The sequence below is a fragment of the Plectropomus leopardus genome, chromosome 22 (assembly GCF_008729295.1).
Source record: "Plectropomus leopardus isolate mb chromosome 22, YSFRI_Pleo_2.0, whole genome shotgun sequence".
Classification (NCBI taxonomy): Eukaryota; Metazoa; Chordata; class Actinopteri; order Perciformes; family Serranidae; genus Plectropomus; species Plectropomus leopardus.
The window spans coordinates 19218716-19290804 of record NC_056484.1 but is presented as its reverse complement, the minus strand read 5'-3'; the positions used below and the strand labels follow the sequence as shown (position 1 = coordinate 19290804).

The 72089-nt window shown below is 39.3% G+C and overlaps 3 protein-coding genes across 3 annotated transcripts; 1 reads left to right on the top strand and 2 right to left on the bottom strand.

The window, feature by feature from the left end:
• Positions 1-3295: 3295 nt before the first annotated feature.
• Positions 3296-23616, bottom strand: zgc:162331 (uncharacterized protein LOC793007 homolog). Its single transcript, XM_042511222.1, has 5 exons — positions 23097-23616; positions 5765-5956; positions 5523-5676; positions 4275-4460; positions 3296-4179 (listed from the first exon to the last, which is right to left on the bottom strand). The coding sequence occupies exons 1-5, from the start codon at positions 23395-23397 to the stop codon at positions 3843-3845; spliced, it is 1170 nt and encodes a 389-aa protein (XP_042367156.1). The 5' UTR covers positions 23398-23616; the 3' UTR covers positions 3296-3842.
• A 19117-nt stretch (positions 23617-42733) lies between these two features.
• Positions 42734-65292, top strand: slc13a4 (solute carrier family 13 member 4). Its single transcript, XM_042511223.1, has 16 exons — positions 42734-42873; positions 50694-50822; positions 54536-54672; positions 54798-54973; positions 55493-55556; positions 56298-56337; positions 56455-56541; positions 56713-56897; positions 59348-59467; positions 59739-59840; positions 60559-60660; positions 60870-60973; positions 62276-62403; positions 62669-62830; positions 64109-64246; positions 64491-65292. Exons 1-16 carry the CDS (start codon positions 42751-42753, stop codon positions 64626-64628), a joined length of 1935 nt encoding a protein of 644 aa, XP_042367157.1. The 5' UTR covers positions 42734-42750; the 3' UTR covers positions 64629-65292.
• A 2061-nt stretch (positions 65293-67353) lies between these two features.
• On the bottom strand, positions 67354-69757 carry LOC121961474 (cytochrome c oxidase assembly factor 6 homolog). The gene is made up of 3 exons (XM_042511470.1): positions 69335-69757; positions 68389-68544; positions 67354-68151 (listed from the first exon to the last, which is right to left on the bottom strand). The coding sequence occupies exons 2-3, from the start codon at positions 68530-68532 to the stop codon at positions 68053-68055; spliced, it is 243 nt and encodes an 80-aa protein (XP_042367404.1). The 5' UTR covers positions 68533-68544; positions 69335-69757; the 3' UTR covers positions 67354-68052.
• Positions 69758-72089: the final 2332 nt, after the last annotated feature.

Sequence of the window (72089 nt, the reverse complement as noted above, 5' to 3'; positions counted from 1 at the left end):
AAAGACAAAGGTTTAGGTTTAGGTGGGTTTATGTTTTACAAGAGAATGGCATGCTATATGTTAATGTTTTTGGTCTTTCTCAGCTGCGCCAACCCTAACTCTAACTGGGTTGGATAACCCATATCTGAACTTACTTATAAATAAAATACTTCTGAGCAGGTCTGCACATACCTTTGAGGTTGACATTGATTTCCTGTCTTTCAGTAGTAGCCAAAGCAGGGCGATGTTAGCCAACACCCCCATGACCACAGTGACAATATCAGAGACAAACCAGATGTGGATATATCCATCGTTGTGACACTTGTTGAAGATGCCATCAATATAGTTGCGCTCTGGCAAGATCATGTTGCTCAATTTCTCTTTGGGACCGTGTCACACCTAAACAAATTTTACCAGAGAGAATGATTGTTAACATTTGATTTGATTTGATCCTGTGTTACATTAGAGGAGGTACATGACTTATGACATCTGTAACTATATTGAAATATTGATAGGTTTGAGAAGGTAGAAAATTGTACCTCCTTAAAACTTACTGAGACTATTGTTTCGGTCGTGCATTAGGTTTTTGAACACAATGAGAGTATTATTTTTAGAAGTGGCTTTGAGCACATTGAGAGTCACACTGTGGAGCATCCCCGCTGAGTTTTGAGGGTATTTTCAGACTTCTACCAGATGTGTTTTGTTCTTTGCTCTCAGGGCCTCATTTGCACCACAAAGGTGGAATAAGCGCAGTAATTAGAGTAACGAGGTAACTGTTTCTGGAAAGAGAGCTTGCTGTTCAATTCTTTAAATGTCATTTTTCAAAGCTGTGAGCAATACTAATAAAATTCTGCTCAATTTCTTTGTTTACGTTTGGAGGCAGAGGTTGCAGAGGGTGCTATCTCAAAACCTGGAAAAATGCAACAGAAACCGTCGGCATGACGACCACCACAAGTAAGTGATAGAATATGTTTTGTTGTAATTTGGGTTAACTGACTCTCTAAGTTGGTCTTATTTGTATGTGTATACAAAAACATAGTTATATAAATATCAAAGTATTATTTTAGATGCATTTAATGATGTAAATGTATGGTTCTCAAATACGGTTCTTTTCCATGTCAGTATACGTATATAACACTCTCCAAATCACCTCATCATTCGCACAATTTACCCTTTCTCACTTTAATAAACCTTAACTTTATTTGTATTATTAGTGTTTAAATAGCTATAGCTATACAAAAAACTTCTACTTACTTCCTTGTATGTCTTCTTCCTCTTGTCCCCCTCGCAGTTCTTGCTTACTTGCAACTGAAAGCTACCTCATCCTCCTAAACATATGATGCAAAAACACACACACAACTATCCATAGGGCAGACAAAACAAATGAGCAGGTGTTTAGTGTTGATTTTCCACAAATAAATGCAAAGATTTGTCTTTACAGTATGGGTGATTTGCATTGGTGCAGTCTGTTTACTGCCTGATTTTACTGCCAGTTTTCCTTTGCATGCAGACCATGCTCATGGTCCTCTATGTTGGTGGTAGAGGGCAAAAGATCTGGTCCTCCTCCTTGATTTTTTTGTATTTGTTTATTTGACAGGGACAGTGCACAGCTCCTAGCTGCAGCAGAGTTAACTATAAACTCTTTTACATCTGTAGTCCCTATTAACTAATAACTTGATTTTACAGATACCCAGTCAGTGAACTAAAGACAGCATCTTTTGCTGTATAATTCTCTATTTGCTGCTACATCCACTTTCCACCGTACATAGTAGCATTACACATCTTTTATTTAGATTTAAATATGAGCATGGCTGTCATTGAGATCTGTGATCCTCTCTCCTGTCATTCACGTCCAGTGTAAACAGACAAACCACTCAATCTTCCTCATGTGTCAGTGTCGCTCTGCAGGCAAATGAGGTCATCTCCTCATTTTCAGCTGTCACGACACTGTGATGAATTAGGTACGTCTTTTTCGGAACTTCCTGACTGTCCCTCTTTTATCTGTTCCCTTCCTTTCTTCATCTTTTTCCCCTTCTTTCCCTCCTCTGTAAGAATAGCACACACTGATAACATACTTCAACTAAACAAAAGTCTCTTTATTCAGCTTTTATGGCAGTCTTATTATTGTACAACAAATAGTTTACAGTAAAAGAAACAATTAGGGCTGTTCAGGCCAAGCTGTTTCAAACCCCCCTTGAAAAAATGTAAAGTGCAGATTTGTTAGTGTGTCTACTCGAGTCCTTCTATTAAAATAAAGACAAGCCCACAGCTAAAGTGTTAACTGACTAAAGCAACATTAAAGGGCTCTTGGATAAAGTTTAGGACTAAAATGTACATACAGTAGACAGATGGAATAATAAAGGTTAATTAATCATTTAAAAAAACAAAATTAGGAGAATTTTTTTTCTAAAGCTGCACAACTGCAGATAAAGTTTCGAGAATTCAAGTGAATCAGAGTTTATAGGTCGACATGGTCCAGAAGTTTTTCCATCTCGCTGCTAGAACTCACCAGTGCATTTCTGTGCAGTTTGCTGTGCATCAAGGACAAAACAGTCATCTCACAATGTGTCTGACTTCCTTATGTTGACTATAACTCTCACAGACAACCTCACACAAGAGGTTTTCTTGAAAAAGAATGTCAGTTTTTATGTTATTATCGGAACTTATGGCTCAAACCAGCCTTTAATTTATTCAAGTTGTGAGGATTATTTGTGATTAGTATTGGACCTAGCCCAGTTTTCCAGTCATGTATATTCCACATGTTCCTAAATGAATGCCTTTGCAGGAATACTTTACCAGTGAAACTGCCGACCACAAAACAAGCTTTTGTCATAAATAATTTTGACAGAATGAGTTGCGGCATAACAGAGAAAAACATAACAAGATTTTTTTTGCATTTGGTTAACCATTCTGGTGGGAAAAAAGATCAATTTAAAATGATGACTGTATCGTTAAATTCATACAACCAGCACAACACTGGCTGCATTCAATGGCTGTAGCAATAGCGGGTTTTCAATCACATTGTGTTTGCTACCCATTAAGCCCGATCGTCGGTCTGTTTTACCCACCCAGTGTGGAAAAATTCCAGGACATAAACCGGAAAACTTGCATTACCTCACACATTACATTTCAGAAATTCATGTTAAGTCTTTAGCTTTAAAGCAAAAAAGCAAAAAAGCAACAAAAACCCCTATATATACACACACACACACACACATATATATATGTGTATATCCGTGTATCATATATACATATATATATTATATATATATAGTATCTGTTAAGATGAGACTATACGAATTGTAGGAAGGCTGATAGGGATCTTTTTTTGTAACGGCAAAGTTTTAAAAAACTTACTAGCTGAGATTAGAGCTGCCTAAACACTGGCAACCATAGTCCTTTATAATCCTTCTTATCTTTTATAAACATCAAAACACAAAGTAAAACTTCCTGTGTTCCCTTGTCGACCGGCTACTTGAAGCTTTCTTGTAATTTCTGACGGCTAAAAGAGACCAAGACTCCTCTTGCAGAGAGTGCAGCAGCAGCAGCAGCAGCAGTTCAGTAAGAATTAAAGACAAAAAGAAAATCCAGCTTTCACGTCCTGTTTAGTCCAAAATGCAGGGGAAGTTCAACAAGCATGCAGTAACACCGGGAGCTTCTACACTGGCAGCATTTCCACTTTGACACTTTTTCTTCATGTTGTCTGCATTGGAACATTGCATCTGTAGCCTTCTGTGGGAGAAAACAGGGATGAAGAGGAGTAAAAACACTTCATGTGTCTCCAAAACGTGGCTGTGAAGCTGTTCCTCCAATGTATTCAGCAGGGACGGCACAGCGGCCTCCATAAAAAGTGGAAGATGTAGCTACTGCCATGGCCGCTGTGGTGTCGGGTTGGGGTTGGGGTAGATAGGCGCTGGTGTTGGGTGCGGGTAGGCGGGCACAGATGTGTTAGGGTTGGGTGGGTACGTCGGGGTAGGATACTGCGGCATGATGTGAGGCTGACCGTGGGTGCTCGTGTGGGCTGGTGAGGAGGCAGAGGAAGAGGAGGCAGGGAGGTGGAGGTAGAGGGGGGCAGATGGAGCAGAAGGGGCAGAAGGTGCTGTTGGAGTCGGAACCCTCTGCAGGACAACATGTGGGTAAAGCTGAGACTCGGAGCGGTAAAGTCCAGGCAGAGAGGCCTTCAGCAAACTCTCCTGACTCCTTTGTGAGACACAGAAAGAGAGCAAGAAAGTCACATCAGCAAGAAGTTAGAACTTTTAGGATTAGATAGACCGTGATGTGAGTTGCCAGCTTACCTCTGGTAACCCCTGTTCTCATATCCACCGAGCCCTCCAGTCAGGTAGAGGGGGCTGTCAGGAGCCAGGCGGGGGTTCATTCTCTGGGAGAGATGGAAGATTTTGGGAGGAGGAAAAGCTTCCCAATCTCCCTCTTCTCTCTCCAGCCAACACTCGCTGCGACGGGCCGAACGCTTCTCTCTGCGCCTGAGGAAGACAAACCCATCAGGACCCATCAGTTATCGATTTAGCTCTTTATCAGCTCTTTTATGGGGCGTTTCCACCAGTATGTCAGTTCAGTTCAGTTCAGTACACATTTTTATGCATTTCCATGGTAAAAAGTTGTGGATGGTGCCTTTAGTATCTTTGGAACCCTTCCCATTTTTGGTCACCTCTGTGCTTGGCATCTAGCACACTGATCTGGTACAAAAGGGTGGAGCTAGAAACCCTGCAGTCCTTTGATTGGTCAGTAGAGGATTAACACTCTGCTCAGAGCTGAGCGTGGCGGGTTTAGCCATTGTTCACACCGTGACAAGTTTCATACATTAGTAAGCTCTAAGTATAAAATGAAAGGATATTTTGCAGCCATTAGCAGTGTCTGGAGACTGAGAAAAAAACTACTTTAATCAATAAACTTTAATTTACTGTGCAGACAACACACCTTAAATTTCAATATGACAACTTTTTTTAAATGTGTTTTTATTGTCTTTCTTGGATGGCATACACTTTTAGTAATAAATGGATCTTCAAGTGTTTAAAGAGTTTATATTTACTGCGACCGGATTATGTGAACAGCATATTCTAGTCCTCACCAGCGTCATCATTCCTATGCGCTCCAGCCGCTTTAAATCCCTGCTCTTGCCTGACAAGGAATCAGTGTAGAAATCCCCGTCCACATGTAAGAGTACTATCTGTGGTGGAAAGGCTACACAGATCTAGGGTCTAGGTAGCTTTTCATACGTGTTACTTTTGGTTCCAAAGGCACTATACCGAGGCCTTTAATGGAAATGCAGCTTGTAAAACAATCTGGTCATGGTCGTAGTTACTAAACTGCTTCTCCATTCTTACAACTCAAGTTGGTAATTGGACCAGCAACAATGACTGGCACATGTAAGAGGAGGTCTTGGCTTGGATATGTGTTATCCAAATATCCGCTGGAACCGGAACCCCCAAAATTTGGCCATTGCCCTCAGAGGCTAAATCACTGTTGTACCTATAGCCATTGGGTTCAGGGAATATTTTTTACTTTTGGCAACCTTCTTTCCCTACCTGCTCCGCCCATCCTTCTTGGTTCGGTCTCGACTGGATCGTTCCTGCAGGCAGCAGATGAGGAAGGACAGGGACATGGCAAGGATGACAATGCCACTCACCACTGAAGCCAACACAGCCACTCTCAGACCACGGTCCTCGGGTCTGGGGATCGCTGAGGGGGGAGTGAAATTACATTTTAAAAGATTGACTGTCAAGATTGACTGTCAAGTGATCAGTAGTGGCCAGATTAATCTGCTCACCTTCACAGACAGGCAGATAGTTGCTCCACTGCGGTTTGCCATTCCTGACATTGCAGTAGATTTTGTCGCTGCCGACTAGCTGGTATCCCTCTCTGCACCAGAAGGCCAAAACGCTACCGATCGACACACCTGTGCCGCTTTCTACGTAAAAGGAGCCACGGCGTGGTGGCAGGACAGGGATACAGGACATACCTGAAGAGAGAGGGGACAAAACAGAGGGTCACTTCATAGAGCAACAAAACACTTTGTGATTGGGAGTTGATGACTTACATAATGAAGAACGGTGGTTTTGATTTATGAGGGCTCATCTGTGTTCAGAATTTGCTCCTGATACACCTTCATATTTACAGTACAGACATAACAATTATCTTCCAATCACAGAGAATGGGTGTTTGATTGTATTGTAATTACTGCCTCTCTTTGATTCTGACACACTTATGTTTTTTTCAATCCAATGTAGCCATTGGAAAATTTTAGTTTTTTTTTTTACCAGGTTGCTGTTGTGCAGCTGCCTCGATGTTTACCTATTGAAAATAATGCATCAGAAGTATACAGCCCACATGGGGCGCCTGGTGGCTCGGTGTATGGAGCGGGCGCCCCATGTATAGAGGCTGTGTCCTCACCGCAGCAGCCGTGGGTTCAACTCCAGCCTCAGCCCTTTGCTGCATGTCATTCCCTCTCTCTCTCCCCATTTCACACTTGTGCTGTCCTTTCAATTAAAGGCAAAACACCCAAAAAATACATAATTGGTAAAGCTGCAATCACATAACCAATGCAGTGACGGAAGTAGTGTAAAGAGTGAAAGTCCATGGTGGGATGTAGATTGGGGTAGTGGTTGGGTCAAACAAACACAGGACTTTCCTCCATACGACTGATGTTTGTAACCAAGTAAACTGACTTATTTTAAGATGCGTCATCACAATGCCTGTTTTCCCAAACCTAACCTGCACAACTTTACTTTCTTAAACCTAACTTAACTTGTTCAATCCTAACTTACATAAACGTTTGTGCTTAAACCTAACCAGCATAACTTTACCTGCCAAAACATAATCTATGTGACTTTAAGTGTATGTAACATGATGACTATCAATCATGATTTTCTAAACATAACCTAGGTACCTTTACTTTCTTAAACCTTTCCCAACCGACATAACTTTACATCCCATAACCTAACCTACGTAACTTTATGTCAAGCATGTAATGTGATGATGACCAATTATGACTGTTTCCCTAAACCTAACATACGTAACTATACATTAAGTACATAACGTGAGGACCAACCGTTACTGTTTACCTAACCCTAACATACATAACTTAACGTTAAGAATGTAATGTGATGACATATTTTGTGCGGCATTAATAAATAAGACATTATATGTGTTTTTTTATGAGGATACATTGTTTCAACATTGTTTGAGATTCAAACTCTACAAACTCTGTCCCACTACCTTTTTCTAACCTTTTTCATTGTCTCTTTCTGACTCTTTCTACACCTCTATCCCACACCTCCCTGTCTTTGTTTTTCTTTTCTTCTCTCTCTTTTCTCTGCACTCTCTTGTCAAACACAGACGAAGCTCGGTTCAGAGTGTCTGTTATCTTTGCTGGGAGCCTGAGATTAGCACTTCCACCGGATAGACAGACAGAGAGATGGAGAGAGGGAGAGACAGAAAGCACTATTTTTATCTTCCTTATGCTACAATACCTCTGAGGGGTCGTCTCGTGATACAGCAGCTATTGTTAGATTGTGCTGCAGGGATTTTTGAGGTTCTCAGGAAATCTCATGTAAACCCACAGCGTCGCCACTCACACAAAACATCCGGCATTTTTGTGAAAGATCTCACTCATATTGAGAATAAGTATGGTTTAGTTCTGCACAGTTGCACAAAGTGATCGCATGATATCTGCAGTGGGTTGACAGGGTCATTGATTAATGCTGATGACTCAGCAATTACTTGGCCAGCTGCTGAGATTTCTGGCTTTTAAAACCCCCCTGACTCATGCCATGTTTTAGCCAATATATAAGACATTAAATAAAAAAAAAATGGACTTAGAATAAAAGCAGCGGATAGTAGTGGGAACTACATAAACCCAAACTTGCTTAATTACAAGAGTAGATATGTTGTGATTTGGTAAAATGCATCTTCACCTTAATCCTTCATAGACGCAAACATCCACCAAGACAAATTAAACCATTAAGTCACCAGATGTTTCAATATAATGCAGTTGTAAAAATGATGCATTTGAAGATGCATTAATACATATCTTTTTTGACCACTGGGGAGCAGCGTAACAAACTGTAAACAGTAACGGCCAGAGGGGCATGTGATGCTGCAGTTTGCTTTGCTGTGTCAGTATTAGTGTAATCTGTGTGTGTGTGTGTGTGTGTGTGTGTGAGAGAGAGAGAGGGAGGCAGAGAGATGTCATCCCACAATAAGACCCTGTGAACATGCAAGCTGCTCTCTGCTGATTAGGAACGACAGATGGGAGGATTTCTGCAGTGGCAGAGACAGAGAGGGAGAGGATCCTGTGATCCTGTGTGAAGATGACAGCATCCCCTCCCTCTCCCACACACACGCACACACGCACACAGATATACACATCAGGGCACACACAGCGGACACGTGCGTAATGGGTACAGTACAGGGAAACAAGGACAGGCTGACTCTGTTTTTAAAGGGGAAACTAAAAGCCATTTTGTTTCCTCTGAGATATATTTTACTGACGCTATCACTGAGTATATGTGTGTGTGTGTGTGTGTGTGTGTGTGTGTGTGTGTGTATCTAGAATAAAATGTTAGCATTGTGCATTTCTGTGGAACACAGATATGTTGCATTTGTACATTTCATATGTATGGAGTGGTTTAGATTACATGTGAGTTTCTCAGGAGGAGGTAATGGTGGAGGGTTTGACGTGGGTGAGACAGTTTTTTAATGGCAGGTCGGGACCTTTCCAATCATGTTAGTAGCTACAAAAACGTGCATTTTTTTCGTGCAAATTCAGGACATTTCCAGCTGTGTGTGTAGTGACAAAAGCAGGTATTATTTTAATAAGAGTTCATGACATTTCCAGCTGTGTTTGTAGTGTCCAAAGTTTTTGTTTTTTTTAAAGCAAGTTTGAGATGTGTTCAGACATATTTGTAGTGACAAAAAGTAAGTATTTTTGAAGAAGGGTCAGGACATTTCCAGCACTGTTTGTGGCAACCAGACCGGGTATTTTAATCTAAAACATGATGTTTTCCTAACCAAGAAGATATTGTGCCTAGCATGCAGAATTTCAACATATCCACTACATATACAAATGTAAGTGTACAATGCCAAGACAGATACAGTGATCCATTTCTGCATAACATTTTATTAACTTTGTCTCTCAGAGCACAACAATATATATTTCTTTACCTTCGGTAAGTAATGACTTTGACCGACAACTTTCTGATGATATCACTTGTACCTTTGCTCCACCCAGGGATCTCTACTACAGTCAGACTTAAAGCAATGGCAGGGATAAACATGACCCATACAGTGAAAGAGAAGGGTGGACTATAAAAAGTTTGAGTAAGTTTTAAAGAGGATTGGACATTTGATCTACCAGTGCCAAGCTCCTTTTTTGTTTTCACAAATGACAGGATTATATTACTTTTAAACAGCAACAGTTTTGTTGCTGTTTAAAAGTAATATAATCCTGTCATTTGTGTTTGAGAGATTTAAATCTCTTGAGGAAAGAATACTAAGGAGTGAAATTTGCATTTGAAAGACAGCGATATGATATTGTTTAATTAAAATGAGGTGGTTTTAATTATCATTTGAGATTTATCTGGTGAGTTTATCAGACCTCATTTCAGTAGCAGGAGCTGTCTATAATGATCTACTATAAAGACTTCCACATGGCGCAGAACAGCAGAGTTATCTATTTGCAGGGGATGTGGATATTTATAATTAGATGGTACGGTAAATTAACTTTCAATGATGTTTTCATTGCTGCATCACAAGGATTTATAGCATAGCTTCAGATTTCTGATTGGACTTCATATTTAAAGGAGCTGTATGCGACATTCAGAACTGATCAATGGTTCAGAGCCTGAGCCTGCATGGTTTGCATGCGGCCCTCAACATAGGGATGGCTAAGCCAGCGGCTAGCAGCTAACAGTGTGAATGGTGCTTACAATTACAACAGTGACAAAGCTGATGGTGTTAACCTGGGTGGGAATTACACTTTCATGAAGTGAAGTTGTAAACATTGTAATATTGTCATATAAGTTTTTATAGCAAACATGCTCGCTAGCAGTTGTCTATATGAATATCCAGCAGACATGTGGCATTGATTTTGAGTAATTTCTGGACACCGGAAGTTAAACACTTGCTTCCATTTTACCTTTGTTTTGGTATCCACCAATCCCCGATATCACTATCTGGCATTTTAGTTGCTAAATGCACTATGTTTAACACGTAGCCAATACTTTTGTCTGGCTGTTGTTGGTGCTGTGGAAGTAGCGTACTGTGGAATTATTGGAAATCTTCCACTAAAAACAGCTGCGTGCTGAAGCTATAATTTGATGTGATTATTGATTATGATAGCAAACCAAAAGAGGAAACTTGTCTGCTGTAGTACTACAACAATGAACTGAAAATGCAAATACACTAAGCAGAGCTGAGGGGAATTGCATAGTTGGGTGATAATTCTCTCACCATCCATATAAATAGTTTAATATTTATATCACAGTAACAAACTGTTTTTATACCAACATTAGTACATTAGGTAATGTACTGTACATGCACTGTATGTGTTCTGAAAACTTACACCAGGTGCACCTCTTAAGCTTCCTCTCTCACAAACACACACACACACACACACACACACACACATTCATGCCTGCAACAGAAAAAGCCTTTACCTCCATAAAGGCAGATAAAATATTGAACATATTACGTGACAGTGTGTGTTTTAAGATTCTAGCTGAGGTGTTTTTTAGATGGCTGTTGCCACGCCGCAGCAGGAAGCTCTTTGCCATCCCAGCAAACCTCGAGATGCTAAAGTAACGCCCACCTCCCCTGCCAGTCGACACGCTATAGTAAACAGAAAAAAGGAACAATGATGGCACTGTGGGGCGAACAAACAGAACACCCCCAGTGGAGCCCAGCATCAATAACAACTGGAATTAATGCCAAAAAGATTGAAAATGTGTGTTGCTTTTGGTGTTGTTGATTTTTCTTCACTTCTGGTTGGCTGCAAATAAAGTTGTCTGCACATCAGCAAGCATAGAATTCATAAGGTGCATGAAATCTGTGTTGATGTCCAGGTAGTGTGTGCGTCACACAAAGAGCGAGGCTACGTTGGCTCAGTGTGTGTATGTGTGTGTTAACTCTACGCTCTGTTTGCCCTTTTATGTTAGTTTGGTCCCATTCAGAAAGCTCTCTGTCATCGTGGAAACTGCAGGTTGCCAATCAAGGCGTTCAGCTGCCAGCAGGGTGCTAATACACTTCTGGACCCCACAAACCTGGCAACCCAACACCACCATCCAAACATCCACTCTGCTGTATTCATCTCTAAAACCCTCCCTGCTCAGCTCTGTCAGGGAAGCAAACTCGGAATAGTTTGTGATTAAATAAAGATTAGGCTCTCTGCATTAAAGATTCAAATACGCACATACACATTCACATGCTCAGAACGAATGAACGGAAGAAACACACACTCGCTAGATACACCCATGGCGTGCACACACGTATGCAGACATAGATGTTCCGTAGGCATGCGTGCCATGAACCTTTATTTAAAACCTCACCTGCAAACTCATCATCACATCATTGTTGCATCACCCTAATCAAACAATTCCAAAAAGTTAGATGTTGGAAAATATCCCTTTAAATTATGCTCCACTGATTTAAAGCCCACTATAAACTGCCATCAAAGAACTAGAGGTGACGAAGGCCAACTGTTACGTTGCCTCATGTCGTCTGGGTCTTGGCCAAAAAGTTGCATTGTATGCAACGCAAACACTATAGCCAACGGCCAACTAGTAAGTATGTTCAGTGGCAAAATTTTCATACCAGCAAGTTGTGTTAGTCTGTATTTGGCATTCATAAAGGGACACTGGGAAACTGACAGGATGTATTCAAGACGCTGGTTAACCACCACCATGTGCTTGTGAACAACAACACAGTTGCAAACTGATTCTGCTTAAGAGCTCAGTGGGCTTAAAAGATTGACCTTATCTCATGTAACAAGTTTATTTCAAGTTTATTTATTGACTTTAGCGGTTTGTTGCTTCTCATCTCTTCTGGTGCTCTGAGCTGACCTGCTAATCATAATGATATCATTCACTGACAGGCTCTGACATGGATTCAACGTGCTAAATCTGCTGAAAGAAAGCTGACAAGACCTGACTAGGGCCAACAGTGCAGGACACACTGCAGCCACTAGGGCAACGGATGCTCACCGACAATCTGACATTCATCAATGACCAACATTTGGCTTGGTGTGTGTGCTTTTTTATCGACCTGACACAAAATTTGTAAATGAAAAAAGGTCAAAACATACAGAAAAAGCTTACAGAAATTAAAAAAAACACCTGTGTATGTGTGGACTCGGCTTAAGTATTGTAGTTTTAGAAAGTCAGAGGAAAGAATGGTCCAAATGTATGCATAGAACAGAAGCTGAGATACCATAACTTCTAGCCCTGATATGGGTCAAGCTTCACTGAATAACCCTGGACATACACTGCCTACATTCCCTATAATACAACTTAATTGCACCTTTTTGTTAGACTGCTTCAGAGACACTAGATAAACCAGGACAGCCCACTTCAGATTCATTTTCTGTATCACAGGGATTTCGCCACTGCCCTTTCTTTTTAGGAGAATAGCAGTGTTGCTGAATCTATTCATTCCAAAGGGAAAAGTGAATGAGAGCACAGATTATGACCTTTCAATTACTCCCATTGTCACTGAAGTAAATATTGGATCCATTTGTCGCAAGCTCCAACCCTTCTAAACATGCTGACACTGACGAGGCATTTTTCAAGACGGACAAATCTGTAGAATATTAACTTTGTACGAGACGTGCTCATTGTTTTGGCAACGTACTCTCAAAAGATCTGGCAACAATTGATGTGATCTTACACTCCGTTGATATTAGAAGTTAGATCAGAACATAGAAAAGAATGGGAAAATAATGATAAACAATAATATTGTACCAGATATAGTGTTGTATTGTTTTTAATCCCATCCATATTACATACGAGATGAGGGTATGCAGGGGAGCAACAACCACGCCCAATTGGGAGACCGGAAGTGACATTTTGTATCAGTGGCACAGCTTGTAATGAGTGTCTTTGACTGCTCCTACCTGGTAAACACTCATGTCTTTCAAAAAAGAGATGAAGGGTAGAAGTAGAAAAGAAACAAGCCCTGCAGCACGAACTTCACCATTAGCTAAATAAAATGAAGGAAAGACTTTCATCATCAGTGCTTCGTCAGTTTTCCCTGGATAAATAATGGTTAAAAATAAATTTCATCTGAGTCAGACTTTACCAGACGCTTAAAGTCTGAGTTGAAATTAATGAAAGATGGCATCCTTGGCTGACGGCTGACTAGCTTCATCTCGTTCACCCTCGTGTTCCTGTCTGATTCCTCCTCTTCTTGAGTGTTTTTTGGTCCCTTTGCTCCAGCTGCTCCAGCTTTATGTGATCTGACCTCAAACGAACATCTTGCCTCTCTCTGTCCTCTCCATCAGTGTATCTATTTCTGTGGCACCTCACCGATGCGCGGTATCACAACTGATTACCTAATCCCCCCGGCTCTTGCTCTGCTTGCATTCTGCGTGTGTTCCTGTGCAAACACATAAAGACATGCATGTTTGCCTCTGACATACATTAGTGCTCATGTTAAGTGAGCCTCCAATGCTGGCAGAGTGAATTTCAGTGATCAAGGACATTTTTATGGTTAGATTTCTCTTTTGTTGAGTCAAGACTTGCAGAAAGCAGTGGTAAAAGCTGAAAGGTGATGGAAGTTTTGCTTCAACCAGCAGCTTTGGTTGGATCTGATTGAGTATAATCTCTCAAGTGAAACAGTGCATGGACAGTGGGACTGCCTCTGAACTATTACTGACATGATGGAAGGAAGTAACACTGGTCTCAAAATCCTCAGCTGTACATTGAAGAACAGACCTGGCAGAACCTGGAGTTCAATGTAATTATTAACACAGGAAAAAACAAAACAAAAAAAATGTCACATTTAAGCTAAATGTTTTTTATCAAAGTTACATGACAAGAGATCTTAAATTCCACTTTCCACTTTCTTTTCTTGCGTGTTCAACCACAGAGGCTGTCAACTTTACTTCAAATGGAATAAGTCAACTAAAACTCGTCCTGACATTTTGGGAATGTAGAAAATGAAATCAAAAGTACAAACTGCAGTTGTTGGCAATGGATAAACTCAAAAGAAACATTAATACTTCAGTCACAAAAAGAAAATCTGCAATGACAAGAACATCCAAAGGGGGTTTATGCTAGTTTTGAGAATATTCATATTTAAAAAACTGATTTCAAATTATTGGAAGGAGCTCTGGTGCTAGTTTTTCGTCCATCATTCGCCTCTCACCTAAGACATGATCATGAACTTCCTCATGGGGTTATTTTAAAGGACCTCTACAGGACACTTAGAGCATTACTATAGCAGCAACAAACATTTGCTATACAAAGATATATTGAAGTAACGGCGTCCTGCACAGATGTGTTGTAGTGAGTGTGTTTTTGTGGTAAATGATGTACATTATTCAAAGTCTGTGAGCTGAGCGGAAACTTGCAGGCCAGCAGGAGAAACACTATTGCACATATTCATGTAGCATAGCATAATGCACAACATAACGTGGATGTAAACTCAGGCGCAAAAAACTTTTTTGGCTTAATAGTTACACTTAATAGTGTAGAGCTCTTGTTAAGCAACAAACATTTGCGGAGTTACAGCTATTGGCTTAAGAGTCAAATGAGAAGATCAATACCACTCTCATATTTCTACACCAAATATGTAACTGGAACCAGCAGATGGTTAGCTTATCTTGACTAAACCATGACTGGAAACAGGGAAACAGCTGGCATGGCTCTGTCCAAAGCAGTGGGAAAAGAAGTACCTTAAAGCCTTAGTTGAGTGAAATGCATTGTGTTATTTCTGGGTGTCATTCTGGGCTTTTGCCTTGGAATTTGTATTTTTTTTTTTCCACCTGATAATTTCATTTTTTACCATATTTTGCATATGGAGGAAAATATATGCTATTTCCACCAGGTGCACTGTCACAAACAATGTCACTGCAAATCATTGACCTATCCCAGGCTGTTTATGATTAGGACTGATGATGGTTAGGAAAAATAAACTAAATGAAAGTAGAAAAAATATTAATTCAGAACATTTTTTAAAGCTTGAGTTTGTGTAATATTAAAGCAGGGCCCTAAGGTTTAAATAATAACATGTACAAACAAAACTTTGGCATTTTACAGGTGATTTTGGGCTGTGCTGGACTATTTCCTGTCCAATACCAGAAACTTTCTGGGGTTTCCACTGTTACCTGGAACATACCCCTACGCTGGTAGGCAGGTTTCATTACCTTCGGACAGCTAAGCAATGCGACTGCTGGCTACAGCTTCATTTCCAATGTATAGACACAAGACCCGTATTGACATTACCAAAAGAGGTTTAGTCATGCTTTCATTGATAAGGCACAGCTTTAAACATTTTAGATAAGTTGTGTTTGTCTTCGCTGCCTCTTCATTTTCATTTTGCCCACCCTTTAGTTGTTCCCATCCAGCTTCAGCCGTCAGGACAGAGAGGAGGCTAATTTCAGACTCTCCCTCAGTGACTTTGTTCAGTGAGCTTTGCGAGTTGTAAGCCGTGGGAAGGTAATAATGAAGTTGAGTCACTGCCAGCAACCATATTGGATTGACAGGCAGGAGACAGAAGGAAGTCTTTGTCTGAAGCTCGCCAAGCCTTGAGAGCTCAGGAGTGACGAAAGTGTGTGTCGCTGACAGAAATACCCCTGGCATAGCATGAGTGTGTGCCCTTGGATATTCACTGTGTCCATGCAGAAATTCCTCTCTTGGGCCATGCAGAAATCCAGATGTTGGATATGTTGAACTTAACAGCACTAATGTGAGATAAGTTGTTGAGTTGAGGCTTCCAATGCATTCCAGAAAAAAACAAAAAACTTCAAATAGACAGAAGTAATTGGTTCCAAAATACACTGGACTCTGCGACTAGTGAGTATCAGTATTCCTGGGTGTTGGCGTGTCATTAACAGGATTTCTTGCACTAGAAATAGCCTGGAATAGACAAAGGTAATTGGCTTTGCCTGTCAGTTAATCAGATTAAAGACATTGTAACATTTCACATTTACGTTTTAGGCTTTTGGCTGACAATCTTATCCAAAGAGATTCAGAAGAAAGAATAAGCAGCTTATTCTCATCGTGAGGTAGGTGATGTATCTAAAACTGAACTGTTTTTTGTTTTTGTCCAAGAAGCTGCATTCTTTAAGGATATTCAACCACATGGAACCACAAGAACTTGGTTGTGGTTGGTGATTACTTCGTTGCACACCATTGCACTTGATTTATTTTCCAGTGGGAAGCAATTTAAGAAAGCAGTAGAGGGAGGCTCATTCCCTCTGACACTAAGAGACTGTGAATGACTGAAAACTGTGTGTAAAGTCTGTATTGTAAGTGTTTTTGGACAAAAAATTTAAAGACGAGCTCATTACAGAAAAACCAATACTACATACAGTAAGGATTCACTGTAAACTCCTGCTTGGCCAGATTAAGAGGCAGACTACCTGCTAAGTAACTGATATAGGCCTCATTTTAGGATTAACACTAACATTAACTCTCACACACTGTGTCCAGGTTAATAGGTTGTGTTACCGTGTTAATGTAAAGGCTTAGGGCTTTGCTAAAGCTGAAATAACCACCGCTCATCAGCAGCCTGCCAGGCACTCAATGGGAGATCCACCTGGACACCAGCTGCACCCCTGCAGATTCTCACTCTTATCGCCGACTTGCAAGCAGGTAGTTTGAGGGTTGATAGCTGACTTTGACTTGTGAAGCAAACAAAAATATTGCAAAAAGTAGTATGTAACGACATTTTTCTTTATGCCAGCAATGACCACACATAATTGTGTTTTATACCATTCCATTAATCTTTTTCTTTTGCACACTGTGTAGTATATTGAGAGGAGGTATATTGAGGTATTGTTACACTGTAAAAGGCATGCTGGGCAGAGCTGACACCCTATCGCCTGCTACAGCACATTGACAAACAGATGAGGAAAGAGAGACCTGAGATGTTACATTGTAGAAAACCCCCAAATTTTGAGCATTAATGATTTAACTTTTGGAATGAATGCTTTTTGTCCTGGAAATAGCCTGGCTTTGATTTCATTAAGACCATAAAATTTTCATGCAAACTTTTGCACCCAAATGATGCATATACTCTAGCAATTCTTGAGGATGCAACTCTGCCACGGCAAGTTTATTTCCAACACATTCTCTTTCCAACTCGTCACATAAAGCTGCTCTGTCAGTGACCTTCTGCATCTACTTATGACGTTTTAGGTATCCAGATCCAGATCCAAACAAAACAGTTATGTCAGCAAATGCACATGGTGGGATGACGTCAACTTGGGATGACACAGCCCATTCCAGTTGAATGAGGAAGGTGCATTTTGTCGTCACGCTCGTACACCAAAATCACTGACAGAGTGCTGCTATTTGACGAGTTCAGAGCGAGAATAGGCTGGTATTTCTCAAGAAGTAAAGTGCAAGCAGTACTACTGGAGACTTAGCAATCGTCATGTTCCCTACAGGGACATTTAGAACTGTTAGATGGATGGTGGTAAAATGTTGTACAGACATTCATATTTCTTTCAGGATACATTGTAATTACTTTGGGTGATTTTAGCGCAGTTCCTGCAAAACTAATGACATTCCCATTAACTTCAGCTGTACTTTTTGTTTTGTGCTAAATAGTAAATGTTTGCATGCTAACACAGTTAGAATAGGAACCATATCTACTACACATCAGCGAGTTAATATGGTCATTGTGAGCTTATTAGCATGCTGACATTAGCATACTGTCTACTGTATATTTGACTTTTTGTGAGAATTTTGTGTATAATTTGTGTATGAAATTGCATATATTGTCTTAAATACTGCATGAAAGCTGTTGAAAACTGAAAGATACTGTCAGGGAAGCAAGCTGGACTCTATTGATGTGAGATCAAAAGAAGTAATTATATTCAGCGGTAAGGTGAAGAACAAAGATAAAAAAACTAATAATAATGTATGAAAATGAAAAAGAAAATTCAAAAGCTACTAAAATAATCTTCTTATTCCTCAGAGTTGAGGAAAAACAGAGGAAGAGAAACACACAGATTTAGACCCTACAGGTTACAACTGTGTAAATGCAAACTGATGTAAAAGGAGGAGCACCTGAGGACGAGCTAATCAATAGCTCAACTCCGTTCAATTTACTTCCAGAAACAGGCAGCAGTGAGGATTCCTGGATGAGCTGCATAATGACTCACGGCCCGTATTGATGGAGTCTGAAAGCTCCGGTTTGATCCAGCGCTCCAAGGCTCCGTGTGCTAAACCATCACACGTCTGCTTCACCAGTTTTATCGACTTTTAAAACGGTGGCTTCAGAGGAGAATTTAAGATTGTGTCTTCTCTGCAGACGCTAAGTCTCGATCAGTCCAAGTTGACCTCTGACCTCTCTGGGATAAAGCTTTGAACAAGCTTTGCAAACTACTATGAATTGATACTAAAAATATATCCAGGAGCTGGTTTAATGGCAACTACAGATATAGTCTTGTAAAGGTGCTAAATGTTTAGTGCAGCATTTGCAGTCTGCATTAGCATGATCTTAACCCACATGCTGGACACTGTCACTATAACAGTGATACCCAACTTCGGGAAGTACTTCTGCACAGGCAGTACATGTTGGAAGATTGTGGCCTGGTTTAACTCATTTAGAAAAATAGAAATGCATGTTTAATTAATAAATATTTTTCTACATATTGAGCCAGCTGTAACCCAGTATGAACATTAACATAGCAATTAGGCTGAAAGTAAATGATAAATCAATAACTGGATTAATTGGTTGATATAGAAAGCTAAAGTAATGAATCTACATTTCAAATAGTTCAGCCCATTTGCCAGAGTAAAATATTGGCATTGTTTTTAATGGCACATCAGGACATTTCAAGCTATGTTTGAAACAACCAAATGATGTATTTAAAGCCAAAACCTGATGTTTTCCTCACTCTAATCAAGTGGTTTTGGTGTGTAAACATAATTATGTTAATCACAGCATTGCCACAACATAAAATTCAAAATTGAAACTGAAAGAAAGTTTCAGCTTATCTGCTACATATAAAATGTACAAATTTAACATATAAAATGTACAAACTCAGGTGCTCCGCAACCGCCAAAGAAAGCTAGTAAATAATTTATGGATGCACGGTTGAAACGGTTTACTAGTAATGATGAATCAACTAAAAGTTTTGGAAAAATTCTCTAAATAAATAAAAGTAACAGACAACAATTTAGATTTAAATGACACTATTGATTTGAGTACTAAATGGTTAAAGACAACCTGCTGTCATTTAAAAATAAAATGTTAAAAAAAAGAAAGAAAAAAGAAGAAAAAAGAAAGCAACATCATAATTTAAAATATAATTTTGCTCAATGTCCAAATGGGCCCTTTTTTTAAATTATTTTTTCAACACATTTTTTTAACCTCCAAAAAAGAGAATGTGCTTGAATGTCCAGCTTCTGCACTAGTAATAAACACTGAAGCTTAACGAACCAGCCTAAACATTGACAGTTCAGTTGAACGAAGCATTGTAACAGTATTCAGTTAAATAACGTTAACAGTGTTTAGTTACATTGTTCCTCATCAGATAGGTCTGTAGTGTTACATGTGGGCAGAAAAAGTTGAGCAACCACTGCGATAACATCAACTCTGCCTAGAAAGTCACATTCACAGCATCTTTATTTGGCTGCTTTATAAATCTTCAGTGTCCAAAAGCTCTGCACGTACAAAGGCCTATATTTAACTGGATTTATTTTTGTCCTATAAATGACAACTGAGGCTGGTTTTATACTCAAAAGACTGAAACTAAAATGGCTCAAATGTCCAAACATAAACACAGTATTGCTGCCGTAATCCAGACCTGAAGGAAGGAGTCAAATAGGCTTAAATATGATGGGAAAAAAGTAAACAAAATGAGAAGCGCTGCTTTTATCTGTTAATGCTAGCTGGAATAAGCAGTTTATACTGTCACACACAAACACACACACATCAAATTGGTTTTGTGAACATTGATATTAATCACACCTCCAGGATTTAGATTTTTTTGGAAGAAATAAAAACTGTGGTCTGGCGTAATTCCTGCATGTGGTACGTTGTGTGGCAATACAGCTGATCACCTGTGTGTGTGTGTTTGTGTGTGTGTGTGTGTGTGTGTGTGTGTGTGTGTGTGTGTGTGTGTTATTAAAGTATAAAGTGCTTATTCCTGCTCTGTCAGACACAGAGCTGCCGTTATGAAACGAGCAACTGTGTTGTTTATTCTCTAAACCTTTAAGAAGATTGGTGTCGTTTGGGCTGAGTACGTCCATTTCCAACGTGTGTGTGTGTTATGTGTGTATTAGGCACGTGAGGTTTGCATTTTGTCATCAGCTGTATGCTATTTATGCATACACGTGAGGATATGGGCTGTGTGAGTGAGAAGGGGTGGGCGAGGGACATAAGAATAAATGGGGGAAAACGAAAGAGAGCTAGAGAAACAGTGGAAAGAAACAAAAGAAGTGACAGACACTCAGAAGAAAAAATAAGAGAAAAACAAGGAGTGGGAGAGAAACTAAATGACGGGGAGAAATTAATAGGAAAAAAGAGAAACAGATGAGGCAGAGCTTGGAGAAGATAAACAGGAGAAAGAGAGAGAGAGAGAGAGAGAATAGAAAGAGAGAGGAAATGGACGGAGTGAGTGGAGGAGAAGAGAAAGGCAGCTCATGCTCCAGTGGAGGTGAAGTCATGCGAGCGGTGCTGCAGCTTTCTCTTCAGGCTCAGCAGCTCCAGCCTGGATGTAACGAACTGTCTTTAACAGCATCACCTGCCACCTCACACACACACACACACACACACACAAGCACACCACAATAGCACACAAAAGTGCACATTTGCTTGCTTGCACTCACTCATCTGTTTTCCCAGTATAGCGCACCGTGTCGGACATAAACACGCACATGTAGAAACACTCAGGTTTGTACTTTGATATTCGTATAGACCCTTGACATTTTGATGTAATTTATAACACCACATTCCTAATATTTAAATCCTAAAACAACCCCCGGAAAAAGTGAAGACTCGACAAATTGTCCCCACTATCCAAAAATCTTCTCACTCTCAGAAATGTTCAAGAGAATGCACACATTTGTGCACAGTCATGCAAACTCATCAATCTGCAAACTTGCTTGCAAGTACATAAAAGCATATCTACTATTAATCAATCATCAGAATGCTTTTTGTAGCATGTAAATAAAAAGAAAGAAAAAGCAGAGTGGAGGACTTTGGAGCGAGTTCATCTCCTCTGAGTTGGATGCTCAAGCAAAACAAAAAAAACCCAGCTTGGAAAGATTCCAAATAAACACTGAAATTGTGTTGTGAAATTGTTCCCCTGGCGAACTTTCTTGGGTTAGCCTTCAGGCAAAATTTAGTGCTTTTCAAATCTAAAAGTCCAAATCAAGGTTTGCATTTTTGCTGTGTTGTGTATATTGATCTGGCGTTTGTTTTTACATTTCAATTATGTGAGCGCACTCAAGAACCATATATGACATACCTATGTTCTTTTGCGAGCAGCATCTCCCTCAACTTGACATTGATTGATTTGTAGACCAGCTCTTCTGTCCTCGAGTATTCCCTCTCGCTCATCGTTTCAGAAAATATTTAAGTGTCAGAGGTTTTAAAAGTGTCGTTGGTTTTTCCAACTGACTCATAAAGTCGTCTCCTCCTGTCCCCATGTACTGCCGCTGCTCGTCTTGTTATGCAGCTTTGTTCATTAACAAAATCTACCTACACTGAACATTTAGTGCCACTTGACAACTTTAATAGTAATTTCTCCACTGCTCCAAATGCCAAAACCTGTCTACTCTGAGCACAGTCACTGTCTCTCTCTCTGTCGCTAAACCGCACACACACACACACACACACACACACACACACACACACACACATGCACTGAGGTGCTACATTACTCTTATCACTTGACAACAGTGTGCCAAAAGTTGCTGTAAATGGTCTACAAGTCTGAATCATCCAAAAAATGTTTTCACCTCAAAAATCAGCCAAACAATGATTCAGACCGAGATCACCTCTTTTCATCCGAACATGTTTCAGCTGTTTGGTCCAGACCATTATCCGGAATAGATTCCACACCTGTAATGTAATGTAATGTTGTGCTCAGGTGAAGGTAACAAGAAACATGTATTGATGCGGAAACAGACTTTGACACAACAGGTACAGTTTCAAGAACTTTTAAGACTTGTTATAACTACTCACGCAATTTTCGTAAATCCCAATTTCTGCGCAGGCTTATAATGGCAATAGGAAGCTTCATACCAGGACTTGTCACACTAGGAACCTGTGATGTTAGGGGGTCAACATCTAACTATCTAAATCTATATACTACGGAGTCAGCATTTTTGGTATTGGCAGTCGAACTGTAGTCTGTAACTATAACAGGAACTAATTGCAATGAGTCATTGAAAAATTTGTCAAATCTTTCCTTGATTAAAAGCTCTGTCAGAAAACAGTGAATAATGGCCGTCACAATCACAAACAGTTGACATATTACTCGAATACTTTCTTTTGTCTAAACAACAGGCCAAAAACATTAAGATATGAAGTTTACTGTCACAGAAGACTATGAAAACTTGCAAGTATTCACATTTGAGAAAGTGTTGATGACTAATTGACTAATGGATTCATTAGCTAATTGTTTCAGCTCTAGTCAGAATTTTATGGAGTCATTGAAAGGCAGTATGAGGTATCAACTTGTGCATTGAGTAAACAAACACTACCAAACACTTTTTTCAGTGTAGAACTTTGAAGGAAAAGTTTGGTCCAAACTCTGTGACGTTTGGATGTCATTGCACAAAAGATTTCTTTCGAAGTGGATTCAACTTTGACTCTACGTCTACAGTGGGAAACTTTTTGCACATGAGTAGAAACCACCACAGTGACAGTTGTAGCATGAAAGAAAAGGAAGAAATCGATGGATGATTGTCCGATAGACTAACCTGTATAGTTGCTGGTGGTGCTCTGAGTTGGCAGAGCCTCTGACCGTGCTTCTGTCTGTGCTTCTGTCTGTGCTTCTGTCTGTGTGTCCGTTGGCACCTGGGCTTCGGTCTGCAGGTCTGGTTGCAGCTGGATTGTTGTGCCATTCGTGTCCTCTGGCAGCGACATGGCAACTGTGCTCTGCAAGTCCTCGGGGCTCAGCGTGGAGCCCCTAGCCAGGACCAGAGTACAGAGCAGGGGGCACAGAAGCATCCAGACGTGGGTGCCTGTGCTTTGAGTGGTGGGTCCCACTTTGGGAGACATGGGGTCAGGCAATGAAGAAAGATCTCTGTTAGAGGAAAGAAGGAAGAGGGATTTACAGCCTCATGGTTGAGCGCTTTGACTCGACCAGATAGTACGAGGTGGAATGATCCTTGAGAAGAAAGTTTGGCTTCCTTCGTTCTCTTTTTCCTGTTGTCCGCCTTTGCTTTTCCTCTCCTCTCCCCTTCCCTCTGTTTACTTTTTCTCTTTCTTCTTGTCTGTCCTCCTCTTTTCTTCTCCTCTCCTCATTCCCTTGGCGGAGAGAGGATAACCCCCTCTGCACTCATGATGCTGCTGTGCTGCAAGATGACAGAAAAGAAAAGGAAGTGAAGGAGCGTGAACATTAATGCATGAATGTGTATGGTAGATCCAGCTGTAATCTGCACTCACATGCTGCTGTTTCCTCTCCAGCCCTCTCCTCTCTGTCCCTCAGCTCGTGCTCTCGCTGCTCACTCGGTCCGCTGCTCTCTCTCTCTCCTCCCTGATCTCCCGCTGGCTGACTGAGCTCTTGCATAACAGTAACTCATTCGCTGAGCTGTGCTGAGCTGTAACTCATGCAGCTTTAAGTCCTGATATTCCTGGTTGCTGCTCTTTCCCTCTCTGCCCCTCTCACTATGTCCCCCTCTTACTTACTTGTAGTGTCACTGTATCGACTGTTTGGACAGTCGAAGGTGACATTTAGACTTTTACTGGAAATCCATTCAGACTGATCGATATTTGCTATTGTATGTCATAGATCAGGGGGTTAGCTTGTGACCAGAGCTTAGCCACCACATATACAATTTGAGCAAAGAGTACAGTTGATTGGAGGGCAGACTAAAACCTAAAACAGAACTTGCAGTTGTGTTTGTTGGCTATGGCATAGCAGCACAGTGTACGTACATTGCCACTGTAGATTTAAGCTTTGAGCTAATGTACACCGTTATAAAAATGCTATTTGGCTACACTGGCTATCTTTAATGTAGAGACTGAAAAACTGTTGCAGGCGTGCTTTGTATTTTTTGCATGTTTCTGATGGTGTGGGAAATTGTTGGCAGTGAAGGCCATGTGTGCATATGTCCACAACAAACTCCTTTGCGGGAAAATCTTTATTGAGCAAAAGTTTAGCGAAAATAGTTGTGTTTAGATTTACATGAGCCCACAAATGGACACATGCAACCTGTTTTCACTCCCAACTCATCAAATACCGAATCTTGGTCAGTGGCCCTTAGTGTCAGATACCAGCATACCGAGGTACTCTTCAGCCCCTGTAAGAAATGCACTTGGTGTCGTCAATATTACATGCTTTGTGCAATGGCCGTCGTACAAAGAGCAAAAAAGTCTGAAGGCTTTAGGGCTGGAGGGAATGGTGAATGGGTCAAACTGCAGCAATGCGCAGGCCTTTTACCCAGGGGGCTGCTGTTTGTGTCCTGTGCAAAATAAAAAAAAATCAGTGTTTTGTTATTTTTGAGGTATCAACATGTGTCACATTACAGTCTTTTTGTAAGAAATGTAGTTTTTTTTTTTTTTAAACCCAAACCACGATCTTCTTTCTAAACCTAAAAAACAAAGTAAACCTAAGTTGGAAGTTTATTTTGAAACAAGACTGTATGCATTTCCTAACGTTAACTCAACCCTACTCGTCATATTTTGGCACTTGGTCAAAAGCAAAGGACGTCTGTTGCTCTAAATGTTTAATAATTATGTGTATGAGTTTACATCGGAGTGGGCTGAAAGCCCAGTGTGTCTCACACAGATGCTCAAGGGTGCACTGTGGGTCCTTATCAGATGCCTAGGACCACTGCCCAAACTGTGTTTTTTGATGCCTTGGGTCCAAGCCGACATTTTGAAAAAGATACTTGTTACATTAATTCGTTACTCATGTAACGAATTAATGACATGTCATCCTTAAGCATCACAAACACTAGAGGGGAACCTAGAGCATGATAGACTGGAAGCATAGGGCCACTCACCAAGCGTCAGTATATGTCAAGATGGGAGTGACAATGTATTAATAAAAGTTGCTTGTATAATACTGCACAGGAATTTTAATACAGTTTTTCAGACATTTTATAACGCTTTTTCCTGTCTTTCTTTTTTCCTCAGTTAAAGTCAGTTTGCAGTGACATACATTCATTATTTGGGAGCTCCTCTCTTCATAATGCAGTTTAATAGAAAACTTTTTTGGGACCACAAAGAGCCTAGGGAGGTGAGTACTACATAATTTATACTATTGGGTGAACTATCTCCTTACCTAAGATGCAGAACTATAAATTCAACTTATGGAGGCCTGTGTTCCCTGAGTGAAAGGGAACTTACTGGTAGCAATTACTGGATGTTAGTTGGGACATTTATAGCCTTATAAGGAACAGGTACAATTTATACATATTAGGGTAAGAAAATATACAATTTTCTGTCAACTCTCCATTACATATAGTTTCTTTACACTTTTCTTTACACTGACTGCTGCATACTTATAACACACAAACCACTGTATCATTTAAGAGCTCACTTGTGGCTCTGTGCCATTAACTTTGACATAATTCACACTAATGTTTTACATAGTGCTGGTGTGCCATTTTTTTATATATAGGATAAGTTATCAGTTTTGCACAGTGCTGTGTAATGTAACATAGCAGCATGGGACAAGCCAATGTTTGAGAAAAATAATTAGAATATGCTTGTTAAATCGATCTCCTGTTAAATTCTGTTAATTTTTTTAAAAAACATAATGAAAAAAACATAATACATTTTTGTTTTGTCATGATGTCATCTGACGAACAAATTTTGCTTTACTCTTGAGTGAGCCCAGCATCCAGTTGCTTAACTTTTAGCCCTAGCTTAGGCTTACTGTATAATTTCCTCACATACACTTTGTATCACAAGCTGAACTCACAAGATAATAATTTTTTCTGTGAGCCATAACATTACCAATTCAGAAGATTTTATGTTGAAATCACATAAAGGTCATTTGTTTGAAATCATATGTGAATTTAAACACGAGAGAAATTTTTAAACTGTGGAACCGTTCAGTGTTGCTAACTTCAGCAAGCTTTTCTTGGGCAACTTGACAGTTTTTTAAACTCTTGTGATTTCCACTTGCAACCATGCGCTGGAAAACGTGACTTCAGTTCCTGCCTACCTTCCCCTGTGTCTCTGAGTATGCACACCATTTCCCATTTGTGTTGTAGCTGTGTGCATTCATCCACACGTGGGACTGTATGTGTGACAGGTGGATGCTCAGGTGTAACGTGATGACCCTGATGGCTCTTGTTGATAGCTCTCTGGTCAGAAAGTCCATGTAAAGATGTGAATAATTGATGCATCTGGGACCAAAAATAGGAGAAAAAGATGGAGAGATAAAAGAAAAAAGATAGAGGTGGGGAGCGATTGAAAAGAGAGAGAGGAGCAGCAGAGTGAGCGATGACATGAGAGCGGGAGGAAAACAATCAGAGAGAGACGGAAAGACAGCAAGAGATTGGAAAAGAAAGACAGATGAAGTGAGATGCAGCGCTTTTAGCCTGAGAAAACTGCCATCTATCAAACGTTCGGCCAGTAAATGGGGACACGGTGGGCTCTGCTGCCACGAACTACATTATTTACAGCCACAGCTTTGCCAAAGTGGACACAGGAAAGGCTTCAAAGGACTGATCCAAGATTTTATTTTAAGACATCAAATTATAGCTGCACTAGGCAAGGTTTTTATGGTAAAAATACACCCATCCTATCAGTATGAATCAGAAAATGGGGCTGAACAGAGAAGGTGGTTGTGGGTTAAGGTGTCGGGATTCATTTACGCTGGGAAATTTTCTCAAATCACAGAAAGTGTGAACTTGAAATGTTGGAGAAAAATATAACACAGTGGTGAGTTTGTACTTTGTAGAGAAAGTCTTAGTTTAACACTAAATCCTCCGCCCACTATAAAGAAGAACTGTTGTTTTGTGATATCTGGGTAAGAAAAAAAACATTTTTAAACATTCATTTTAAAGCCAGGCTAATCAATATTGTATGTGTAACATGAAAGATTTTCCTCATAGTGATGAACACACAAAGCCGACTCTGCAGTCTCCGTTGAGCTTTTTGGCCCATTGTTTTGGTTTCTGAGTGCATGACTTGACTATAGTGATAGGCACATCCGGTTTTGAAGTGCACTGAATCATTAGCTATTTGCTAATTGTGGCTGTACTAGCTTACAGTTGGTTTAAGGGTCCAGTGTGTAGGATTTAGGGGGATATTTTGGCAGAAATGTAATATCATAAGTATGTTTTCATTCACTCTTAGAAATAAGAGCCATCATGTGTTTCTTAACTTAGAATGAGCAGTTTATATCTACGTAGGAAGTGAGTTCTCGTTTACCATATTGCATCATTTGGAGTAAGTTATTAATAACTTTAAGAAACACTGCATGCAGTAGTCCACCTTCCACTATCTCCTAGACTCCTTTGCCACTCGTTCTCTCTCAAACACACATGCACAAACATGCACTGGGGTGCTCAGTCCTTGTCTCCTACATGAAGTCCCACCCTGTTATGTGTATGTGTGCATGTATAATTTAGCAACATCTAATTATTAATTTTAATAATTGTTACTAGTTTTAAGGCGTCCGGTAGCTTAGTGGATAAAGTAGGCGCCTCATATATAAAGGCAGTGTCCTTGCTGCTGTGGCCGTGGGTTTGATTCCAGCTTGCGGCCCTTTGCTGCATGCTGCCCCTCTCTCTCCCCCTTTCACGCTATCACTCTGTCCTATCTAAAAAAGGCAAAAATGCTAAACCAGTAATCTTAAAAAAAAAAATGGTACAAGTTTCTACTTAAAGGCTTCAAGATGTGGCTGGGAGGGAGAACGGGTGAGCGACTCAGTGACTGTCTGTCACTCTGGGCTCATGTTCACTGTGTAGTATGTTCAGTGGACAAATCAATGAACATGAACCATTTCCTCACAGTGCAAGGATCTGAGACAGTCTCAGCTTGAGTCACTAACTTAGTGAGTCCCGGCACGTTCACTCGCCACTGACTGAGAGCTCAACTGAACTAAGAAATGAACAGATGGTCTGAGGTAGTGTTTCAATTCAGTTCATTCTCCCAAAAAGATTTGTTCTTTTGAAAAAGACCTTCACAAACAACACTTCTGCTGTCATCAACCTTCAGCCAGATGTTTTCAATGAAAAACCCATTGTATGTTACCTGACCAGCACCAAAACAGTCGACAGAAACAGTAAGCAACTAGCTAAAGTGGAACATCTGGTAGGAGCTTTGGATTTTTGTCAGGTGGCCAGAAACTTGACTCTGACTAAGTACTAAAGTTGCTCTGTGTAAGCTGTGTATATAGACAATTATGTACTAAAGTATTTGCCATAGCAGCTTAATAAGTTGTCACTCTTATGCCTTCATCTTCAAACTTTGATCATAGTGCGATTATTTAGTGTAAGGCCCACATAAACATTAACAATGAATAATATATACTGTCCTTAATATGATACTTGCAGAATTTTTTCACATGAATAAATCAGAACCACATGAATTATGAAACATACTGTATGTATAACTAATGCAAAGCAATGAGATTGTAACTGGGCAGGCTATCAGCCTCTACCAGCCTCTGCATTTTACATTGTGTTAAATCATAGTGGAAATCTGCTGAGTTGCTTGTGGCACAAAACAGGAAGAGAGTCGAAGCTCAGATGGTCGAAAGAGTGGAAGTCAAACATGGGAGGGAAATACAGAAAGCAACAGGCGCAGGCAGATGTCCATCACATGTTCACACTTTTTCAAACAACAGTGTTTACTCTCAGGACTGTGTGTATGTGTGCATGTGTGAATGTGTATGCCAATAGTACAGTATGAGTGGATAGCACTTGTGAAAGGGATTATGAGGATTATGGAGGCAGCCAGACAGATACGGATGAAACCGATGGAATTCACTTTTGTCACGCTCCATATTTGGAGAATATGAAACTGAAGCTGTTTAACTATTTATCTAACAAAGTCTTTCTAAGTAGTTAGTAGTTAGCCTAGCATATGCGATGCTGGAGATGGTAGCATTACAATTTACTGTTTTTATTAATGCACAAACAACAGAAATAATAAAGCTACAGGTTTTGTAAAATACAATAGTAATTGCTGTTTAAAGCAGTAATTGAATTTTTGGCCACTTGGTTGCAGCATAAAAGGTTGCTTTAAAGGTTCAGTGTGTAGGATTTAAGGGGAGGTAAGGCCAGAAATGGAAAATGTATAAACACCCGAAAATATGAATTATTGTTTTTGTTGTCACTTTAGATTTAATTTTTATATCTACATTAGAGCGAGTCCTTGTCCACTGCTGTATTTTTACAGTAGCCCAAAATGGACAAATTCAATAATGGCTCTATATCAGGTCATTCACATTTTTGCATTGGTCACTGAAGCAAGCACCAGCTCGCAACAAGAGTATCTGAAAAATATTGCTTTTTTATGTGAAACTGGTTTATTCAGTGTTTTGTATGCTAGTTTAAATCACTGGGTGCGTTTATTGTGGATCATAAGTTATCAGAGAAAAAAGGTGAGCACAAATTAGCGGGTGCTAGGCTAACACCCTGTCTACGACATACCAAACAGCATTGGAAAAACACTGATTTGTAGTGTAATATTGCTTTATTCAGTTCTTTTACTGCTTTAAATCACCTGGTCCATTTGTTTTGAAGAGGAAGAGACCTCTGTGGATAGTTTGGCTCCCAGTCAAACCTGAACAATGAAATTATTCTAACCAGGAGACGTTTCAGCTGGTTCCACACAATACATATAGGTATTTCATGTATTTGTATTACTTATGAAAATACTGATTAGTGCAGCTTTAATATGTACGTTCTGAAACGTGACTTCAAGACTCCTCGCTGCTTTTGTGTACTTGCACAGCTGGTTTTGGCAAAAAATATTACAAGTTTCACAATTTGGAGATGGTGCAAAGGAAATATATATATAAATTATAATGAACAGCTCATTTTGTATACTGCAGTTCATACCAAGTTCAAATAAAATCAAGTTTTTATGTCTGGAAAAACAGACAGACAGGGATGTCTTATGAGTTAATCAGCCAGAGGGAGGAAACACACACCCACTCACTTTGTTTTGATGATTAATAAAGCTACATGCATGTGCAGTGTAATTATCTTGCAGCGTATTAAACATGAGAAATCTGTCTCTGCACTCACACACAAACACACACTCACAGAGGCAGCAGCAATCTGCAGCTTTGTCACTATCAACCTAATCCCTAATGCGACATCTTAGAGCACATTAAATACTGTTATATAATGCAAAAACACAGCACACTAACACACACGCAAGAACACACAAACGCACTTTAACTCAGTGTTGACTCAGTCCACTTTGCATTTCTGCACAAATGTACGCATGCATATATTGTGTATTCTTTTCCAAGTATATTTGGATGTGTATACATAGTACATATTCACCATTGGCATGAGTTTGTGTTCATATGTAGGGGTGTGTTTGTTTTAGAGCATAGGGGCATATAAAGCCAATAATCAGCGCTAAGTATGGAAGTGCAGGGTCATACACAGGACAGAGGGGCTTTCCTCTAACGAGAGGTTAACGAAGGACAAGACAGCACTTCTCACCAGGGTTCAAGTAATCTGTGGCAGCCGCTCAAATGATGGAGATCTGGAGGAATTCTTGTGAGGAATCGGGGGATAATGAGGCTGCGCTGAGCCAAGAGCAGCTCTGATTGGGACTTGGTTTGAAACAGTATTCTCTGCAGCGCCTGGAAAGCTCTAATGCTGTTTATTCCACTGACACTTTCATTATATTTTACTAACAGACTTCAGCGTTTTGTCCAAACCACTTGTGGAAACATAGCCTGAAGTGAAATACTCTTTTATTGCATTTGTTGAAAGTTATATATAGTTTCTTTTACTGAAATTTGAAGTTAGCACTGCTCTGCATAAATTTAAGTATGTGCCTGCTTGCATAGTTGTAAGTACATTTTTTTTATAATGCGCCTTTTGAAACATGAGTTAAGGTGTTGTACAATGGAACCGCTGAAGAAAAAACCCCCAACAAAATCATGAAACAAAAAATAAGCACATTAAAACTGTACAGAGAATAACAATAAACAGGCATCAAAACTGCACAGAGGGCAAATACATATCATAAATCAAAAGTTTTTGTAAAACAAACTAGTTTTTAAACGTGAATGTACAGACTAAAAGTTTGAGGTCTGAACATTTGGCATCCCGTTTGCTAGCCCTGATTTTCAAACGTACGACTTTATTTCCATTCCTTCAAGCTTAAAGCTGCACAAATCAATATGTTTATGTGAACAGGGGATAAAATTACCATATGTGATGTAAAAGAGTTTTCTCAGAATCATAAACCCATCACCAGACTTTGCAGTTCCCATCAGCTCTACAGTGTTTTAACATCTTTCAGCTCATTGTTTTGGTTTAACAGTCTGTGGATACACTGTTATGGTTCACTGTCACTAGGTGTGATTTTAATCTACCTCTTTTCATGCACATTTTCAATTAATTTTTTATTAAATCTTAGGGGAGGTGGAAAAGTTGTTGTATTAATAAATTGGGAATGTGACTAAGTGCAGTGGAAACAGATTAAGCAAATAAACTGTGATATAAAATGCATAAGACACTAAAAGGTATCATCCATTGATGGCTTTTGCCCTGCGTATGTATGCACACTGGGCTGTATATTAGTGCTTAACTCCTCAAAGAGTACATAGCTGTAATAGTAGCTCAGAAGCTCAGAACGCTTTTTCTGTTGTTCTATGTTCTCTCTGTTATTCATTTTTTTCCCTCTGTTTGAGGTTTGATCTGACTGGAGAATAAGCAAAATCTACTGCTTTTCACAATGAACTTATAATTTCATACAACACTGATGATGGAAAAGCACATAAATTAGCATTTTCTTTTGCCACTTTTTTTAAATTCCAAATTTTGTAATAAATTTGGATGGAAACCTAACTACTGCTCTCGCCAGCTTGCTCCCAGCAAGCAAAATGGCTTGACAAAGTTAGCAAGTTGCTGGTTGTAGAGGAACATTTAGCATCAAAAGAGGAAAATATTCTTGGTTTTGAGCAAAAACAGAGTGAATATTGTACTTGTATTCACCGAGGGGCCAGACACACGACTTCAAATACAAATGCTAATGTTGCTGTATGATATCTCTGCTCAGTGTGTCAGTAGGCAAGTTTTTGACAAGCTTGTGCTAAAAATTTACAAGGTGATAATATCAATGTTGTGCCCAAAAATTGGTTATTACATGTTTTAAGTGTTGCATTTTTTGGTCTGCATACTCTTATACTTTTGACAGGTTAATTTTGTGGTGAATTTGGTGTGCAAAGCGCTTTTTAAAGGAAACAGAAGGTCCGTTAAAAGAGATGGCAGGACTCAACAACTACAGCTTGCCAAGTCATTCTGTGACAGTAAGATCAGGAGCTTAAAGATCCTGGACAGATGTCTCCTGATGGGTTTATTCTTAAATTAGCCATTCAGTAATTTTAGCATGACATTATTGTCCATAGTTAGTTCAGGTTTGTTGTAGCTCCCAAAATAGAGTTTTTATGTACAAAGTTACAAAAGCAAGACTTTTTTTAAGGCCACCTTTGTGAATGATTTCATACTCCGTACTAATTTTTGATGTTTTATTTTTAGTGAGAATCTTTTGATCCTGCCTCTTTCTTCTCTGGACCTGTCTGCTCCCAGACTAAACCGACTCATTACTTTCAGCATATCTGCACCTCATATAATTCTGCTCCTGCAGCCACAACATCATCTTAGCAGCGGTAAACAGCTCTGTGGGTCTGACTGTAGCACAGTGGGGTACTGTAGATTGAAGGATCCTCACTGATTGGATTCATGTTCCTCATACTTTACGAAAAGCATTTTACATTTGATAAAGTGTTTTTCTGTTAGCACCAGTGGAGTCTCGGGGTTTCTGATTCCTGCTGCGACAAACCACTTCTGACCTGAGACAAGCAAAGCGGAGGGCAAACAAGAGGGAGGGGATTTGAGGGGCGGGGATCAGAGCTGAAAGGCGGCTGGTTCAAATCCGTGGGACAGCTGGGGAATAATCCTCCACAAGAAACAACCGCTGGAGTGTCCTTGAAGTGCCCTTTAGCCCTTACTAAAGTATCCTGCTCATGACACTGTATTACACTATATTCTGGTGAGAAAAATCACAGTACATTTATGTGGTGTATGTATAAATACAGGAATAATTTAAAAAAATAAACACGGAAATAAATAAATGTATAAATTACCACAGGAATAGAAAAAAATAAATACAGGAGGATATAAAGAATTGCCGAAATAAATATATAAATGTGTAAATAAATAAAGGAATAATAAATGAATAAACACAAATATCTATAGATACATAAATAAATGCTGAAATAGATAAATAAATGTATAAATAAATAAATAAATATGGAATTAATTACATAAGTGAATACCAAATTAAAATAAATACAGAAAATAAATAAATACAGAAATACGTTAATAAATTCGTAAATAAATGAAAAATGTATAAATGAATAAATAAATACAGGAATATATAAATAAAGTGGAAATGAACAAAAATTTAATAAATAGGAAAATACAGAGAGAAATAAAAGCAGGAATGAATAAATAAAAGTTGACAATTACACAGGACATAAATCAATAAATATCTTAAAATTTATTTCTACAACTACATGTATCTTTTTCTACATTTCTATATATTTCCTAATGAATGTGTTAATAAGGTACACAGTCCTAAATCCTACATTCATTTCTTTATCTTATTTCTTTATTGTTCTTTTTTGTATTTACCTATTTCAGCATTTAATTATTTTTTTCTAATTTATTTGTATTTTTATTTATCTATTTATCCATTTTTTTCAAATGTTATTCTTGGATTTGTTCATAAATGTATCTATTTATTAATACTTTTGTCATTTTTTATGCTCCTTATGTGTTTGTTTGTAGGAAAATGACACATTTTTAAGGAAGAAGTACTACCCATACTGGTTGGTTGACTTTGGGGTGTTAAGAACTGGAGTGTAGCCTCAAAACGCCGCTCTTCCATCACGGAGGTAAGTGTGAAAGATGAGATAAGATGAAATTATTGATCTGTGGTGGGAAACTGGGCCATCTCAGCGTCTGAAAAGAGGAGTGTATGATGTTGAGACATGAAGAGAAACGGGAAAGGAAAGAAAAATATGACTCTAAAGAAAGCAAAACTTTGAATTAATTGCAGTCAGACGGTTCTTTGCTCCCTACACGTGCAGATTAATGCACCACTCACAAGACCAAAAACACTGAACTACTTAAATCTGTAAATCTGTACTCTGAGGATTTAAGTGAAGATCCGAGCTTTGGGTGACTCCCTGCAGCTTTGACGTTAATTTGGGAGGCGAGCAGCAGTGGCAGATTAGAAATAAGCAGTCGGACAGATAAACATGCAGTGACACTGTGTGAGGACGGGAGACTCTGGGACCCCTGGAGCTCGTCTGATCTTCCATTTGATCTACGCTGCAGGGACCTGGCTGCAGTTAAGAGTCAATAACTGGTAAGGAGTCGGTATTGTTCCAAGAAAGGTCAATGAGAGGGCAGCAGCATGATGCAAAAAAACTTAAAATCACAACACCAAAACAACAAAAACCGAACTTGATCTAAAATAAAACATGAAGAACATTTAGTCAATATAAAAACTGATGAAAGCCAAATTGTTTTGCCTCTGTGAGGGCTGAAGGTTAAAAAACTGAAAGTGCTGTGGAGCTGGCAAACAGCATATGGATTTAGATTTGGTTGCCAATCTGAAGTGTGTTCCTGTCTACTTATGGTTGTCTGTGTGAGTGAGTGTGTGTGTGTGTGTGTGTGTGTTATGCTTTTTGGATGTGATTCCTAATCTGAGGTCAGAGTTCGCTGCCATCTGGCACTGCATTTTCTATTTACATTTCAGGTCTTTCACTAAGCCGTAATCCAGAGGGAAACGGACTCCTCTTTTCTATCAGCAACACCGACAGATTTCTAAAAGGGCTGAATTTTTTTTAAAAAAAAGCTTGTAAATGAGAAGAACATATGTGATCTCAACAAAAACAAAAACAAATTAAATTATTATTTAAATTTAAATATAAATAAACCACTTTAAAACAAGAAATAAAATAGCACTCCCCCCCCCCAAAAAAAAATCTGGTACACATATATAACCATGGCATTATAGAAATGCACTGAATTACAATGTTTGTCAGCCCAGACAGTGAGAATTATGGTTGCCCTCAAAACTGAAGCTTATTTCAGTATTTATGTAAAATAAAAGTTTGTGGCACCATCTTGTGGTAATTTGGTGGTGTTACAATCTGACCCTCAATTTTCAATCCCATATTCCTTCACTCACACATATTGTTGTTGTAAAGTATTCTATAATTAAACTGAGTGTGACTGAGGTACTAAAGTGTTCACCAATTTAACCCCTTCAATCCCAGTCAGTGCATACTAGAACGTCTGGAGTATTTTCATGCAATGGGAAGGTCCAGTCATACAAATGTGGAGTCTTGAATGTTTCACTCAGTGTGAACATCATAGAGCCTTAATGATGAGTTGGAACAGACTTATATGATGACAGGACTTGAGGGAGATAAAGGAACAAAATGTATGGGGCGCACACTCTAGCAGGTGAGCTAGAAGCCGCCCCAGACACAAGCATTTTTACTAAAACATTTTCACTAAAACAATTAGAAACATAAAACGTCTCACGTACGGATGCAAGTGCTTGCATTTGAACTCTGCTAAATGAAATGCACGAATAGAGTTCATCTTGTGTTTCCCCAGCACACTACTCATGTGTGGAAGTTTTAGTTAAATTTTTACCTAAAATGCATGCATTTGGGAAGTACTGAGCATTCGACTGCATAAATGAGACCTCGATTATGCTGCACGAGTTGAGTGAGAGTTTAAAAATGAATGTTTTAAGGTAGTTTTGCTGGTGTTGAAGGTGAACCTCTATGACTTCGATTTATCACAAATCTTCTGCTGTTTTTTTCTTTTTATATTATTTTTTCAGCTTGGAGGAATGTGAGTAAAACTAAGTGTCTTAACAAGTTCAGTGTAACAGGATGAGTAACTGACAAATTATATTTTTTTTGAGGGCAAAGAAACAGGATGTGCTACACAAGCTGTCTTCTTCAAAAAAAACATGCTGTTATCTCTCAAAAATGTTTATGCCCTCATGGAGCCATTGTTATTGAGACACTACTGTGAGTAAACACTAGTTTAGACTGACAAAGGAAACACTGTTAGCTGGACAAATACATATTTGAAGCTCAGCTTCAGTCTAACTAATTACTTATTGACAGAAAAATATACACGCATAGATATACAATAATCAATACGTGATTTCTGAGTTAATTTGACTGTAGCTGTCAAGCAGCAAGAGGTGGAGGAAAAATGACAGAATAGCCCTTTTCAACTTTGACATTAGGGGAGGTGGGGAAAGTGAGGTGATAAATGAGACACACCTGTGAGCCAGGGGAAGGGGAAACACTAACAAAGGAAGCATGGAGGAGAAGCTGCTGGAAGTTTGCTGATCCCCAGATCAGGTTTGGATTAAACTTCTTCAGCTGTCTCTGTGACACTGTGACATGTTCAAATGTGGCTGTGGACTTCCTTGGCCTTGTTGGAGGAGGAGCATAAGAGAAGTAAAGCAGGACTCCTGTCTTTCTTTACTTCTTTTATGCTTCTACCACCTTTTTTTTTTTTGGATTTTGCGATCAAGGGATGCATGCTATCTGGGCTATTTTTACATCTTGTTAATATCATTTTAAAGTGACAGGTTTAGGATTGTGTTTTTTTTAATGTCTGGTGCCCAGCTTTTATTTTGGATATTTGGGATAAGCCTACCTGACAATGTAACCATAAAGGCAAAGTACAACAAGCTGGTGCTCATGTACATGATTCAGCACCACAGCAGAGTGGACAGCTCCACCTCGGGCTCCACAGGGTCACAAGCTGGTGTAAAAAGATACCAGCTTACAGTGTATTGTATACATGCTTACATGTGTGTAGTAGTTTATGTTGATTGTAGAATATTGTAAATATATAGAGTCCTAATATATTTATAAGATTTTAGGATGACTGGATGAGATTGCAGCCCAACAGCTCACAAGGCCATCAAAAAGCATCAGCATCCTAATTGACAGTCTCAGTATTATGTACAGCACTACAGGGGAGAGGACTGAAAAAAGATGCACAAACTGCTGTAATGGGATGAAAAACATTTTTTAAAAAAAACAAACTGTCTTGGCCTTTTGGAGACTCAATTACTGGTGTTCTGTTAGATCCTAATATTCTTTTATCCTCTTTACTGTTAGTGTTTTGTTCTGTCTGTAGGGGAAGGTGGTGAAAGAAAAAAAAAACATCAGCAGTTTCTTTAAAGCCTTAAAGCTGGGGTTGGCAGAAATCTATAGAAGGCAAAAATAAATCAGATTTCTAAAATACACCCTCTTCCTGCAGCTCTGTCCTAAGCCCCTCCCTCCAGACGCCCATGGGTATATGTCTGTGAGTCATCAGAGGAAACCCTCCTCAATCGCTGTTCCTGAGGTTTCTACCTTTTTTTCCCCCCCATTACAGGTTTTTTTGGGGGAGTTTTTCCTCAGACGATCTGAGGGTCGAAGGGCATAGGGATGTCGTATGGTGTTGAGCCCTCTGAGGCAAACTGTGTTTTGTGATAATCGGCTTTATAAATAAAATTGACTTGAATTGACTTGACTTGACTTCATTCTTTGGTCAGTCGTTGTAGCATCTTGAATTTGCTAGCGCAAGCCCCCCCAAGGGTTGGGTTCCACAGCAGGGTGGTGGCCAGCAGCAGCTCCAGGTCTTACCCATGTAAAGGCAGCAACAGAAAGTTTGCTGATCTGGCAGTGAGTCTGGGCTGTCCAGTCCTTTGGAGCTGTGGTTTGAGCTGGCTGGATTCAAGTTCCTGCGACTGCTGACTGGGGGTCTGTCCCTGGAGCTGCTGTCCCCTCTCCTCATGGCCAGGTGGTCTTAGAGGTGGGGAGTGAGGAGGAGGACACAATAGTATTCGAGGCTCTAGCTAAAGTTAGCTAAATAAACATCAAGGTGTAGCTTTGAGCCTTTAGCAGCGGTTAGCAGAAGGCTAAACTATTTTCCCTTCATCTTTGAAACACTTTGGAACGCCCCTCTCTGTGAAATGGCAATTGGACAGTTTCACGTAGTAGGCTAGATTTTCTGTAGTCTGAAAACAGAGCTAAGATGAGGTGCAGAAGTCTAGTTTTCTTACAGACCACTCAAATTACAAAATGCTTCTAAGTGATTTATGTTGTTTTGTTTTTAAATTAGATTTTTGCCCTGTGATGCCAAAATAAAACTGCTTACCCCAGCTTTAAGACTAAAAAGTTATTTAAAAAATCCCCCAAGATGGAAGGTAGGCTGCCACAATGGTATTAGCGGTCAGTTGCTGGAACTTAATGATGTAATGTAAACTAGTTCAGACACACACACACACACACACACACACACACGCACACACGCAGGGCCACAGCTGCCATTGAGGAGTGAGGTCATGTCTTCAGAATTGTTTCTTTTGAATTTTAACCTGCATTTAACTCTTTTATTTATTTTTTTAATTTTTACTACAGAGCAACATTAACATGTCAGTGCTCTCATATTACTGGCCACATAGCAAATGTAAGTCCAAAATTAAATCTGTGTTAGCTGCGTTTTTTTTAAATGGAAGGTTATTTTGAACTGTGATGGAAAAAAACCCCTGTCTTTATAATTAGAGAATTTCTAAAAAAAAAAAGAAAAGAAAAAAGTTATTTCAGAAATAATTAGAACCTTTCCCACATTAATGACTCACTCACATTAATATAATATCTTAATACTTTAAAGTAAAGACTTAATGTCTCAAAAAAATGAGAAATGGTACTTAGTTATTATTTTGTTATGCAGAGTCGTTAGTTTTAGAAACAGAATCATTATTTTGACAAAGTTTCTCATTATTTTGGGATGCTAAGACATTTTTTGATAAAAGTCTCATTATAATGACTTAACGGGACCTTAGCTTTCATCACATTGGGAGACACACACAGAACTCTGGGTGAAGTGTAAAGCCATTGACAAATTTTTTACACAGTTTAAGACTAAAAGAGGTTTAGTGAGAATTAGCTAATAGTGTTTGGGTTATGTAAGCTCAAAGGTCCAATGAAGAGGAGACAAACACACACACACACACAAAAACAAACACGTGCACACACACACACACACACACGCACGCACGCACACACACACACACACACACACACCCACGTCAACCACACACACGCACCAAAGAACTTAATTTTATGGAGCAACACTATAAATAATATCCAGACCAGTCAGAAGCCTTTAGTACTCAAATGATGTGTGTGTTTTGTGTAAATTTTAAGCAATGTTTCATTCACTTGTAATAAATCTTCTTTCTTTTTCTCCATTTTCACACATTATGGCAGATTGAGTGAATAATCCTTTCAAATGTCTCCCTCGCTTTCACCAGGCAGCCGGGGCTTTTGTTTGCTAGACGAGAAGCCAACAATTAATCCTCATTACACAATGGAGGAAAAGCTTTTGGTGAGTTTAAATGTTGCATGTGTGAACTTTTGTCATGTGACAGCCCTGCATATATGTTTTTAAGTACACAGCTTTCATGCAACACATCATGTGTTTCAGGTGTTTTGTAACCTCTGACCCAGGTCTGCCCCTGGCAGGAAAATGTCAATTTATGGATTGTTAAGCCAAACACTTTCTGTCCGTCAAAGTACACCCTCCAACTGTATCGCTGCGCAGAAGGAGGTGTGCATCTACTCGTGAATGAGCACTGGCGGGTCTTCCTATGGGCAACATAGGCAGCTGCCTATGGCGCAACCCAGAAGGGGTGGATGCCAAAATGTCCTTGAGTAACCGTAGATAAAGGCTTTGATAAATAACAGAGAAAAAATGTATTGATAATCCATTTTGTTTAAATGCAACAAGTGTCCAGGGAAGTCAAATATAATTTTAATTCAAGGTTTGTAGCCTGTTTGACTTGAATGAATTTATTTTTCTCAAACACAAAGAGGTGGCAGTTTAAAGCAGTTCATCGCAAAATCAAAAATCCATAGTTTTCTCTTTACCTGTAATTCTGTTTATTAGGTCTAGATAGTTTTGGTGTGAACTGCTGAGTGGCTGTAGAGTTGTCTGCCTTTTCTCCAATATAGTAGAACTAGATGGCACTCACCTCGTGGAGCTCAAATATAAATAAATGTATTTTAAAACACTCAACAGCAATGTCTCTTTCCAGAAATTATGACCTGGTTACTCAAAATAATCTACAGATCTTGTTGTGAGCAGTTTAATGCAAGAACTATTTGTTTCTACCAAACTACACCTGCCAACCGAATCACAGCAAAGAAGGAAGCGTGCATCTACTGCTAGTTCACCCAGCAACACTGAGCTAGCTAACTTTACAGCTCAGCTGAGGATGACGCCATTAATGTTTACACCTCCTGCTGTCACGATCCTTAAGCTGTGAGAAGAGTCACATTTCCCTCTGCATGTTGATGCAGATGGCAGGTGTAGTTCAGTACAAGAAAATAGTTCCCACATGAAACTACTCACAACAAGGTCTTTGGATTATCTTGAGTCAGGATAATGATTTCTGTTGAGTTTTAAAAAAAATCTTATCCAAATATTCTGTTATATTTAAGAGAAGGCAGACATCTCTACTGCTGAACACCCAGCAACTCACACTAAAACAACCCAGATTGATAAATAGCAGTACAGGTAAGAGGAAAAATATATATTTTTGATTATGGATCAAACTGTCCCTTTAAATTATTTATTCATTTTGTTTATTTTTAAAAGAGATGTTATGATACAGATTAATCTATGGCATTATGTTTCAATATTGCTTTTAGCTGGTTCTCTTCCAGCAGGCTCATTCTTGGGAAATGCACCTGTGTGCACCACCTCAGTGAATCCTCTGGAGGGCAGTGTGTGACTGCAGCCAGGGGTTCTTATCCTGTCATTAGCTCTATTTGTTTCAGTCTTTAACCCTTTGAAACCTGGAGGGACGCCATTTGTCTTGTGCTGCTTTCAGGTGACTGTCACAAGTATTCAAACCTTTGAACCCTCGTGCAAATTGCTGCAGTTTCTTTCAGAAACATGGGGAAAAGCTAATAAACAACTTTGGTAAAAAAAAAAAAAATGTTCCAGAAGTAAGTAGATTTAGAAAATTATCTTAAAAAGGCTAGGGATAAATGTCTAGAAAAAATGCAAGGGAAACACTATGTTTATGATTATCATAACTACATTTTTAAAAATATGCTACAAAATTTTAAAAAAGTAGGCACATTTTCAAGGTAATTTTATTGTTTTTCAGTTTAATTTTTTTGTCTTGTACATTTTACTAACTGCTTGTTAATTATGGGGTTTTTTCTTCTTTCATTACTCATTACCTTCTTCACGTGTTTTTGAAAGAAATCATGCCTATTTGCTCGGGTTTCAAAGGGTTAAACTCGGTATCATCGGAATTATTGTTTAAGATTATATAATATAAAATGATGCAATTCAAATAATTGTTCTTAATTAATTCATTAATTATATAATTGGACACACACATTCACACAAATCCACTTCATAGCTTGTTGTATGATCAACATGGTAATTCATCTGCTGTATGCTTCATTTCATCTTTTAAAATATTCTACTAAATGTTATTTATGTCTCCTTATCATTAATCCCTGCAGAATTCCTTTTTCCCTTGTCTCGCACCTTAGGTCCTTCATTATTTCCCTCTTAGCCCAATCATATTCCCTGAGTGGAGTCAGTTATGCTGCAAAACCTCAGGATGCATGCACACACACACATCCAAGCCCTTGTGCAAACTTCACTCCCCCCTGATTGGCCGATACACAGCCAGAGAGGGTGGGAGGAAAGCCGTGATTAATTAGCATACCTATCCAGGCTCATAAATGTGCCGGCAGCCTCACCTGACGCTCCAAACAGCATCAAACTCAACGAGGACGAGAGGGACTTCGACAATAGTGCATAGCACCAGAGACAAACACAGCTGAAGCAAAATTCAGATTTGGAAAAGCAAATTCAGACGCTCACCTCACGGAGACGCACACAGCCTTATCCGGTCACCGTCCACAGTCTGTGCGTAAAAGCGCACAGCCAAAACAGAACTTCACGCGCTCCGAGGAGACTGTTTCCCTCTTCTGCTTCCTCCTCCTCCTCCGGCTCTCCACGGTCGGTGGCGGTTTGAGAGTTTCCCCGTCAGCCGGTTTGTGACTTTCACATCCGGTTCTGCTGACTTGTGGCCGGTCCGACCCAGAGCCCCGGGTCACCCATGAGGCTAGAGGCCGCAGCCAGGATGGATGTGTTCAGGAAGCTGTGGAAGGCGCGGAAACTGATCGTCGTCGTGTTCATCCCGCTGTCCCTGCTTCCCCTACCGCTCATCCACCCCACCAGCGTGAGTACAAACAAAAAGACAACATGATTTTATTTTTTTAAGCACAGGAAAACAAACAAGACATTTCACCGGTGTTAAGTTATGATTTTCGAAATAAGAGCCTAGTTAGTGGAATTTTATTGTGGAACTTAATTTTATCACTGATAAAATATAACAAACTGAACTAATTTCACTAATTCAATTTGCCTTTGTGAAGTAAATTCAAGGCTATTATATTTGGAATTTAATACATGTAAGCGTGACTCAGTTAGTAAAATGGCCACATCGAGAACAACAAATGACCTTAAAGAAAAAATGCAAAGATATAGTTTGAGACAAAAATACTAGAAATTGACAAGTGTCATAAATTTTAATACAAATATTATAGGTTTGTAATGTACCATTGGTACTACAACAATAGCAAAAATGACAGCATATATTAAAGTACCACCCACGCTGCCTATAGCCATATTGTTTTTTGTTTCAACACAAAAACATTTAGTTTAGTTAGTCATTATATATTAAGAAATCCCATAAATACCTAGAAAACATCCGATACATCAGTAAACAAACATCCAGTTGATCTGTTATTCCTCTTCCTTGCTGCTGATGGATTTTGGTGTGTGTGCATGTTTGTGTGTGGGTGAGAGAGACAGAGAGAATCAATCAAAAGGCACACTGTCTTGATGAATGCTTGTCCCGAGCTGTCCCAATCATCAGCTGAGCTGTGTGTGTGGAGGGGAGATGTCGCGATATGTTGATGAGATGGAGATCAGTGTGCTGCTAGAAGAGAATGAGTGAACAACTTGATACTTATTAGGCTCATGCTCAGCTGAACTGTCTTCTGTCAAAGGCATTTAAAAGAGATCTTATCTGCCTTGTAGCTCATGTTTGTCTTAAGAAATGACAGGCGAGTGAAACTTTATCGGAAATAATAGGATTATCTCAATCTGCGTCAATCCAATCTGTGCAAGAATTCTCCTTTTTTTAAATGAAAAAAAATATTCAAAGACCCAATGTGACTGCCTTGAAGACTAAATAACATTGTGATAAAGATTTATTTAAGCGTGATGGTGGACAATGTGTAGAAATGTTCGATGAGATAAGAGCTGCACAATGCCAAAAACATGGAACATTAGGAATGAGCTAAAACTCCCTCACTTAAAAAGCTCTCATGCCAGATTAACATATATTTCCTGCAAAAAGCACTAACACTGATATCATATCCTGAGGAAAGATTGACTCCGAATATATTTTCAGACTTAGGTAACTGATAGACATGGTGAAAAAGCCAAGCTTTGACATTTAAGGGTGTTTTGCTTACAGCTTATGGTCTAATTTGCCTATTTATGTACTTACAGCGCTACCTAATTTATCTTTAAAAAAACTCTTTGAATGTTGAAATAAGGGCTGAGTGATATGGAGAACCCCAAATATCCCGATATTTTTTACCAAATAAATATCAATATTGTGACGACATTCTTTGTGCTGCTATTTTGGCCAGGACTCCCTTGGAAAAGAGGTTCTGAATCTCATTGGGGCTATTCCTGGTTAAATAAAGGTTGAATAAAAAAATAACTTGTAGGGTTGACTATTGGTACTTTCACAAAATATATACACAATGAGATTTTGATAAATGTTTATCAGTCATGTGGAGCCAGACTGTTCTGTCTGCTCAGAAAATTACATCACTTTGATTTAATGCAGCCTTTAAACCCCAGAAATGACACCATTGACGGTATTATATATAAAATCTGAGCCCAACTTTGAATCACCCGGAAAGTAATTTAACAACACTAGCAGCTGTATTTTCCGAATCCTCCAAGACTTGAAGAAAAGATATCGGTATCTTACTCTTTAGAAACATTTTTGAACCCAGTTCTCAAGATCTATCTCTTTTTCCTGACCCGAACAAAGATGATGGTAGTTAAAAATGTAATTGGCAGTTGGTTCTGTTTTCACCTCATGAGTCTGTGCGTGTGTGTTATCATGACCAAATGTGGTTCTGGTGACACCCAATATGCAGGAACTGCCGCAGATGCCGTGTTGAGTACATGTGGTAGGTGTTTATGTCTGTCTGTCAGTCTGTGGACAGATTTTGTCAACGGGATAACTTGCAACCGTGCAAGATGCAGTCATGAAACTCTACAGGTGTGTAGCTGAGATCAAAGTGAAGGCTGAGTTTAAAGATGGGCATAGTTTGAGCAAGAACGCCAGTAGTTGGGGGGTAGGAAGTAGAGAAGGGGCCACTGGCCGTTTGACTCTGGCAGACATAGAGTGCCTCAGGAATTATGTTTTTCTGTGGGCAAACCTGGACGCTAACGTCGCCATGATTCCTTCCTAAAAAAGCTTATGGGATTTTTCCATTGGATTTTGGATTATGGCAGAAAATTGGCTCTGTGGTAAACAAACTTTCATTACACTCACGTGTTTTGCTCAGCAAGATTATCGCCACAACTGAACACCATTTTCAGGATGTTTGAAGCCTAAATGCAGTCACCAGAAATAAAAAGCTAGGCTTTAACGAACTACACGATGGTCGCATCGCCACCTGTACGAGGCTATAAAGCCGCGATCAGCTTGATGACAGTCTATCGACTCATTTAGCCACATGTTAGCAACAGTCTCTTTTATGGTAGATAAAAGCTTAAAAGTTTACGACAAGGGTATCTACTGCTGTATTTTATGTCATAGAACAAAACCTAAAAGTCTCTTACGCTTGTGTTATCCTATTCAAAAACAAGGGAGACGAGGGAGTTGGATCGGATTTCTGGGTTTTAGGACTCATTACATTTCCAACACTTGCTAAATAAGGTAGTTACAGTAACAGTACAGCAACAGACTGGTGACAGGTTGTTTATGTGTTTATAAATGAGTTCTTCTGTGTCACAAGTATTTGTGTGTCTTGTAACATCGTTAATATTCAAAGGAACTGTTATGTGCTCACAAGTTGTCCATCAGCCAATCAGCTCAGTCTCCCAGGAGCCTTGCTGTTATGTCAGGCCTGGTGGATGTTTGGCATGAGTAGGTGGCTCAGGATGAGGCCAAAAAAACCCCAAAGAACAAAAAACTTCACTACAAAGAAAAAGAAAGAAACAATCCAAGCAATTAAGTTATATAATCACCCACCACCATGCTGGATTTTGGCCCCACGTGGCTTCCTTACGACACCAGTGACCCCAGACTGTGTGAAGAATGTGACGAGGGTTTGGAGTAAGTGTGTGTGTATGTGTGTGTGTGTTTGGACTAGTACTGTGTCCAGCTGCAACAGGACAGAACATCTGTAGGATGCAGTCAGGCGAGGTCAAAGAGAGGAGGACAGAGAGTGGACAAAAATTCAAAGCCGGTGGCATACATGCTCAGAGTCATGATTGTGCCAATTTGCATCCCCATATAAATAGGACTGTAAATGACAGACTGTCAGTTTTGCAATTTAGCACTTCCGGTTCCCTTGTCTTGAAGTCAATGTTGTTGTTTTTTTATGTTTTTTTGGTTGAAAGCCTGAAATAAGGTATTTAATAAACACAAGTTTATGAGATTATTTTGTTCTACAACCTAAAATATGCCAGTAAATACCCTTGCCTTAAAAAGGCGTTCGCTAACAAGTGACTAAGTGACACTTAAGAGGTTGTTGGGGACACAAGTTTGCATTTCTTAGGTAGCAAAGGCACAAACTGCCCTACTCTGCCTTATTCTGCTTCTGACTGGCCTACCCTGACACTCTTACCCTAACCTGTATCCAGTCACACTCCCCTTACCTGAGCCTAACCAAAACAACCAACATATAATTACTTACCAATCATCTATAGTTGAATGTTAGCTTTTTACTTCTGGTGACTGAAATGATTAAAGTGGTCTTGATATTTTACAAAATTTGCAAGTATCATAATCTTTTTTTTTCTTTTGCCACAGAATTTGTTTTCTGCCATAATCCAAAATCCAATGGAAACATCCCATAGGCTTTATGTAAAGGGAACCAGTGACATGCTAACTTCTTTGGTGGCTTACAAAAAACGTCATACCTACAGCACAGACCATCAAAGCAAAATTGCTGTGATAGACTTCATTAATTTGTTAAAGTTCTTGAAGGTACTGTATCTCACATCCCACTTAATCCAGCAAGAACAGATAAGGTCTCTAGTTTTTAAAATCTTTACTTTGTATGTGTTCTCTTTTATTTGTGATGTCGGTTTAGTATGTGTCGGTCTGCAAATGAGCATTAAACAGATTGTTTGTGTGCATGTGTTCGTCTTATCTGTCACTTTAAAAGCCAATTTAGCGTTTTCCTGATTGGTTCAGTGAATACAGGTTTCCACTGTGACTCAATTTGCCTATCAGGACTTCCTGAATCACTGTGCTTTTTCTTCCTCTAAAAACCAATCATCTCCATTTACAGATAACAGGGGGGTTGATGAGGCAATCAATGGGCTTCTGTTACAAGTTGGGGTAGAAACTGGCCTGTCCGCTGTAAAACTGTCCAAATTTGAGGAACCATCCCTCCTATATGATTGAAGTTTTTAGGCCATTGATATACAGTATAGTGTACTGGTTACAAACATCCTCCAAACCACATCTCCATCAGAGACAAACAGTTTGGTTAGTTAATACTGTCAAATATCTGCCAACCGCAGAGTTTGATGTCTATTTGTTTAGACTTTGTCAGTATGAGATGGAGCGCCATAGGAAAGATGTAATTGTTCCCAATTAGAGCTCAACCCTCGTCCTCTAGTGCAGCCTGCTGAGACACCCACAATCACACACAAACCTTGTCCCTTTCACTTCAGGCACTCCAGCATCACATTCTTTTACAGCCTCAGAAAATCGAGTGAACTTTCGCCTACATTTTTTTAAAAAAGTCCTTGAATTTTCATGCTTGTCACAGCAGCTGCTGCCTCTCTGTCATTCACTGTTTCCCTGAAAACATCAGTTAATCCGAGAAGAACCTCCAGGTCGGGTGAGAAAAAAATACTTTGACATGTTTCAGTGTCACTTGTTTTTCTGGAAATAAGGCACATTGCATTAAAATAAATAGCAAATTGCTCTGTTTTGGAGGTAGATTCTTAAAAGAAGCAGACATTTTAGGTCTAACTCCAAAGCAAACACAGGATTTCTTGCATTAGAATATTGACTTCTGCTCATTGACATGTTTAAGTATAAAGTCTGGTTATCACAGAGGTTGTATCAGCGACTCTGCCTCTGTGCTTGCCCAGCACTTTGCCTTTGACTTGCAAAACAGATGGATGTTTGAGGATATGATTGATGCTGCGGTCCTTGTGTGGCAACTATCCTCTGATAAACAGAGACCAATAATCAATGATAACTGACTGCTGAATCAGACCATCTCTAGTGTGTCACAGCTTTTTGAAGTCACCAGCTGGATAAAGTTGTGTGTGTGTGTGTGTGTGTGTGTGTGTGTGTTCAATTCCAACGAAAAAGTACACAAAATGATTTTAAACTTATAGCTAGGGTTAATTTAAACAGCAGAGATGCAGCGAGCTTTAATGGGTCCTATGACACACTTGGCAGTGACTTCTGTAAAGTTCATGGTTTTAATGGCTGCGAGGTCCCAACAGGTCTGGACATGCTGGATCCCTGTGGCTCATTCTCCCCGCTCCGTGTTTATTAATTTGAGATTAACTGACCTGTTGCTGGCAAGATGTTACGCTGAATGTTCCTCTTACGTAAAAGTACTACAAGCTCACACAGCATGTGGCAGAAGTGCGTAGGCCCTTTGTGTGTGTGAGGGGGGCAGGTTAACAAATTAAACACTGTATCCAAATTTTGCATTGAAAATAGGAGTGAGTGATGTTCAACAAAGGTTACATTAAGTGCAAGTTCAGTACAGCAGAAAAAACCCCTAATATGGAAGGATACACATGTTTTCCTGTCTTTTGAATACACTGTTGTGCAAGTGTCAAAGACAGACACAATCCTCCTGCTTCTGTCTGAGGTAATATTTTGTAAACTATTTTTATTATAAAAAATAATCATTATTTCCATCCATCCATTCATTTTCTTCCGCATATCCAGAGTCCAGAGGTATTTCTATAGAACTAAATCTGAACAACCACTTTCCCAGAAGGCAACAGATCACAACAGGTTATAAAACTGTAAAGCATCACTTGTGCATTAAATTCAAAATACCAATATACACATATTAACAAAAAAGTGAGCATTTGTTATAATGGATTCCACAAAGTTATATTTAAATATCAAATAAATAAATAAATACTAAAAGCACCCAAACATGTATTGTCCTGGTGATAATCTGGGTGATGCTGTCAGTTGTGTGTTAGCATGTTGGACGTGTTCCCATTTACAGACACTACAACAGTGGTGGAACTCCAAAACACCGGCCTTGTCTTATACACAACACTCTTTCTGGTGCTGTTGTAGCTGACCGGGAACCCGTGGACGGGTCTTCTAGCTCTGGTATTTAATTTGGATTCGGCATATCTCGCTTGGCAAATTGCTGTTTGGCTTTCCTTACCCTATTTTGCTAACAGTTGAAGGGTTATGAGTTATTTTTGCATGGTTTTAAGTAGCCTATGTATGCTTATGGACCATATTTTTCTGTAACTTTAATATCAACTGTAAAGACAGATCCTTAAATTTGGGGTTTAAATTGTCCTCTGAGTGGTGTAAAAGGTTAATGAAAGTCTTGGTAATTTTCACAAGGTCTTAACAAACGTCACAAGATTCCTCTTTAGTTTTTAAGGTTTGTGAGCCTGTCACTAAGCCCGCTGGTGTTGCGACAGAGCAGTTTGAGAGGCTGGTATGTCTATTATATAACCATAACCAGATTAATGCAACATCAGTTTGTGTGTTTGTGAGCATTTCGGTGTGTGTGTGTGTGTGTGTGTGTGTGTGTGTGTGTGTGTGTGTGTGTGTCTGTGTCTGTGTGTGTGTACACGTGAGTGAGAGAGGAAAGTGTGTGTGAGTGTAAACCACTCAAACACAAACACATGCTTATCTAACCAAAACTTTGTTGGTACCACTTTTATATCTTTCCAAAAAATGTGAAGCTACAGCCAGGAGATCCTGAGCAAAGCATAGCATAACATAAAGACTGGATGCAGAGTAGGGATCAACTGGTTTTTCAGGGCTGATATCAATACTAGTTATTAGTAGTTAACGAAACTCAAAAATCTTTATGTCAAAAAACTCCAACACAAAACTTTGTTTAAATGCCTTTATCCAATGTTTAATCAACACTGAAACTTTCAACATCATATTCAGCAACTTCCCTGAAACTTTTTTAGTCAAGTAGAAATTTGAATAAAAAAATAAATAACTAAAAAGTAGCTCACTGAGTTATACAAAGTTCCTCCAATGCTGACACTGTCTTTGCACTTTTTAATAAATTAATTTTATCTGTGATCATTAAAATAAAATGCCGGTATAAATAAGCTGCAAAATACCAAATTTCAGCCCCAATAATCTGCAACGCTGATTATCTGTCGACCCTTAATGCAGAGGTAAACGAGTAGCTTGGCTCCATCCTAAGTTAACAAAATTTTCATATAAACCCACTTAAACCCCAGCTCTTAATTTTTACACTTAGTTTCTTTTTGTATGATAAATTAATAAGCTATAGTGTGTCAGTTTGTGAACTTGAGAGAAGCTGATAGCCAGATTTTTTAGCTAGTGTTAGCTGTTTTTCTCCTGCTTTCAGACTTTTTGATAAGCTATCTGTATCCATGTCATAGCCTTCTCCTACTTCTTAAACATGTCTATCTGCTTTTTAAGATAAGTGTAAAGAAAAAATTATTGATCTGTGTTTCATTTGGTCGGTGATGGAGCATTAACTCATTACACTACATTTTTTTTCTGATTTACAGGAGGCATGCTGTGCGTACGTGCTGATGGTGACGGCAGTCTACTGGGTGTCTGAGGCTGTTCCCCTGGGTGCTGCTGCTCTGGTACCCGCCTTCCTCTACCCACTTTTTGGAGTACTCAAGTCAAGCGAGGTGAATGTCTTTGTATTGTTAACTGTCTGTTTTTAGGTGCAAACAAACCTCAGAGGCTGAAATAATGTCTCAAACTCCTATTTTACTGCATAAGGACAAAAGAGATGAAGAGCATAAAGCTATGTAGTATGAATAGGGTAGTGACAAGCACCAAACTGCAGGGCATGAGTTCACTTATCAGAGTAGGTATAGCCGTGGCTGGAGCAGCTGCCTAACCCTACTACCAGCTACACTCGCCCACCATACCTATAATGGTAGTCCACAATCTTTGTTCCTTGGCCCCGAAGCAAAAGCCAGAAAAAAAATGCCACATTATTGTGTTTAGCCAGCCATAAGGTGGTTAAAAAAGAGGTGGTTATGATTAGGGTAAGGGTATGGGTCTACATCTCTCCATTTAAAAAGTAAATCACTGTATAATTAATCATAAAGTAGATAATTGTAATATTTGGTCACATTTATTAACTGGGTTGTAACAAGGACCAAATAACCGTTGTGTTGGTGGGTTTGTCTTGTACTGGAGGAGGGCAGTGTTTGTGGGACATCTCGCGAAGGCTAGAAACGGAATTCAGCTGCAGTGATAGGCTACATGTGTCTAATTTTTTTGCTAAATATAATGGGTTCCTGGTGCTGCTGGAAATAGAGCTAAAAGGCAAAAAAGCTACACGAAGTCAGAGAGTTGGTTGTTACTATTCTGTTGGTTTTGTCACTGCCATCCACATCAACCTTTCGACAGCCAGATAAAAATTTGAGTGGCCCCCACACCACCCCCTGCGCTATCCCTTAATGAAGCTGCCTCTGGTATCATTATCTCTTCACTGTGACTACATTAACATAGATAGCCGTTTCCTGAGATCAGTGTGATTAGAAATTACCTTGTAATGACAAAATTCTGATGGCTTCACCTCAATGATACAATGATAATATAAAAATGCTGAAGCTGACAAATGAAGACTTTCAGTTTCAGCTGCAGTATCGACAACTGTTTAGGTATTTTAATTAAGGTTGCAAGTTGCTAACCTATAGTTTTATTGCCAATGTTAAACTATTGACCTTAATCTAGAGATAATCTTACTTTGAAATTTGTTTACATGGGGTACTTAAAGAACTGTTCCACTTATTTTACTATATTAACATGTTGCAGAGCAAAAAAGAGCTCATTTGATAACATTCCCTATATATTGCTTTGTCCCATCATCTCACAAGAAAAACTTAAGCAAAACTTAAATCTTAGTGTTTGAGAGGAATAAATGTATGGAAGGGGAACGAGGGCTTTATTAGCGTCAACCTTTGTCCCCCTAAACCATGTAGGGCTTAACAGCAATTCAGGGAACCAGCAATGCTGGGATATCCAGTTGTGAGTCAGCTGATCAGATTGCTTTATATGCGGATGTACAGTAAATCCAGATCAGGAAGAAAATGGGTGAAAGGCCATTCTGTGCTCTGAACTGAGTGCGTTTAAAGAACTCAGATCCACCTGCATGTGGTTTCTTGGATGCATATGAGTTTCCGTGAGAGTTTTACAACGCAGTGTCACTTATTTTATTACATGTCAGTGTAAATCAGAGGCGTCACCACTCAGCTGGAAAGGCCTTATCAGCCATGACTTTATGGAGAAAACCCCATTAACCTGGTACTTATCATCATCTTTGCACTGATGTCTCTTTATGTTCTTTCATCTCTGAGTACATGCACTCAAACGTGACACTCACACTCTTTACCGACCATCATCCTCACCGCCAAGTCTGCATCCTGGTGAGATCTGATATGCTTAACTGGTGATGACGGCTGACAGTGTCTCTTCTTTTTTCATTAGTAACACAAGTTTCCTCTCCATTAAACTCACTTTTTTATCGGCATTACATAAAAAGTGAGCTGTACGCCTCATATGACCAAATCGCATTGACAAACAGTGACAAAGCTGCCTGTTAACACTGCTGTAAGCCTCTTGTCATGGTGTTCTGTAAATATGCCAGCAGAGAGCTTTATGCAACATTTTCAGTTTATTATTGTACGCCCAGTCTCCCCCTAACACCCCCATTTTCCCAAATAACTTCAGTGAGTACTGGCGGAATGCCTGTTTTGCACATTACTATGTATCGCACCTACAACTAAAGTTATTGACCTGAATGATTATGATTATTTTTAATGGTTCTGATGCTGGTAATGCACAGAAAGAATTTTATCTTAATCTGCTTAATTTATTGTAGAGTTCACATATTGAAATTGTTGAATGGAGCAGCATCAGTACAAATTTAGGCCCATATTTGATAGAGGTGGGAATCACCAGAAGCCCCACAATACAATATTATTACAATACTTTAATCATAATACAATATTTTTGTCATTTCAATGGTTGTTGTTATGCTATCATTTATTATTTATTATTATTATGCTATTTCTTTATGCAATTTATTACCTTTTTTCCAATGAAAATTATGTCCCCAAAGTGAAACTTTGTCAACATCTATTTTATCCAATAACATTAAGTTTCTTTATTATTTGTACTGCTGAAAAAAGTATCTAGAGGAACTGAAAAAGCAATGTTTTCTATAGTAGTAGGCTACCAAAAGTTGAATTTGTAATTGCAATATCATGAAAAATTGATACTTGGTGTCTGTGCATCTATACAATATTGCCACACAAAATATCGCAGAATTATTCTGTATCAGAAGTATTCCTTTAAGACTGAAAAGATGCTTTTATTTATAGAAAATGACCCTGAAAATATGACTACTGCTTGTTAGCTGTAAATCTAAATTACAACGGATTGACAAGGTTTCTAAATAAGTATCTGTGATAAAGAACTATAAGTAAGGAGACAGATTACATAGACCATTCTATATGTTGTCTACAGAATATAAATATAGGCTTTAACTGTACATCTATGTATTGGATACAGTCTGTGTATTGTACATGAATACTGCAGCATTTATTTTGTTTCTGTCAAACCTGGCACTTATGTCTCAACTCTACAGCTTACATTACTCATCAGTGAGCATTTTAGTATTTTAATCCTTTTCTTCACTAATTCTTTAATCCAATTTGTAGCAAGCAACAATTTATTCTTGAATCATTCTTGCTTTTTAAATTTCTAATACAAAAATATTAGTTAAGTCAAAGACTGTCTTCCTAAATATATAAATTGCTTTTGGTATGGCCAAATGTTCCAAAATGCCTTTCAGTCGGACTTCATATTGATCTTGAAAGTTGTTCTTTTAGGTGATTTAACCATATTTAGAGTAACTGTGAAGAAGGGATGGGTGGAGGCAAAAGTATTACCCTGCATCTTGTGTTATTTCACTCTCGTGTTACATGGAAATGGAAATGACAGAGAAAGTGATTGTGAAGGAGCCATTTGTAAAAATGTCCTGTAAGAGGACGTGCAGCAGGTTTTAGGTGAGAGGTGAGGAGACCAGGGCTTATACAACACTGTGAGGCTGTGAGGCCGTGAACCCTGCAGGTGGGAAGTAGAGCAGATTAAAAAGAACAAATGGCAAACTGTAAGTGTTGATCCAAACGAAGGAGGGTGAAGTGGGGAAATGGGTGAAGGAGGGAAAAGCAAAAGGCCCCATTGCTCCTTCTTGTCTCCTCAGTCACGTGCTGTTTATATACCTAAATTCAATCTTGTGCCATCGACCAAATCATTGAAATAAAAGTTGTTAAATATTTCAAACTTTTATTTTGACTTTTTTTTTTACTTTTTGTTTGTTTAGGTGGCAGCAGAGTACTGTAAAGACACCACCCTGCTGCTGATGGGAGTCATCTGCCTGGCAGCCTCTATAGAGAAGTGGAACCTGCACAAACGCATCGCTCTGCGCATGGTGATGATTGCAGGGGCCAAACCTGGCATGTGAGTAACACAAACACACACACACACACACACACACACACACACACCCCTTCACACAGCTGCTATACACACTAAATCCTCCTCAGACGTAGATACACATCAGTGAATGTCTCTCTCTTGTCCAGGTTGGTGCTGGGCTTCATGTGCTGCACAGTATTTCTGTCCATGTGGCTCAGCAACACGTCCACCACAGCCATGGTGATGCCCATAGCTGAGGCCGTCCTGCAGCAGCTGATCTGCACTGGCTTGGCCGACAGCCACGATGACTCCGAAACCGCTGAGGCCCCCGAGGAAGACAGCGGTACGTCTAGCTCTGTCACTACAGGGGGAGGTCACTGAACTATAAAAGATTCTTTGCAAAACCTTTGGCATTAAATAGATGTTGATTAAAAATGCTTGGAACATAGCCTGCTGTAGATGGCGTAAATACCATAAAACTTCAAATAAAAGTCTAATCCCAATTAAACGTGTGGGTGTGGCTGCACATTTTGACACACAAATGCTGGTTGCCATGCAATATTAAAACGGGCTGTTGGTTACCTGCTGGAGTTAACATTAGTTTGCCGCTTAGATCACATACACAATATGTAAATGTGTTATTTGTCATTATGGACATACTACTACTCTTAGCTTGGTAAGATTTTCCACAATTCAATCATTAATTTTCCTGACATCATGAGCATCAAAGAAGACAGTGTTACCAACATAATAAACATAAGAGATGTAAAAAAGGTTTTTGGCACTTCGGCATTGATTACTGCTTAGTTTCACCAACAGTTTTGCCAGTACATGCTTATGATGCCTGTTTTTTTTTTTGCAGCTGTTTCAGACAAAGAAGAAACCCTGGACAAAAACCAGCTAGAGTTGCTCTATCGCAACGACAGGTACTTTTGTGTGTGTGTGTGTGTGTGTGTGTGTGTACGTGTGTGTACATGTGTGTTTGTGCAAGAATATACTGTGTGCACTTGGTGTGCGGTTAATATAAGTGTTAATATTTTCTTTTTCCCAACTGCAACTACCAGTAATTAACAGTATGTAAGAAGGGCAGCACAGCTACTTTTTAGAAATAGCATGTCCTGCATTTGATTTTCAGTATTAACCCTTTAAAATCTGAGCAAATTAGTTTGATTTCTTTTCAAAACATGGGGAGAAGGCAATAAGCAACTTAACAAGAGATGGTCCAAAAATCCCCTGAAAATAAGTCAGCTTAATAGATTAAAAAAAATGAAAAAATAAGTGAAAAACAAACACCAAAATTACCTTAAAGTGCTGAAAAGTAATTATTTATTATATTTTGGTTTTTTTCTGTAACATAATTTTAAATCTAAGTTAATTACAAATATCGTTTTTGATTTTTTTCCATATTCTTGGATAATTTTTTATTGATCCTACCCTCCCTTTTAAAACTAATTTTAAGGTAATATTTTTGTCCCCTTTTACTTATTTCTTGCTATTTGTGGGACATTTCTTGCCTAGGTGGTCATTGCCTTTTTCTCCCCATCTTTTAAAAGATGTCAGACCAATTTTCTCAAGTTTAAAACGAGGGTTAATAGTAACCTTAATCTCACAGTATATATCTATTGTGAAGTCTTAACTTTCTATTTTCTTTTCTCCTCTCCCTCTAGCAACAACTGCACGAAACAGGAGCTCTTAACACTAAGGGAGGTAAGACCAGTAAAGGCTTTTTTTACCAAGTAGACAAAGGTCAAATATTAACAACTGAGCAATATAAACGTACTCTAAGTAAGTCTTTTTTTCTAAGTCTCTTGCTCTTGTTCTCAGGTACAGACTGGGGAGGCGAATGGTTTAGGTCTGAGGCCAGTCTCTAACCAGGAGTTCATCAAGCACACCAATGGACACCTGCCGCAGGTGAGACACACACATACACACACACATGCACACTTATTATTAGAGGTTAGATAAGTGGACGTGGTCCAGTCAGGTTGCTGGAAACAATAATTAGAAACTCTTACTTTTACGGATAGTTCATGTTAGTAGCATGTTACAATCATTTACCATGTTCTCCTCACCATCTCTCAGGTTGCAATTGAAATCCCAAATGTGAAGCGAGTGAAGGCCAGGAGAGACTCGCAGTATCCTACCAAGAGGGATCACATGATCTGCAAATGCTTGTCGCTCAGCATCACCTACGCTGCAACCATCGGCGGTCTCATCACCATCACTGGCACGTCAACCAACCTCATCTTTGCCGAGCAGTTTAACACGTAGGTACACGTGCACGCACAGTTAAAAATCCTCTGGGGTGACAAACATCCACTATCCTCAGACAGAAAAACATAAAATAAGCTTTTTAAACTGGTATCAGACAGATGTTTTGGTCTGGTATTACTTCCAGTAGACATCGTCACAACTCAAGCATATTTACAGCTTGATTGATTTCTTGGCTGCAGTGCTGGTCAGACTGAAATGTGTCTCAGGGGCTCTGAGATCAAACTAATCAGCTCCTTCAGTCCTGACAGAGCCGATTTCCTCCAGCCGCAGCACTAAGCCTGGCAGAATGGCCTCCTTCATGTTGCAGCTTGTTGGACAAAGGGCGGGTTTTGATTCTGTGTGTGTGTGTGTGTGTGTGTGTTTGTTCAACAGTAAAATGACATTACAATCAATCCAAGCAGTAATTAGAAAATCTCCCCAAATTTTACCCTAGGTTTAAATTTTGGGTCAAATTAAGGTCAAATAAAGTCACATTGCTTGTTAAAAAAAAAAGAAAAAGCACTGTACTGATCATCTTAAGTACAAAAGTAGCCCGAGGTCAACTTCCATAGGTGAGGGGCCCTTGGTAAATATGGTTGGTGTTTGTGTGTGTGTTCAGGTCAGCCAGTCCAAGTCGTTTTTCTGAAACAAGTCCATGCTAGTAAAACAAGGTCAAGTGATCACATAGTTGCCCGCACAGCGAATGTGCTTTTATGTTGTGACTTTTTTTCATGTCCCAACACTTCTTTAGGCTTAACATTAATTTACATAAACATTGTTCAAATGTATTTTTCTCCTTCACTATACCCATTGACCGATGCTAAGTACCGATCCGAAATCATTGTGGTAAATAAAAAAAAAATTACGTATGTTTACCTCATTATTTAAAACTTTGGCAGAAAATAGTATAAATGACAGGAAATGTTAAAATAATAGCTTCATAGCTATATCACTTTTTGTAGTTTATGGAGCGTAGTTTACCTAATTTTTTACTTCATGCTACTAGTGCTACATCACTGGTTTGTAGTATTGCTTTGTTATAATAAGAAATGTCCAGTGTGACTGTCCCCAGGTTTATTTATTTTTTGCTACTTTTAGAGTTTGCCTTTTTTCTTGCTCCTGCATGAATCGACTGAAACTAAGTAACCGATGGCAGTGGGTCACTGAGGTTTATTAAAGTATCACCTTTACCCTGCTTAGTGTCCCTACAGCTGAAAGCTCAGTGAAGCATGTCAGAGCAAACACACTTTATCAGCTGTACAGCTTTGAGTGACATAACAGTGGAGGCTGAGGAGTGCTCTGTTAGAGCTAAAAGTGCACCGAAGATGGATGACCACTGGTACTCTGCACAGACTGTTTGAGTCGGTTGGTACTTGACTCTCATCTGTGCAAACATTTCTTTCAGTGCCTCACACTGACTGTGACTTTGATGGTGTGTGCTGAAAAGACAGTGACCTTTTGACGCATTTCTGCTGTGTGGAATGGCACGGCTCTATTCAGGCTGTTCTCATGCACTGTTCATGTGTACACCATAGAAAAGTAATACACCAGAATTTGTATATAACCCATGTAATCAGGAAGGCTGGGATAACATGACCAATAAGCTGATGGGAGTAAAGAAGACAGTAACATAAAGAGTGAAATTCTGTGTGAGGAGGACGGTTAAGTTGGTGGATGGGCCAAACAAACACAGGACTTTTCCCCAGCAGACTGGTGTCTGTGTCCCTTGTTAAACCAAGTTGAATTATTTTAGGTCACCATTTTTCTTTTCCGAAACCTAACCCATTCAAGTTTACTCTGCTAAACCTAACCTACATAACTTTAAGGTAAATATGTTATATTAATGTGTAACTTGTATTAAGTACAGAGCTGTATGTGAAGAGGCCATCAGAGGAACTTTAGTTATTTGTACTTCACATAGGCGTCATTCTTTAAACCCCGGAGGTTGCTGCTTGCTTTTACTGTCAAGGCACAAAGCAGTAATAGTCACCTCTTATCAGTGTGGAGAGTCAGCTGTGCTGCTGCACAGATAAGCAAATGGGAATGACGACAGCTGTCAGTCAAAGTAAACTGACCAGAGAGCAGAGGTCAAGGTAGGCGGTTGATGGTGGACAAATGGCTATTTTTAACTCAGATAAGCTCCCATTTCTGTCTGTACAAGTGCTGTCAGTGATTACAAGGTTCAGCTTTTAAGCATACGGTGTGTAGTATTTAAACATCAGTTTATAACACAATAACATATAAATCAGTGGGACTGTTTTTAAATGATAGACATTTTTTGAGGTAATTGGTGCCCCCTATGCTAATGTTTGTGCTACAGTTCCTCTAAATTAAGACAACATATCCCATCAGCCCTCTTGTTTTCTGCTCATTTCTAGACAACATTGGAAAAACAAACACACACACACACACAATTGTGCAGACACCCTTAAGGAACTCTCTGTCACTCTCTTTGTCTTTTCAGTCGTTATCCAGATGCAAAGGTGATAAACTTCGGCACGTGGTTCATCTTCAGCTTCCCCATCGCCATCATCATGCTGGTCCTCACCTGGCTGTGGCTGCACTTCCTCTTCCTTGGCTGCAAGTAAGTGTGTGTGTGTATTTGGGTGTGTATTTTACAGATTGTGCCGCACTCTGCTGTGTGATTATGTTGGAGTGCATATTCTACTTGCCCCCTTCTTACCTGCTGCATAGAAGTAATGCATGTTATCATTATGGACTCATGATAATCCCTTTGTCTGTCTGCAGTTGAGCCACAGCGCCTTTTTATGACCTGTGGCTGCAGGTTGAAAAAAAAAAACAGCAAATGTGTCAGGTCACTGTGTGGTTGATGTTGTTGTTGTTTGTGTGTTCAGTTTCAGGGAAACATGTTCTTTGAGTAAGAAACGCAAAACAAGGAGAGAGATGCTGTCAGAGAGGAGGATCCATGAGGAGTACGCCAAACTGGGACCCATCAGGTGAGTATGTGTGTTTTTGTGAACGCCTTGAGGGAATTTCTACAACTTTGGCACAAATGTTCAATGGACACGACAATAAACTGATTACAGTTAGTCAAAGGTTATTGTGACCTTGCGTCCGCCTAATTCTTGTACATGCGAAATCTCACAAACACCTTGAGGAAATATCTTTAAGATTTGGCACAAACGTCCACTTGGACTCAGCAATGAATTGATTGTCTTCACAGACATAGATGTAAACTGTAAGTGGAACTTCACTGGTTTGCAGAAGCAAACAACTGCAAGGTGGTACCTCTAGTTTTGTTCTAGCTTTCCTGAACACATGTACTGGATATTTTTGAGGCTATATTCATGGGAAATTGGTCAGTTCCTGTGCCTAAAACACAAAAACTCAACAGTAACAAACTATAAAGAAAGACCGTTTATAAGTGGTCTTGGCAACAGAAATTAATGAATAAAACCTAGATTTACACATCAGGGTCATGGTGCTAATCTCTTCTTAAACACTGCAAAAATGTCCAGCTCTACATACCAATCAAAGATGTATAGAAAGCTTTGAAAGTCCTGATAAACAGCTTCAGACTTTTGGCAGTAGCCTGTGTGCATTTGTGTTTATCGTGCTCACACACCCAGACATGACATTGTGGTGCAGTTGTGTTATCACTCATATAATTGTTGCTTATACGCTTTTGTGGTTTCTGTGTGTGTGTGTGTCCAGTTACCCAGAGGTTGTGACCGGTGTTTTCTTCATCCTGATGACTCTGCTGTGGTTCACCAGAGAGCCTGGCTTTGTGCCCGGCTGGACGTCTCTTTTTGAAAAGTAGGTGCCCATAATGTTGCAAAATACCTAAGCTGGTGACAGATGATAGTGATCAGACACACTGTCACACAGTGAGAGATGCATTTTAAGGCATGCACATAGAATCAGCACCACAACAACACTTTACACTTAAATGTATGATAACTGCATAAGTTTAAAAGGTTTTCTCTTCTTCTGCATATAATTTCTTTGGATGTTTTCCCCTTTAGGAAAGGCTACAGAACCGATGCAACAGTGTCTGTCCTGCTGGGCTTCCTGCTCTTCCTCATACCTGCGAGGCGACCCTTCTCCTCCTCCAGCTGCAGGAACGCAGGTCAGGATCATGCACGTGTTTGGTTTATCTCCTCAGGGAACCAGACAGGTGGAGTTTAACATATCAGACCATGTAAATGGGGTCAGGGAAGTTGCTGCAAATCAAACTGTATTACCAATCATATATATGCAGTGATGGTCCAGACATCACATTGGTTCTACTTCACTCCAAAAAAGTTTTAATTCAATAAACAAAATGCAAGAGTATTCAAGTTTGGGTTAAAAGGGAAAAACTGAATATTAGGATATGTTTTTTTCACAATTCAGAATGTCCTGAAAGCATAAAAATAGATATTTGTCCACTTCAGTTCATAAGTCAACCACAACAATCATATTATTCTTGTAATCATTACTTCTTTTTGTCAGGAAGACAATCATACAGTTTCCTTGACCTGCTCCAAAAAGCTGTTGTTTCCACAGACCCTGCTCTGTGTTAGAAGCCCGTGCAGGCTGATTTATTGCCTGTTTGCTGCAGGTTCAGTAGGTCAGAGAAACCTCTGCTTGAACAGAAAAACAGTTCGACTTCAGACTGGTGTTTTCCACGACTGTGCAAAAGTTTGAAAAACACTGGAAAAGTCTGACAGTCCATGAACCTCTTAACACCACTGCCAATTATAGACGCAGATGTAGTTCAGGCATGCAAACAGCTGCAGGCCATTTGTCTTTTAGGATGCTAAAGATACGAAAAAGGTACACACCTAGACTGAATAATATCATGGACATTTTAGCAATATTTACTGCTGCAGAAAATAGATTTGTCTTTGGCTTTGCTCAAACACAACAAAGGTACATACAAACAGATAAACCATTAAAAAACACACAAATGTACAATATACAAGATACTGTAGTGCAAACAGGCAGGTAGGAGCAATAAATTACATAAATGATATTATATGTAGAAAATGTATAAAAGCGTAGTTTTTCCAATTCATTTAAAGTTTCTAATGATAAATGAATAATAAATGTATTTATATGGGTTTAAGTAGAGCTCTTCTCTCAGGGGAATTCCTAGTTTTCCTCTAATTAATACCAAATTACATACATTACATTACTTTTTTTTCTGGCTTCTGTTTTTCTGGGAAATCATTTGGAAATTACATGTCAAATAAAATGTTACAAAAAATGTCTATCATACATAGACACTACGACACAATAAAATAAGTTATCTTTTTGCATCAATTTATTTTAAAATTTCAATTACAAAACTGTGTTATTGAACATTTTTGTAAAAGAACACTATAAATATTCATGAAAATGATTCATAGATATGAGGCTTATTTAATACTTGATTGTTGGGTTTTAGCATCAAATGACAATTCAGAGTCTGACCCGCTGGCTCCCATGATCACCTGGAAGGACTTCCAGAGACTGATGCCGTGGGAGATCGTCATCCTGGTGGGGGGAGGCTATGCACTGGCTGCTGGTTGCAAGGTAATGTGCATGTGTTTGTTGCTGTATTGCAGCACTGTTAAGGGTTAAAAGCCATCACGTGTTTCAGCTGAGCTTTTCCACGAGCAGTTCAAATGACTTTGCTCTTAACTGTCACTGTCTGTGTGCATCACCTTTATTTTAATGACAAACTCGAGGTCAAAGCGGCAGAGGTTCAGGTGGACGTGGTTGCTGTCTAAGAGTGAGAGACTGACTGAACCCTTCGAGGACGCTCGTGTGTTTTGTCTGACTATGTGTGTGTTTGCAGGTGTCAGGCCTGTCAGTGTGGATCGGCAGACAGCTGGAGCCCATGAGTGGTCTTCCTCCGTGGGCTGTCACCCTGCTGGCCTGCCTGCTGGTGTCAGCGGTCACAGAGTTCGCGTCCAACCCAGCAACTCTCACCGTCTTCCTGCCCATCCTGTCAGCGCTGGTACGACACACACTCTGTCACATGCTTTCTCTCAATACCTGGTCCAACAACACCTGGCAATGTCTGCAAACTGTGGAGTTTAAAACAATTTCACAAAATGTATTTATCTGAAAAACTGGGCATCTTACTCCTTTGAGTCTTTTAGTACATCAGAATGCTGAACAAGACTTTTAGGCAACCAAAATGTGACAATGTATTAACTGAAAACTCACTGAAATAGCAACAGCTAGCTAGGCTTATGCTACGACTATCCTCTGTGAATCTGGGTTAAACCACGGTTACACCAATGGACAGCTCCCACCTGTCACTCAAAGCGACCATGACCTTGTTTATGCAAAACTTGCCGTGATAAAATTCAAAAGGGTGAATTATAGAATAGAAAACCATTTTTTGTACCAGGCTTCAAACGTGATTATTTCTGCTGTAAAGTCTAGTATTTTAACGGAGTGATGTATGTGGATTGACTCACTCCTGGAGCCAGCCTCAAGTGGCCATTAGAGGAACTGCAGAGTTTGGCATTTTTGTGTTGGCTTCTTTTTCCATCCCCAGAGGGCTGGCGCTTGACTAAAACTGAAGTGACAATGACTTTATGGAATTGTTGCCAGTTGCCCTGGCAGCCTCACACTAATGATGAGTATCAAAGAAATAGTTCGGCACACAGGCTTAAATCCCCTATGAGGCCACAACTTCATTTTAAAATTTTGGTTATCATTTAAACAAACAAATTTTAATTTGTAAGTGAGCTTTAGAGGTTACGGCAGGTGGATTTTTTTATCTGTGTTGACAAAGCCACACTAACTGTTTCCAGTCTTTATGCTAAGCTAAGCTAAGCAACTGCTGGCTGCTGCCTTATGTAGAATGGACAGATACAAGAGTGGTATCACCTTTCTTATTTACCTCTCAGAAACTGAGGGAACAAGTATATTTCCCAAAATATCTCACTATTCCTTTAAAGACACATATTACCTCTCCTCGTCTTTTCAAAGGACTGTTTTTGCTGCTACTCTGACAACTCACACACATGTCCTCCTAAAAGGACATTTTGAAATCACAACATTACTTTGGCTTTGCTTCCTCCGTGTGAATACGTTATTTCGTCTTGCACCTTGTTATGAGAATGTAAACAGGCCTTTGAAAGCAGTTTTCTAACACTTATGTAACCACTGATCTCTCCATGTCCCCGACGCTTTCCATTTACCCCCCCCAACTCTTCTCCCTTTATTCTCTTTTTGTCTCTTTACCCCCGTTGTTGTTCTTCACTCACGTTCCTCCATCCAGTCAGAGACGCTGCGAATCAACCCCCTCCACACTTTGATCCCATCCACCATGTGCGTGTCATTCGGGGTCATGCTTCCAGTGGGGAACCCCCCCAACGCCATCGTCTTCAGTTACGGCCACGTGAAGATCAGCGACATGGTACGACACACACACACACAGACCCACACACCCACATAGTCACATGCGCTCTCTGCACCTGCAATATCAAAACGATCAACAGTACAGTGTGCCAAAGTTGTTTTATGTAATCAGCGGGATAAAAATTCTTCATTCTTAACTCTTGCTGAACTTAAATCTGCTATTTATTTTCAAGCAGAATAATACTTACAATGATGTATATATATTTTTTAACTTATTAACATTTGGTTTTAATTTTTTATAGGTGAAAGCTGGCTTCGGGGTGAACCTGATTGGTGTGGCGGTGGTGATGTTGGCCATCACCACGTGGGGCGTTCCCCTCTTCAACCTGACTGAGTTCCCAGCTTGGGCGGAGGCAAGGAACGTCACCGGTATCTTATAACCCCTAGGGGAGGGGATGAATCATAGAAAGACAGAAAGAGATGGGCAGTGTTTCTGTACAGAAAGACAAGAAAATGACGTCAAGGGGACAGTCTTGCTCAGAGTTTGGCCCTTTCTTAGACAGATTAAAACTGGACCTGAAGGAGGAGAAGAAGAGGAGAGTGAAAAAACCATTACCTGTTGCTTAGATGTAATGACTAGAATTCTATTATTATTGGCCACAAGGGGGCGTTAGTAGGGACGCAGCATGGCCTCCGTGTGGAGCTCTGACCTCCAGCGAAAACCTTTTTTTTTTTTTTACCTCCGTTAGCAAAGTTTGATGCAGAGTCAGTTTCCACCGAATCACTGAAGATATTACTAAGAACTACAAACATACTTGTGGTGATCAGGAAACTTTTTGATTTATAATAGAAACAATGATAAAGTGTTTTTACGTCATGATGCATCATGATATTTAGATAGAAATTGGCCGTACAGCCATTGTAGATCAGCCTCTTTTTACTGCATGCTTGCTGAACTTCTGCTGCACTTAAATGCACTGCTCTTTAACCAGATCACACACACTGCAGCGTGGTGGGCTGGTGACAAGTTTGCTGAGAGAATTTGAAGTTTTGATATATCACTTTGGCTACACTGATTGCTGTATTAAAGCAAGATAAATGCATACAAAGAGGCTTCTGCTATGGCTAAAAAATGTACTGTATAAATAGAGCTACTTGCTGTCAAGCCTTTCACAAGTAACCAGTGTCTTATGATATACATGATATATATCTAATATGGTCTGTTGTCTAAAGAGTTAAATGATTGTGTATATTTGCAAACAAATTGAAAGCTTGTAAGATGTCCATAGATGTTTTTAGCATCCGCCGGCATTGCTTTAGAAATGTCGGCCTCTGAAAGGAATACTTAACCCTCAAATGACTATTTGTATATCAATTAATCACTCTGTATTATGGTGACTTTGTAAAGAACTTTCTCTTATACATCTACGGTAAACTAAGAATACAAAAATGGAGATTTTTTTTTTTTTAAAGAATCATAGGGGCTGCGGGGTGAGATGCCTCTCACAAGCTATTTAACCCTCTGAAATGTGTACAAATTGGTTTCATTTAATCTAGAAACATGGGGGGGGCCGGGGCAATGACCAGCTTTGCACAAATTGCAAGAAATTAGTGAAAATTGTCGAAGAACATTTGTTGTAAAACAGGGAGAATTATTGGAAAATTATCAAAAACTAGGAAAAACATCCAGAAAAATATATTTATAATCATCATAATTGTATATTTAAAATTATTCAGAAACATAAATACACATATTTTTTAATTTCTGCACTTTTTAATGGTTATTTTCTTGCCTATTTTTTTTTTTTTTTACCCTTTTTTTGTGCTTATTTTTAAGTGGTTTTCTTGTATTGTTTTACTAAATTCTTGCTAACTTTAGACCATGCATTGTTAAGTTGCTCATTGCCTTCTCTTCAGAAATCAAGAAGAAATCAAACCAGTTTGCTAAAGTTTCAAAGGGTACACAAATGGTCATTTTGGGGGTGAAGTGCTCCTTTAATATCTGCCTGATGTCTTTACCAAAGTTTCTGAAGCTGATATTTTGCTCCATCATACTGTGAAGAAGCATCTTGCAGTACCACTAGTGCCTTTACTGTATTATCGCTTGTCACACTACACATTTAGCTTGACTGCGTTTGTGGGAATCAGACCTCCAGCCATGACAGTGTTAACGCCTCGCTGTAATCTCAGAGCAGAGCAGGAGCTAGGTTCACTACCATCCTCTTAATATGATGGAAAGCAGTAGTGCTATTACTTTTACTTGATAATATTACAATATTAAGAATGTAAACAGTACTGTATTCAATGAATTGACTAATCATACAACCTTTGCTTATAGCTTGTCCTTGTCTCGCAGTTTGGAAGGAGACTTAAGTGGCTAAAAATTGAATCTGCAAACATTATGATTATTGGATTATTAAATCATAATATCTGAGAGAATTTTTCTAGCTGAGGTCATGAGTTGTACCAATATAATCTTTAAAATTTAAATTCTGTTTAAGTTAGGAAGTGGAAAACGTTTTTGTTTAGCATGTTAAGCAACAGGACGACCACGTTTGGTCTTCATTTGCAGTCACCCAGGAGGTGTGGCATTTCTCCTGCTGCATGATTGCAGAAAGAAAAGCAGAAAAGAGAGGCCACAAAGTCCCTTCAAGGTCTGAGTTATTGCTGAATGCAGCATCCAAAGCCTTTAAAGGAGAGAGCGAGAGGTAGCACAGGGTTGCATGGTACTATAGTTTGTTCAATCAACTGTCAAATCACAATTACTCTTGTTAGGAGGTGAAAGGTTTGCAGGTAACATTCACTGTACTGTGCAAAGAATATAAAAGAAATGCTTTATATTTTTACACAAATTTTAAATGCAATTTGTGGCTTTTTTATATCACTGCAGTATATGTTTAGGTTTTAGTGTGGGCAGAATCAAAAGCCTATACTATTATTTTGTAATTTATTCAGTCTTGACAGTGTTGCAGCAGTGACCTTTGACCCAGGGGCCACACTCCTTTGTAAATACATACAGATTTGTAAAAAAAATAAGTGCCTTTGCCTGTTTCCAAATGAGTTGTAATATTCCTAAATTATGTGTTTTGATGTTTCATCAGATAAAAACTAGAATTAGGATGATACATTACACATGCATAAAAATAAAAACACTAAATCCACTGATTTGTTTTCATTATGATTTTATTTATTTACACACTGCACCACAAATCAGCCACACTTTGAGATTTTGAGCCGATAAAAAATGTTAGTTATCAGCAATCGGTAGAAATCAGCAATTCAAATTTAATTTTGCATGACTTCAACCCAAAATCCAGGAAGAACACCACTTTGCTCAGCACACACAAAGCCCAATGGCTGCGATCAGATATGGTGAAGAGAGGGTACTTTCATTTAACACAATCACAGAAAATTCATCTTGTACAGTGTTAGGATGAGTGTTGACAAGGACCCAGAGTGTGTGGATGCATGTAAGGGCTGAACATGAGTATTCCAACCTCTAAATTTCACAAGGAACAACAGTAAAGTTTGTCCACAGAGACATTTCATGTATCATTCAAGTGAAATCCAACTGACTGACAAATTCTTTACATCTTTGCACCCTTTGTCATTTCAGATTTCTTTATCAAACGTCTCAGGCCAGCTGAGCCAGTAGAGCTCAAATCATATCACACAGGTCGTTGCTTATATGCATGGTTTCTTGATGCAGCTTTTATCTCTGTACATATAAATAACAGTAAAGGTGAAGTTCAGCTCCACAATAAAATCAGGAAGCTCCTCTCAAAGTCCTGCACCTCTGGCCATGGTCCAAATAAGGCTGAAAGTCAGATAGCCCACAGATTTCAATGGTTTGCAGTGTAGCGGTTAGGAGGGTTGCTTGGGGCCTTCAGCAGGTGTGAAGCCTTCTGTCTCCATCCTCTGTTTGTATTTCAGGTAGTCTCTCCTCTTGGTGAAATATTTCACCTGCCAGGGAAGACGGAGAAGATGAGCAATCTGCAGTATTACATTTGTCGAGTGTGTTTGCTTGAATGATGAGAGTTGAGGGCTATTCTTATTTTAAAATAATACATTTTAAGATCGTCAATTCGCTTTAAAAAAAATAATTGTTGTGATTTTGAAACACTGCTTAGGGGTGTATCCTCTCTGTAATCAGACTTCAGAGCTCACTGATCACAAAGATAAAAAGAGGGTGTAGTTTACCCACTGAGCGGGGCACTTTGCCTCAAACTCGCTCTGAAACTTTTGGCAGGCAGCCCCTTTGTCATCATTATCATCCAGACATTTCCACAGCAGGTCCCTGGCATCCCAGCATGCCTTCCTTTCTGTTGAGTTTGGAGCCGTCATCACTGCTTCACCCTGGGAGAGATTTTTAAAAAGTAAATGATGGGTAAGTTAACAGCAACAAAGGGTCTGTTTGTTATTTCAGAGAGGGTAGGAGGTGGTGAAAAATAGAGGAGGCACTTCATATATTTTTTAAGCACTGGGGAGGGTGTTAGGTTTTTTTTTTAATTTTGTTTATGGGGGGAAATCCAACTTTACTTGCATTTTTAAACACCCTCAGAAACGTAAAACCTAAGAAGTGGGTTTGACAGGCAAATTTTCTTTAAAAATCAGCCAAATAATTCCGTTTATCATGTCTAGCAACAGTGATATATGGTTTATTTCTGGTGGAGAGATGGGCATGTAACATGGAGGCTCAATGAAAAATATTTGTAGCTCTGGGTCATGAAAAAAAAAAAAAAACACACAAAGACACACCCCAGCCACTCAGTACTCTGAAAAATAAAGCACAGTCCTTTATGAAGCTCCTGCTATGTGTCGTGTAAACTTCTTAAAAAGCATTATGAACCACTGGGTCTTTACAGTAAAAAAGAAAAGACACTTCAGTCCATTTATTACTGTCTGCTACTTAACGCTGTGTTTACTGTTTATTCTAACGATGTCCCTCAGGTTTACACTACTTATTCTTCCCTACATCAGCCTAAAATGACCCAACGTCTCAATTTAATCTACATGACACAACTGTACCGTGTTCAGGTTGATATTAAACAACAAATAACCAACTTTCAACTGTTTTCAACGATCATTCAGCGAATACAACGAAGGTAAACTGATACTAGCTTGTATAAACTCAGCTAACACTCACCGAAAGAAACGCTCAAACCTCCTAAATGTTATATGTTTGCTCCGACCAACGCTGCTGTTTGCTTCTGTCACTCCATAAATCCCCAAATATAGAGTAATGTCGTTTTTAGATGACAAACGCAAGACTTTTGTAATGTTCAGGCGCTACAGCAGTGAATTGAAGGACGCGCTCAGCAGCACTTCCTTGTCGCGTCGTGATGACGAAGGCGTGATTGACAAATCGTACCAGGTGATGGCGCAGTTTGCTAACAAATTAAAACTCAAGAAAGTGGCACGTTAGACAGTTTTTAACGTTATTTGTCAATATAAAAAGCTCGATAAGAAAGGTAAAAATAACCCGAGGTGGTTTAGACGACGTCTTAAATCACGCTGTGGCGTTTTACGTAAGTTTTGCAGCGTCCGCTCTTTTCTCGCGCTGCCATCATCAGAGAAGCAACAGGTGAGATGAGTGATTTATTAGCTAATGTAGCATCCTTATGTAGCTTAGCTAAAAGTTGTATATCTTTTCGCCACATTTAAAGCATTTAATTTCGCTACAAACACTATCAGGCGTTTTATTGTCTCCGTCTACATTGTTTTTGTGGTTAACTTTAAAGTGTCTCCTCTGCAGTAGTTCGTAGTTTGTAAGATAAGTTTACTAAAATGTGCATAAAATGTTCCATAAAGGGTCACAGCTTGATAAACCACTGACTGTATGTATTTCCATTAATTTATTAGTTACACAATCTGGAGTAGAGCTGAGCGACACTCCATCACCAGGAGCCTCGGGTCCAGCAGCGCTGCACCAGGCTGATTTCCAGGTGAGAAAGTAAATGACACAACTTCCTAGTTTGCTGTCTTATTTCTCTTTAAGGAAAGTTGTTGTTCATGTTGGCACTAATGACAGTCCACGGCAGCAGTTGGAGGTTTTAAAGTGTGATTTTCTTTTTTTTAAATTTACTTTTTTATTGTGGTTTTTCAGGTTGATATAATACAACAGATTTACATACATTTACATAAACAAAAAACACAACCAAGGCACAAAAACTAAACAGCACAAAACAAGAAGTAAAAACACTCACATCTCATAGGATTCTTAGGTAGCAGTTATATTCAGTGATATTACATTGTTTAAATACATTACTTCACGTTATCAAGTGTCCGTATATCTTGGTAGGTGACTTTCATGAAGTGTGATTTTTGAGTCTTTTTAACTTCCTAAAACTCACTTTGAAGGACTTTTTTTTTTTTTATATCTGGCACACTCCCTAATGTCTGACATGGCAGTAGTTGTTTTAGCAGAGTTTTGCAGCTTCGTACCTGGATTCAGTCACAGTGTTGATAACCAGTTTTCATTCCACAATATAGGCTACCTTGAAACTGGTATATCACCGCAACCCTTCTCCCCACACACACTCCACCATTTCTGTTATGACTGAATTTTGTGTCAGCATGGGAGGAACTTTTGCTTTGTAAAATCTCAGAGCTGTTTTTATTTATTAATTTTTTATTTAAATGTTCACTTGACTTAGCTGAAAGTCTCAGTTTCTATTAAACATTTTTAAAGGCATTTAAACAGAGTTTTGTGTCGGAGTTTGTTATATCCCAAATTCAAAATATTTACATAAATATTTACATTTTTATCATAAATGCATATCGGTTCCAAATAACTGTTATTGGTCACATCAAATACTAATAATCGGTATCGGTATGGGTCCTGAAAAACCAATATTAGTCAACCCCTGTTAGGCAGTATTTGGAAAAACCAGACCCATGTGCTCTGATATGAGATAGTGGCTATTTTGCTGAATGACTCTGACCCTCAGTAACCCATATGTGCTGCATTTTTATGCAAGCTTGATAGAGTGGATATCTTATTGTCAAAATGAGAGAAAAATTAGATTATAATTAAATTGTTATGGTAAATGAATGCATGGTGTGCTAACTTACCATCTCATTTCTTACTTAATTGACATTCATTTCCTATTATTGTCCCCAAAGTATTTGCGGTAGCATTAACTAGAGGCTGAAAGTTTGATTCATGTTTGTGTGTGCATTCCTATTTCATTCAAATCAGGCAGGAAAAACTTTTTGAATGTTTGTTTCTTCCCTGGGAGCCTCTTTTCCTCCACTGCACAACAAGTGTTTGTCATCGAGTCTTGTGTCAATGTGTGTGTGTATAGCCTGGCGGTGAGTTAAGGCAGAATGAAAATGTGTGTTGTTGATTAACTCCCTCTCTTTTTCTCTCCCTCCCTCAGCCACAGAGATGGAGAATAGCCCCGCTGGTTGCCATGGCTCCCAGCAGCAATCCATCTCAGTTCGTGTGCTTGTGCGTACTGAAGGGAATAAAAAAAAAAAAAAAAACAAGTACTCCGGTGCAGGGGTGAGGAGCTCGCCCTCTTCTTAGGAAAGTAAGTGTTTGTCGCCCTGTGCGTGTGTATGACTTGAGTGTGTCTCTCTAGCTGCTTCAGAGACAGAACTTCATTTACTATTCACATCACACGCCATTTACTGACCTCACTGCAAGTTTGTTTCCTCCACTGTCAATGAGTGCTTTTGTTTTATTCTGCTCCAGTATTGGGACTTAAGACCAAAGTTCCCATCCAAGAACATGCTTTTAAAATGTGTCCCTGCGCATGACAGTGCAATACACACAGTGCCTGCAAAGGAGCATGTGAAATGTAGAAGTTACCGCTGTGATGTTACCATTTTCAAAAAGTCAGATTTTAGTTGTCGCTTGCAGCAAAAGCACAACGTAATTTTCAAACACCTTGAAA

What these genes read in the sequence shown, in the direction of transcription:
- LOC121961474 (XM_042511470.1), bottom strand. Translation starts at nt 68,532, where the DNA reads ATGACGGCTCCAAACTCAACAGAAAGGAAGGCATGCTGGGATGCCAGG. An exon ending in CAAAGTGCCCCGCTCAGTGG is followed by an intron (nt 68,152 to 68,388) that starts GTAAACTACACC and finishes CTTCCCTGGCAG; the next exon opens with GTGAAATATTTCACCAAGAG.
- zgc:162331 (XM_042511222.1), bottom strand. Translation starts at nt 23,397, where the DNA reads ATGTCTCCCAAAGTGGGACCCACCACTCAAAGCACAGGCACCCACGTC. An exon ending in AAGAAGGATGGGCGGAGCAG is followed by an intron (nt 4,461 to 5,522) that starts GTAGGGAAAGAA and finishes TGTCTTCCTCAG; the next exon opens with GCGCAGAGAGAAGCGTTCGG. An exon ending in GAGAACAGGGGTTACCAGAG is followed by an intron (nt 4,180 to 4,274) that starts GTAAGCTGGCAA and finishes TGTCTCACAAAG; the next exon opens with GAGTCAGGAGAGTTTGCTGA.
- slc13a4 (XM_042511223.1), top strand. Translation starts at nt 42,751, where the DNA reads ATGAGGCTAGAGGCCGCAGCCAGGATGGATGTGTTCAGGAAGCTGTGG. An exon ending in AGCTCTTAACACTAAGGGAG is followed by an intron (nt 56,338 to 56,454) that starts GTAAGACCAGTA and finishes TCTTGTTCTCAG; the next exon opens with GTACAGACTGGGGAGGCGAA. An exon ending in TTTGCCGAGCAGTTTAACAC is followed by an intron (nt 56,898 to 59,347) that starts GTAGGTACACGT and finishes TTGTCTTTTCAG; the next exon opens with TCGTTATCCAGATGCAAAGG.